Source organism: Lepus europaeus, chromosome 21 (assembly GCF_033115175.1).
Source record: "Lepus europaeus isolate LE1 chromosome 21, mLepTim1.pri, whole genome shotgun sequence".
NCBI classification, from domain to species: Eukaryota; Metazoa; Chordata; class Mammalia; order Lagomorpha; family Leporidae; genus Lepus; species Lepus europaeus.
The window spans coordinates 59,612,468-59,678,499 of NC_084847.1; the positions used below are offsets into that span (position 1 = coordinate 59,612,468).

Genomic DNA, 66,032 nt, shown 5'->3' on the forward strand with positions numbered 1-66,032 from the left:
AACCCGCCCAGAACCCAGCCCAGGGATCCACCGCCCCCGGCCTGCCCCCTGGGCCCAGCATCCTCGACCACTTCAGAACCCGCTATCTGGCGGGGTGATGGGAGGATCAGGGCTCCCGACCCTGGCGTCACCCTCTTGGCCGAGAGCCCGTGGGCGTGCCCCCTCGATGACGTCACCCGCGCAGGCCAGGAGCAGGCCCCTCCCGCTCCGGGCCTCGCAGCCGAGCCCGGCCAGCCTCCCGCCAGCAGAGGGCGCTGCAGGCCCGGTGCACTCGCCGCCCGCCACGCCCCCGAGGCCCTGCTCCCAGACACGCCCTCCGCTCTATTTTGCTTCCTGTTGCCCCGGAAGTCGGCTTTGCCGGCCCAGGAGGCTGCTTCCGGTTCCGGGGCGCCCGGAGACGCGGGAGGTGTGAGGGCCGGGGCTGCTTCCCCGGCCGGCGTGCGGGGCTGGTGCGGGACCTCGGCCGGGAGCGGACCCAGGCGCGGGCCGGCATGAACCGCGCCAAGCCCCCGGCCGTGCGCAGGCCGAGCGCCGCCGCCAAGCCCTCAGGTGCGCCGGGCGGGCGGAGCTGGGGCGGGAGCCGGGACCCCGCACCGTGGCCCGCGGCGCCTCTGCCGGGAGCGGGCAGCGATGCGGGCGGAGCTGGGGCGGGAGCCGGGACCCCGCGGCGGTGCGGGCGAGGGCCTGGGGGGCGGGAGCCGGGACCCCGCGGCGGTGCGGGCGGAGCTGGGGCGGGAGCCGGGACCCCGCGGCGGTGCGGGCGGAGCTGGGGCGGGAGCCGGGACCCCGCACCGTGGCCCCGCGGCGCCTCTGCCGGGAGCGGGCAGCGATGCAGGCGAGGGCCTGGGGGGCGGGAGCCGGGGCCCCGCGGCGGTGCGGGCGAGGGCCTGGGGGGCGGGAGCCGGGACCCCGCACCGTGGCCCCGCGGCGCCTCTCCCGGGAGCGGGCAGCGATGCGGGCGGAGCTGGGGCGGGAGCCGGGACCCCGCGGCGGTGCGGGCGGAGCTGGGGCGGGAGCCGGGACCCCGCACCGTGGCCCCGCGGAGCCTCTGCCGGGAGCGGGCAGCGATGCGGGCGAGGGCTGAGGGCGGAGCCGGGACCCCGCACCCTGGCCCCGCGGCGGTGCGGGCGGCGGCGAGCGGGCTTCTCCGTGCCTCCCCGCGCAGGGCACCCTCCGCCCGGAGACTTCATCGCGCTGGGCTCCAAGGGCCAGGCCAGCGAGTCCAAGGCGGCGTCCACGCTGCTGAAGCCGGCGCCGTCGGGGCTGCCCTCGGAGCGCAAGCGGGACGCGGCGGCGCTGTCGGGGGCCGCGGCGCTCACCGGCCTCACCAAGCGCCCCAAGCTCTCCTCCACGCCGCCGCTGAGCGCCCTGGGCCGCCTGGCCGAGGCCGCCGTGGCCGAGAAGCGCGCCATCTCCCCGTCCATCAAGGAGCCGTCGGTGGTGCCCATCGAGGGTGAGGCCGGCGGGGCCGTGGCCGGGAGGAGAGGCGGGGGGGGGGGTCCGTGGGCGGTGGCCGAGCTGGGCCTGGCTTCCCTCCGCGTGCACACTGGCTGCAGGAGAGGCCCCGTGTGGGCGTGGACGGCGTGGGCGTGGGGAGGAGGCGGGGCCGGGAAATGGAGCAAAGTTAAGGTGTCGGGGGTGGGGTAGGAGGCAGGGCGGACGCTGACCCCAGGGCCAGCGGATGGGAGCCCAGGAGCCTCCGCCCCGGGCGGCCACCCTGCGGGGTGACGGGGTGACCGGCGCTCTGGGGGTGACGGGGTGATCTGGGGGTGACGGGGTGACCGGCGCTCTGGGGGTGACGGGGTGACCGGCGCTCTGGCCCCCGCCAGTGCTGCCCACGGTGCTGCTGGACGAGATCGAGGCGGCCGAGCTGGACGGCAATGACGAGCGCGTGGAGGCGGTGCTGTGCGGGGCCGTGAAGCAGCTGCGGGCCACGCGCGCCAAGCCGGACAGCACGCTCTACCTGGGCCTCATGTACCTGGCCAAGATCAAGCCCAACATCTTCGCCACCGAGGGCGTCATCGAGGTGGGGCTGCGCGGGCCGGGCGGGGGTGCGGGGCTCCGGTGACGGCCCCTTCCACCAGGCCCTGTGCAGCCCCTGGCGCAGGGGTGGGGGGCGGGCCGGGGCGGGGCTCCGGTGACGGCCCCTTCCACCAGGCCCTGTGCAGCCCCTGGCGCAGGGGCGGGGGGCGGGCCGGGGCGGGGCTCCGGTGACGGCCCCTTCCACCAGGCCCTGTGCGGCCCCTGGCGCAGGGGCGGGGGGCGGGCCGGGGCGGGGCTCCGGTGACGGCCCCTTCCACCAGGCCCTGTGCAGCCCCTGGCGCAGGGGTGGGGGGCGGGCCGGGGCGGGGCTCCGGTGACGGCCCCTTCCACCAGGCCCTGTGCAGCCTCCTGCGGAGAGATGCCTCCATCAACTTCAAGGCCAAGGGCAACAGCCTGGTGTCCGTGCTGGCCTGCAACCTCCTCATGGCCGCCTACGAGGAGGACGAGAACTGGCCCGAGACCTTCGTCAAGGCGAGTCGGCCGTGGGCAGGCAGAGCGCGGCGGGGAGGGGTGCTGTGTGTGTGTGTGTGTGTGTGCACACTGGCTGCAGGGAGAGCCCCATGTGTGTGTGTGTGTGTGTGCTGCCCCTGTGCACGCTGGCTGCAGGGAGAGCCCCGTGTGCCCCATGTGTGTGTGTGTGTGTGTGCTGCCCCTGTGCACGCTGGCTGCAGGGAGAGCCCCGTGTGTGTGTGTGTGTGTGCGCGCGCACTGGCTGCAGGGAGAGCCCCGTGTGCCCCATGTGTGTGTGTCTGTCTGTCTCTGTGTGTGTGTGTGTGTGCGCGCGCTGCCCCACGCACTGCAGCGCTGAGCTGAGGGCGGGTCTGCAGGTGTACATCGAGGACTCTCTGGGCGAGCGCATCTGGGTGGACAGCGTCCACTGCAGGACGTTCGTGGACAACATCCAGACGGCCTTCGGCACCAAGATGCCGCCCAAGAGCATGCTGCTGCAGGGGGAGGTGGGGCGCGGCGGCGGGGAGCCGGGTGCTGGTAAGCCCCTCTCCCTGCCCCAGAGCCTGCGCGGGGTGGGCGGGCGTGGGGGCGGCGGGGAGCCCGGTGCCGGTAAGCCCCCTCCCTGCCCCAGAGCCTGCGCGGGTGTAGGCAGGGTGTAGGCAGGCGTGGGCGGCGGGGAGCCTCCGCGACCCCTCTCCACGCCCCGCAGGGAGCAGCCCTCACCCCTCGCTGGCGGAGGAGGAGGACAGCCAGACGGAGCTGCTGATGGCGGAGGAGAAGCTGAGCCCGGAGCAGGAGGGCCAGCTCATGCCCAGGTGGGTGTGCGCACGCTCGGACCAGGCCATGGCCGCGGCGCGGGCGGGCTGGGCGCCCCACGGACAGCCACCCTTCCTGTGCTCCGTCCCCCCCCCGGGCCTAGGTACGAGGACCTGGCAGAGAGCGTGGAGGAGTACGTGCTGGACGTGCTGCGAGACCAGCTCAACCGGCGCCAGCCCATGGACAGCGTGTCCCGGAACCTGCTGCGGCTGCTCGCCTGCACCTGTGGCTACCAGGAGGTGCGGCTCATGGCCGTGCAGAAGCTGGAGATGTGGTTGCAGAACCCCAAGGTGCGGGGGGCGGGGGCCGCTGCAGAGCCCCGGGGTGGGGGCGGGGGACGCCTCGCTGCAGAGCCCCGGGGTGGGGGTGGGGGTGGGGGACGGGGGACGCCTGGCTGCAGAGCCCTGGGGTGGGGGCGGGGGGAGGGGGAAGCCTCGCTGCAGAGCCCCGGGGTGGGGGTGGGGGTGGGGGGACGCCTCGCTGTAGAACCCCGGGGTGAGGGTGGGGGGACGCCTCGCTGCAGAGCCCCGGGGTGGGGGCGGGGGGAAGCCTCGCTGCAGAGCCCCGGGGTGGGGGCGGGGGGAAGCCTCGCTGCAGAGCCCCGGGGTGGGGGCGGGGGGACGCCTCGCTGCAGAGCCCCAGTGGGGGTGGGGGGAAGCCCCGCTGTAGAACCCCAGTGGGGGTGGGGGGAAGCCTCGCTGTAGAACCCCAGTGGGGGTGGGGGGGAAGCCTCGCTGCAGAACCCCGGGGTGGGGGCGGGGGGACGCCTCGCTGCAGAGCCCCGGGGTGCGGGGGGCAGGGGGACGCTGCAGAACCCCGGGGCGGGGGGGACGCCTCGCTGTGGCCGCACCCCCGGCGCTGAGCTGCCGATGACAGCCCTGGCCCGGCCTCCCCACAGCTGACCAGGCCCGCGCAGGACCTGCTGATGTCCGTGTGCATGAACTGCAACACGCACGGCCCCGAGGACACCGACGTCATCTCCCACCTGATCAAGATCCGCCTCAAGCCCAAGGTGCTGCTCAACCACTACATGCTGTGCGTCAGGTAGGCGGGCCGGGGGCGGGGCGCCGTCAGGGGCGGGCCGGGGGCGGGGCGCCGTCAGGTAGGCGGGGCGGGGGCGGGGCGCCTGGCCCAGACCCCACTACATGCTGTGCGTCAGGTAGGCGGGCCAGGGGGCGGGGCGCCGTCAGGGGCGGGCCGGGGGCGGGGCGCCGTCAGGTGGGCGGGGCGGGGGAGGGGCGCCTGGCCCAGACCCCACTACATGCTGTGCGTCAGGGGGGCGGGGCGCCGTCAGGTAGGCGGGCCGGGGGCGGGGCGCCTGGCCCAGACCCCACTACATGCTGTGTGTCAGGTAGGCGGGCCGGGGGCGGGGCGCCGTCAGGGGCGGGGGCGGGGCGCCTGGCCCAGGCCCACTGCTTGCCCTGTGTCAGGCTGAGCGGGGGCCGGGCAGCGGCGTGCTGGGCAGTGGGGGGAGGGCCCCCGGCTCAGGCCCCTCTGCGTGCTGGGCTGTGTCCAGGGAGTTGCTGACGGCGCACAAGGACAACCTGGGCACCACCATCAAGTTTGTGATCTTCAACGAGCTGTCCAACGCCCGGAACCCGAACAACATGCAGATCCTATACACGGTGCTGCAGCACAGCTCCGAGCTGGCGCCCAAGGTGGGCGGGGCGGGGGCGGGGCCCGGCGTCCGGGGGCGGGGCTGGGCTCAGCACAGCTCAGCTGGTGCCTCAAGGTGGGCGGGGCTAGGGGGCGGGGGCGGGGCAGACAGGGCCCTGGCGGGCGTGGGGCGGGGTGGGGCTCAGCACGGAGAGCTCCTGGGGCTCTGGAGGGGCGGGGGTGAGGGGCGCGTGCTCTTGCCCCTGGAACCTGAAGCCCCATTGGTTGAGTCTAGAGCGGCTTCCCGGGGGCTCCCGAGTGCAGCCTTCAGGTCCCTTGGGTCCGGTTGTCTTCTGAACACAGCAGTGCTGTGGCCCCGAGGGGGGTGCCGGCTGCGGGTCGGTTGAGCTCTCAGCTGGAGGCCTCTGGAGGCCGGGTGTGGGCTGGGCCGAGAGAGCAGGGAGGCGTCTGTGGCCTCACTGCCCGGGTCAGCACGCACGTGACACCACCCCAGCCCCCGACCACAGTTGCCAGGGGAGTGAGGGAGGTGCGGTCCCCGTGCTCGCCCGGGCAGGACCAGCCTGCCCGCCTTGTGCAAGCTGAGGCCCTGGTGGGGGCGTGGCAGGGGCACCGTCCGCCATGGCCGTCACAGCGGTGTGGTGTCTCTGCCCAGTTCCTGGCCATGGTCTTCCAGGACCTGCTGACCAGCAAGGACGACTACCTCCGAGCCTCTCGGGCCCTGCTCCGCGAGATCATCAAACAGACGAAGCACGAGGTCAACTTCCAGGCCTTCTGCCTGGGGCTCATGCAGGAGCGCCGGGAGCCCCAGTACCTGGACATGGAGTTCAAGGTGCCCACTGCGCCCGCGCTGCGCCCTGCTCCTGCTGCCCTGGGCTCGGGGTGGCGCCGGGAGCAGAGAGCCGCTCTGCCGCGGTCTGTGGGAAGCGTGGGCTCTGTCCCGTGGGAGGACCCAGGAGCAGCTGACCGGGCATGGGAGGTGGGCGGCCCCTGGGCTGGGTGTGGACAGGCTTGTTGCTGGCAGGGCTGGGGGGAGTGGGAAGGGCCGTGTGCGCAGGTGCCGGGGCAGCAGGGGCAGGGAGTGATCCGGGCTGGAGGGAGGGGGCGGTGGCAGGGCCACGTCCCGTCCGGAGACCCGACGGGCCCAGGAGCTCCCCCTGCCGGCCCTCTGCCAGTGCGGGAGCCCCTGGGGTCTCCTGGTCCTGCTCTGGCCCCTGGGCAGTGTGGAGTGGGTCCGCCGGGGGCCGGCCCTCCGGAGTCAGCCGCCGCCGTGCTGCGCCTGCAGGAGCGGTTCGTGGTGCACATCACAGACGTGCTGGCCGTGTCCATGATGCTGGGCATCACGGCTCAGGTGAAGGAGGCCGGCATCGCCTGGGACAAAGGAGAGAAGAGGAGTAAGGCTGCGGGGCTGTGGGGTGCGGGGTGCGGGGCTGAGGGAGAGGGAGAGGGCTGTGGGCTATGGGGTGTGGGGCCTCAGGGCCGTGGGCTGCGGGGCTATGGGGTGTGGGAGAGGGAGAGGGAGAGGGCTGTGGGGCTGTGGGAGAGGGAGAGGGAGAGGGCTGTGGGCTATGGGGTGTGGGGCCTCAGGGCCATGGGCTGTGGGGTGTGGGGCGTGGGGCCTCAGGGCCGTGGGCTGCGGGGCTGTAGGAGAGGGAGAGGGATGTGGGGCTTCAGGGCCGTGGGCTGCGGGGCTGTGGGCTGTGGGAGAGGAAGAGGGAGAGGGATGTGGGGCGTGGGGCCTCAGGGCTGTGGGCTGTGGGGCTGTGGGAGAGGGAGAGGGATGTGGGGCTTCAGGGCCGTGGGCTGCGGGGCTGTGGGCTGTGGGAGAGGGAGAGGGCTGTGGGGCCTCAGGGCCGTGGGGCTGTGGGCTGTGGGCAGCAGGCTGTGGGCTGTGGGAGAGGGAGAGGGCTGTGGGCTGTGGGCAGCAGGCTGTGGGGTGTGGGAGAGGGAGAGGGCTGTGGGCTGCGGGGCGTGGGGCCTCAGGGCCGTGGGCTGCGGGGCTGTGGGGTGTGGGAGAGGGAGAGGGCTGTGGGGCGTGGGGCCTCAGGGCCGTGGGCTGTGGGGCTGTGGGAGAGGGAGAGGGATGTGGGGCTTCAGGGCCGTGGGCTGCGGGGCTATGGGGTGTGGGAGAGGGAGAGGGCTGTGGGGCGTGGGGCCTCAGGGCCGTGGGCTGTGGGGCTGTGGGAGAGGGAGAGGGATGTGGGGCTTCAGGGCCGTGGGCTGCGGGGCTATGGGGTGTGGGAGAGGGAGAGGGCTGTGGGGCGTGGGGCCTCAGGGCTGTGGGGCTGTGGGCTGTAGGCGGCAGGCTGTGGGGCCGAGCCTGGCTCCAAGGGGCACTCCTGAAGCTGCAGGCTGTCCCCAGAGGCTCCTGGGGCAGAGCAGGGGCTCCCACAGCATAGCCACTGGAGGGGACCGAGGGGCTCCCGAGCCGCCCGCCGCCTGCACCGTCTGCTCACTGAGGTTCAGCCTACGGTCGGGCGGCCGAGGCGTGGTGGCCTTCCAGCTAGGGCAGGGCAGGAGGAGGACAGTGTCGAGGTCAGCGGGGCTGTGGGCTGTGGGCGATCAGCTGGAGCGAGGTGGCGGCTCCGAGGGTTCCGCTCCCCACGCTGCCTTGGCTCTCGTTGGGCACACACGCGCCTGCCCACAGACGGCCCGGAAGCCGGGTTGCTCTGTGCAGCCTCCCTCATGGGAGCTGTGCGCACAGCCGTGGCGTTCACCGCGGACCTGTCTGTCTCAGACCTCGAGGTGCTGCGCTCCTTCCAGAACCAGATTGCCGCCATCCAGCGCGACGCCGTCTGGTGGCTGCACACCGTCGTCCCCTCCATCAGCAAGCTCGCCCCCAAGGACTACGTGCACTGGTACGGCCCGGCCCCAGCCACTTCCCCAGGCTCTGCCCGCGGGGAGGCCGCCTCCCAGCACCCGCTGACCTGCCGGGCAGCAGCCTGTCGCCTCGGGGTGCCCCCTTCCCCCACCCCCGGCTGGGCCCTTTGGGAGCTAGATGTGCCGGTGTGTGGCAGAGGGGCCACGGTCACCCTGAGTGGCAGCCCTGCCGGCCGGCGCTGAGGGCAGGGGCCCTGGCTGCGTTGGGCCTGCGGGAGCCCGTGGTGCCCCGGTACCTGTGAGCTGAGCAGCTGTCTTGTAGCTGCCGGCCGGCGCCGAGGGCAGGGGCCCTGGCTGCGTTGGGCCTGCGGGAGCCCGTGGTGCCCCGGTACCTGTGAGCTGAGCAGCTGTCTTGTACCTGCCGGCCGGCGCCGAGGGCAGGGGCCCTGGCTGCGTTGGGCCTGCGGGAGCCCGTGGTGCCCCGGTACCTGTGAGCTGAGCAGCTGTCTTGTACCTGCCGGCCGGCGCTGAGGGCAGGGGCCTTGGCTGCGTTGGGCCTGCGGGAGCCCGTGGTGCCCCGGTACCTGTGAGCTGAGCAGCTGTCTTGTACCTGCCGGCCGGCGCTGAGGACAGGGGCCCTGGCTGCGTTGGGCCTGCGGGAGCCCGTGGTGCCCCGGTACCTGTGAGCTGAGCAGCTGTCTTGTACCTGCCGGCCGGCGCTGAGGGCAGGGGCCCTGGCTGCGTTGGGCCTGCGGGAGCCCGTGGTGCCCCGGTACCTGTGAGCTGAGCAGCTGTCTTGTACCACGCAGCCTGCACAAGGTGCTTTTCACGGAACAGCCTGAGACCTACTACAAGTGGGACAACTGGCCGCCCGAGAGTGACCGCAAGTGAGCAGGGCGGGCTGGGTGGGGGCTGCCTGCCCAGGAGGCCTGGAGGGGCCGGAGCCCTGCCCTGTCCCGGCCCCTCCCTGCAGGGTTCAGCCCCGGCCCCGCCCTGTGTCCCGCAGCTTCTTCCTGCGCCTCTGCTCGGAGGTGCCCATCCTGGAGGACACGCTGATGCGCATCCTGGTCATCGGGCTGTCCCGGGAGCTCCCGCTCGGCCCCGCCGACGCCATGGAGCTGGCTGACCACCTGGTGAAGCGAGCGGCAGCCGTGCAGGCTGACGGTAACGGTCCCGGGGCTGTGCTGGGCTTTGAGCCTGCAGGCGATGGCTCGCCGTGGGGTCTGTCTGCGCTGGGTGGCACCTCGTCTGCTCCGGGTTTTATCCGTCCTCATCCCACTGTAGGTGGCTCCCTGGGAGGCCTGGGGCTGGAGGTGAGATTCGGCGGCGCCGCGTGCATTCAGCCGCCCTTCAGCCTGTGCTGTTTGTGGAGCGTGTCCACTCCCTGTGTGGCTGGGCCCAGTGGGAGCGTTCCCACCACCCACGGCCTGGGTTCTGGTGCACACAGCCTGGGGGCTGGGCCCTGCCCGGCCAAGGCCTGCTCTTGTCCACTCCTCGGTGACCCAGCCCCAGCAGGCCGTGCCTATGTGTGGCTCTGCTCTCTAGCCCCGGCCCACGGCCCCCATGCAGAAGCGTCCCTCTGCCGCGGCGCCGTCTCCTTGTCCGGGCGCATGGCGCCTCCTGTTGGTCGCCCCACCCCGCCTTCTCCCTCAGCCAAGCCGAATCGTGAGCTCAGTGTCCCCTGAAGGGCGTGGAGGGGCTGCTGGGACAGTGCGGCCTTGGGTTTCAGATGTGGAAGTGCTGAAGGTGGAGAGGATCCAGCTGATCGACGCCGTGCTGAACCTGTGCACCTACCACCACCCCGAGAACATCCAGCTCCCGCCCGGGTAAGCCCAGGGTGCGGCGCCGGGCCTGTGGGAGCCCTGCGGGAGCCCCCGCCCGCCCCATCCCCCAGACCTGTGCACCTACCACCACCCCGAGAACATCCAGCTCCCGCCCGGGTAAGCCCAGGGTGCGGCGCCGGGCCTGTGGGAGCCCTGCGGGAGCCCCCACCCGCCCCATCCCCCAGACCTGTGCACCTACCACCACCCCGAGAACATCCAGCTCCCGCCCGGGTAAGCCCAGAGCGCAGCGCCGGGCCTGTGGGAGCCCTGCGGGAGGCCTGCAGGAGCCCTGCACGGCCGCTGCTGGAGCCCCCACCCGCCCCGTTTCCTCAGAGCCCTGTGTGGTCGCCGCTCTAGCCCTCTGCCCGCCCCGCTCCCCCTTATCTGCTGGGACTCTCGCTGGCACACACGTGCTTTGTCTTCTGGACAGCAGGGGCCCGCCCTGTCTCCGCGGTCGCCGCGTGGCTCCCGTGGCTTTCCGGGCCGGGTGCCAGGCCTCTGCGGTGATGAGGGTTCCCCCCCCCCCCCCGCCCCGTCCGGCTCAGCCTTCCTAGGGCATGTGTGGAAAGGGAGTCCTGCAGGGAGGGGGCCGCCTGCTGCCTCGGTGAGCGGGTTGTTTGCCAGGTTCACCGTGTCGTGGCACAGCACGTGTGCCCGTGGCCGTGTGGCTGTGTCCGCAGCCGGGGTCTCCTGGCACCTGCTGCTGTGGCGTCGTGTCACGCAGGCTCCTAGGAGTGGGGCGCCAGCTCGTGCGCCGACTGTGTACTTGTTCACAAGGCACGGCGATGGGGTGGAGTTCCTCCCCTGATGCCCACGGTAGTCGTGGCGGGCCGGGCTGCAGCGAGGAGCCTGGGCCTCCGTGTGGGCTCCCGCGTGGGCAGCAGGGAGCCAGGTTCTTGGACCACAGCTGCCGCTTCCCGGGTGCTCCTTGGCAGGAGGCGGCATCAGGGGCGGGGGGCGGAGACAAACCGTCGGCCTGCCGTGTGACCGGCTTTGGGTCTCTGTGGTTTTGTTGCGAGAGTTCTTCCAGGGGCAGCCCCTCGGACCTGTGCTTGGCAGGTGTGTGACCTCCCTGTGCTCGGGCTCGCAGGTCCCGGCGCTGGCCGAGTCCTGCTTGTCTGCTTTCCCTGAGAGCCATGGCCTGGCCTGGAGACCTAAGCCTGCCTGCTCTGAGGACGGCGCAGTTTTAGGTCCTACACCTGGCCGAGTCTGGCCGGGTTTGAGTTAAGATCTGTGTGTCCTGTGTGTGTGTGTGTGGGGGGGGGTCCGGCTGCTGGAAAGACTTCTCCCTGCCGAATTCCCTGGCGCGCTCAGTCGCAGGCCGCCGTCGTGAGTGGGGCCAGCCCTTACCTGCGCGTCGTCTCCGCTGCTGTCCGTGCTGGGCTCTAGGACTGGCAGGCCTGGGTCCCCCAGCCCTGGTCATTTTCAAGATTGGTGGCTTTGAGCCCTGGCGTCCTCACGGGAGCCCTGCTCGGGCGTGCGGCAGGTGATGGATGGCACATCTTCTGGTTGGCGAGCAGGTTGTTTCTGTTTTGTCTTTCTTGTGTTGGTTTGTGCTCAGTGCGCGTAGCTGAGAGGGCCGAGCGTGGGCGCTGCTGGCGTTGCGGGGCCGTGTCTGGCAGTCCGAGGGGCAGAGAGGGCCGAGCGTGGGCGCTGCTGGCGTTGCGGGGCCGTGTCTGGCAGTCCGAGGGGCAGAGAGGGCCGAGCGTGGGCGCTGCTGGCGTTGCGGGGCCGTGTCTGGCTGTCCGAGGGGCAGAGAGGGCCGAGCGTGGGCGCTGCTAGCGTCGCAGGGCCGTGTCTGGCTGTCCGAGGGGCAGAGAATGCCCGTGCGCTGAGTGTGTCCCCATTTCACAGACACACAGCTGAGGCTTGGGAAGGTTGGGAAAGGCCCAGGGTTTTGGAGCAGCCGGGAAACTGCGGGGTGTGAACGAGGAGCCCCAGGCCTCTGCGTGGGGTGGGCCGTGTGTGCGCCCGTGGGGTGGGCCGTGTGCGCGCCCGTGGGGTGGGCCGTGTGCGCGCCCGGGGCCTGGCCAGCTGTGGCTGGAGGAGAAATTGCCAGGAGGGGCGGTGGGGTTTTGTTTATTTAAAAGGCAGAGAGAGGAGAGCTGGGTTCCACCCACAGACTTGTTCCCAAATGCCTACAGCAGCCCAGGCTGGGACGGGCCAGATCTGGCCTGGAAGCCAGTCGGGGTCACCTCCGTGGTGGCAGGGACCCAGCACTGAGTGTCCCTGCCGCCTCACGGGGTGTGGCCAGCAGGATGCTGGACTGCACTCGGCCATGCCGACAGGGGGCGCTGGTGTCAGCAGGGTCTAACCGCTGTGCCACGTCCCAGCCCAGTGTTAGCATCACAGGGCTTTCAATGTTTGTTCCGTTTACTATTGAAGGGAGAAGACAGTGACCCTCCGCCTGCTGGCTCACTCCCCAAACGCCTGCCCCAGTGTTCTGTGTTTTTTACGGATTTTACTTTTTTGTTTGGAAGGCAGAGTTACAAAGACGGAAGGATGCTGAGGGAAGGAGAGCTCTGTCTACTGGGTCGCTTCCCAAATGGCCCCAGTGGCCAGGGCTGACCCACAGCAAAGCCAGGAGCTTCCTCCAGGTCTCCCGTGTGGGTGCAGGGGCCCAAGGATGTGGGCCATCTCCTGCTGCTTTGCCAGGCGCATTAGCTGGGAGCGAGGCCGGAAGTGGAACAGCTGGGACTCAAACCAGCGCCCATGCAGGATGCGGCGTCACAGCGGCGGCTTCACCCGCTGCGCCCGGCACTGGCCCCTGCAGTCTCGAGGCAGCCCCAGGGTGACCTGTCACTGGGTCGTCTGCTGGGGCCTGTTCCTGCCCCTGAGGCCAGCGCTGCCTTCCAGGTACCAGCCCCCGAACCTCGCCATCTCCACCCTCTACTGGAAGGCCTGGCCCTTGCTTCTGGTCGTCGCTGCCTTCAACCCGGAGAACATCGGTGAGCCTTCTGCCAGCGCGGGGCAGCCCACCAGGGGCCAGAGGAGGGGGTCACATGCCGGAGGGAGCCCCCCAACCCCGCCCCCTTGTGCCCTAGGCCTGGCCGCCTGGGAGGAGTACCCCACCCTGAAGATGCTCATGGAAATGGTGATGACCAAGTAAGTCGGCTCACGTCGGGGCTTGGGCCTGGGCTGGAGCCGGCCCTGCTGTGCGCCTGGCTCCCGCGTGCTGCCAGACTCGGTTCTGGGTCACTGGGTGCTCTGCTTCCCTCTGTCCCCGGGCTGGGGGTGTCCTGGGTGCCACTTGTGCTGCTGTCTGGAGTGACGCCCCGAGGGGCGTGGCCCAGGCTCGGGAGCCAGAGCCCAGACAGCACAGGGTGGGGGCTGGGGCCGCCTGGGACCATCCGCAGGTGAACAGAACAGCGCAGCCGGGGCAGGTGGGGCCTGGCCTCAGCACACCTGGCGGGGAAGCTGGGGCTGGGGGCTGCAGCTCCCTCCACGCTGGGTGTCTGTGCGGGGCCAGCGGGGCCGGCGGGACCGGGAGGGTGGGCTCCCGGGCCAGGGTGCCGTGCAGAAGGCAGTGCCACGCAGTGCGGCCTGAGCTGGGGCTCTGTCGGGACGGGCGTGTGCCCCGTGACTGGCCCGTGGCCTCTCAGCTCTCAGTTCTGGAGCCTGTGAGGGGATAAACCCCCAGCGCTCCTCAGAGAGCTGTGCAGCCGCCTGGTCCCTTAGAGAGAGGGGCGGGGCCGCCTGGTCCCTTAGAGCGAGGGGGTAGGGCCGCCTGGTCCCTTAGAGTGAGGGGGCAGGGCCGCCTGGTCCCTTAGAGCGAGGGGGTAGGGCCGCCTGGTCCCTTAGAGCGAGGGGCGGGGCCGCCTGGTCCCTTAGAGAGAGGGGCGGGGCCGCCTGGTCCCTTAGAGCGAGGGGCCGGGGCCGCCTGGTCCCTTAGAGCGAGGGGGTAGGGCCGCCTGGTCCCTTAGAGCGAGGGGCGGGGCAGGGGTGCTAGAAGAACCCAGGGCCACGGTGCCAGGACCCGGCTCTGCCCGCCTCGCCGGTGGGCCTGGGGCTCTGTGACGGCTCCAGCCGGGCGCCGGGTGGCGGCACGCTGGGCGTCATCACCCTGCTCGGCCCTGAGCGGTGCTGACGGAGCCAGCCCTGGCGGGCAGGATGCCGAGTTCTCGCACGTTCCGTCTTCAGCAATTACTCCTACCCGCCGTGCACCCTGACGGACGAGGAGACACGGACGGAGATGGTGAGCCGGGAGCTGCAGCTCGCCCAGCGCGAGAAGCAGGAGATCTTGGCCTTCGAGGGCCACCTGGCTGCCGCATCCACCAAGCAGACCATCACCGAGAGCAGCAGCCTGCTCCTGTCGCAGCTCACCAGCCTGGACCCCCAGTACGCTCTGCCGGCCCCCGCGGGCCACGTGGGCAGCCCCGGGCCTGGGCCCGTGCTGGGTGGGGGTGGAGGCAGGAGGCCCTGGCCCGTGTGCCTCGGCTCTCTGCGGTCAGACCCCATGGGGCTCGGGCTCAGCAGCTGGGGTGGGGGAGGGGGCAGCGTGAGTGATGGGGCAGAGGGGCCAGGCGTGGACGTGCCCACAGTTACTGCGGGTGGGGGACATTGTGCGTATGGCCTCTGACGCGTCTGTGGCCTCTGCCCTCCAGAGGGCCCCCCCGGAGGCCCCCTCCCCACATCCTGGAGCAAGTGAAAGGCCTCAACCAGTCCCTCCGCCTCGGGCACCTCCTGTGTCGCAGCCGCAACCCTGACTTCCTCCTCGACATCATCCAGAGGCAGGTGAGCCCGAGGGGCAGGGCGTGGACGTGCCCGCAGGTGCCACGGGGACAGCGTGAGTGACGGGGCAGAGGGGCAGGGCGTGGACGTGCCCGCTGTTGCGGGGGGAGCTGGGGAGGGCACAGCGTGGACTTGCATCTGACCACAGTGTTGCCTCCCAGGCCTCCTCGCAGTCCATGCCCTGGCTGGCCGACCTGGTGCAGTCCAGCGAGGGCTCCTTGGACGTGCTACCTGTGCAGTGCCTGTGCGAGTTCCTGCTGCACGACGCTGCGGACGAGGCCGCCTCCGGGGAGGAGGAGGAGGAGGGCGAGAGCAAGGAGCAGAAGGCCAAGAAGCGGCAGGTCCGTGGCCAGCCCGCCCCCTGCTGACCCGCCCCCGCCCCCTGACGCCCCTGACGCCCCTGACGCCCCTGTGCCCCGCAGAGGCAGCAGAAGCAGCGGCAGCTGCTGGGCCGCCTGCAGGACCTGCTGCTGGGCCCCAAGGCCGACGAGCAGACCACGTGCGAGGTGCTCGACTACTTCCTGCGCCGCCTCGGCTCCTCCCAGGTGGCCTCCCGAGTGCTGGCCATGAAGGTGCGTGTGGCTCGCCCATGCTGCGCGGATTCCCACGTGGAGAAAGGTGGGAGGACGTGGACCCGGGCAGAACTGGCCGCCTGCCGCTGCTCTGGCCGGGCTGCGTGCCGGAGCGGCGGGCCTCACCCGCGGGGTTTGTGCTGTGCACAGAGCTCGCCACCCCCAGGCCTGGGGTGTGGACGCCACGTGTGTTCGCTGCAGGGCTTGTCGCTGGTGCTCTCGGAGGGCGGCCTGCGGGACGGGGAGGAGAAGGAGCAGCCCCCGGAGGAGGACCCCGGGGCCGCGGACGCGCTGCAGGGCTACGAGTGGCTGCTGCGGGACCTGCCCCGGCTGCCCCTGTTCGACAGCGTCAGGACCACCACCGCCCTGGCACTGCAGCAGGTGGGGGGCTGTGCTTGTGGGGAGGCGGGGCCGCGCACTGCCCGGGCCAGCTCACGCGCCCTCCCCCTCAGGCCATCCACATGGAGACGGACCCGCAGACCATCAGCGCCTACTTGGTCTACCTGTCGCAGCACACGCCGGTGGAAGAGCAGGGCCCGCACAGCGACCTGGCCTTGGTGAGGGGCCCGCCGTGCGCACCGGCTGCGGGGCTGCTCAGTGGGGGTGCTCACGCCTGTGTGTGAGGAGTGACCGGTGCCGCCGTGCGGGCGCCGGCCACGGCGGGTGGGGGCGGGCGCGCAGGTGCTGCAGGACGCCGTGGTGCGGGGCTGCCCTCTGGCTGGGCTCGCTCTGTCCTGGTCGCGACTCCGTGAATGAGCAGCATCACTGGGAAGCGGGGTCCCTGCGGGGGGCTGGAGTGGACTCCAGTCGGCGCCCACCGTGTGGCCTGAGCGAGTCTGGTGCCGAGGGTGGCCCGGGGCGGCCTAGGCGGGCGGGCTGCCCTGCGGCAGAGCCAGTGCGCCATGAGAGCTGCGCCACTGCAGGGGGGGCTGGGGCTGGGGCCCCGGGCGGCTGCTGACGGCCCTCGCCTCCTCCCAGGACGTGGCGCGGCTGGTCGTGGAGCGCTCCACCATCATGTCCCACCTCTTCTCGAAGCTGTCGTGCAGTGACACGTCCGACGCCGTGCTGGGCGCCCTGCTCGCCATCTTCTCCCGCTACGTGCAGCGCATGCGCAAGAGCAAGGAGGGGGAGGAGGTGTACAGCTGGGTGAGGCAGGCCCCGCCCCTGCGCGCTGCCCAGGCCCCGCCCTCCAGGCCCCCCCCCTGCACCCCACCCAGGCCCCGCCTTGCGCCCGCTCAGCCCACCATTCCTCCTCCCCACCCTCCCTCCCCACAGTCGGAGTCCCAGGACCAGGTCTTCCTGCGCTGGACGAGCGGGGAGACGGCCACCATGCACATCCTTGTGGTGCACGCCATGGTCATTCTGCTGACACTGGGCCCGCCCCGCAGTGAGTGGCTGCCGGCTAGGGACGGGGCTGTCCCAGGCAGCACCTGCCCCGTCCCAGGGTTGGCTGCGGGCTCTGCTCCTGGGGGGAAGTGAGCAGCGTGGACAGGGCAGTGTGGGCAGGGCAGCAGGTTCCCTTCCCATCCTGGCTCAGCTGCTTCCACAGAGGGCAGGCGGTGCCGGTCCTGGCGTGCTCAGCTGCCGGTGGGGTGTGGGGTCCTGTGCATGACAGCACCAGGAGCCCGGCAGGTTCTCACTGTCCCGGTCTCGTCTTCCCTGGCCAGCCGGTGGAGCTGTGGAGCAGCCCGGGCTGCGTGTGTGGCCGGGGTCGTGTTGAGAGCCTGGGGACCCCAGCTGGTCGGCCCCTCTGGCCAGCAGCCTCTCTCCACTCCCTGCTGGCTGACGTCTGACTGTTCTGTCTCCCTCAGGCCATCCCTGAAGGCAGGGGAGGGGAGGGGATGGACCCCTGCTGGAGATTGGCGCTGTGTGGGTGGGCTTTGCCTAACCGTGTGACCCCATCGGGGTGAGGGAATGGCCGCGAGGGCAGGCCGGCTTTGCACTGTCCTTGTCCGGGACGTCCTGTGTCCTGCGGCCTTGTGGAGCCTGAGAAAGGGGCCAGGCTCTGCCTGTGGCCATACCCATCCCTGGGCAGATGGCCACGGCCGAGCCTCTCCCCTGAGGATGAAGGGGCCAGTGCTGGCCGCCTGGGCCGGTGTGGACACTGAACGAAGCCCGGGAGGCACCTGACCAGGCCTGAGCCTCCCTCCTTCTCTGGGCCTCGGTTCCCCCACTCTGAAGGGGAGACCTGCCTGGGTGACCGCTGGTCGTTCTTGGGTGTGGACAGCTGCTCACTTGCTGTCTCCCCTAAAGCTGGTGACGGCGAGTTCGGGGCGCTGCTGGACATCTGGTTTCCGGAGAAGCAGCCCCTGCCCACGGCCTTCCTGGTGGATACGTCCGAGGAGGCCCTGCTGCTGCCCGACTGGCTGAAGTTGCGCATGATCCGCTCCGAGGTCCCTCGCCTGGTGGACGCAGGTGCAGCCCCGGGCCTCACTCTGACCCATCTACACGAGCTCTGACCTGGTGCCCGGGCCCCGGGAAGAGAGGGACAGGAAGTGGCTGGGAGCGGAGGGGTGCTGAGTTCCTTGGAGGGCATGTGAGGTTTGGGCGCTGTGGCAGGGGAAGGTGCTGTGGAATGGGCAGGACCAGGGCCGGCCACGTCCTGGGAGCTGTGAGGAGCCCTTGGTGACCGGGGAGGCGAGGTCACGTAGCTGGGAGCCAGCAGGAGAAGCCACAGGGACCTGTGTGTGGCTCCCTGCGCCAGGCAGCCCCAGCTCTGTCGGGCGCTCGCTCTGCAGCAGTGCTGGGAGCCCCTGGCGGGGGGGGGGGGAGGTCGGCCTCAGGCGGGCTCTGCGGGCTCGGGGTCACCGAGCAGGCCTGGCCCTCAGCCCTGCAGGACCTGGAGCCGCAGCAGCTGCTGCTCTTCGTCCAGTCCTTTGGCATCCCCGTGTCCAGCATGAGCAAGCTCCTGCAGCACCTGGACCAGGCCGTGGCCCACGACCCCCAGACCCTGGAGCAGAACATCATGGACAAGAGTGAGTGTCGGCGTTGGAGCGTGGGGTCGGACGACGTCGGGCCGAGGCCTGCCCTCCCTGGGGCCAGGGGTCTCTCCCTGCTGACAGGTCTTGTGCTGGGAGCGCAAGCCCAGCTCGCGAAGGCCTGCGGGAGCGGGGTGCCGGCGTCCGGGGTGCGGGCGCGCGGGTCTGAGTGCTGCTGTGTTGCAGACTACATGGCGCACCTGGTCGAGGTTCAGCACGAGCGTGGTGCCTCCGGCGGCCAGACCTTCCACTCCCTGCTCACGGCCTCCCTGCCCGCCCGGCGAGGTACTGGGCCCGCAGCAGCGCCCTGGCCGTCCCCCTGCTGGACGCTAGCTTCTGGCTGGTGTGCTGGTTGCTCGCTAAGGGCTGTGCTTCCTAAGGCCTGAGCGAGGCCTGGGGTCAGTGGGAGGGGCCTGGGGGGTGGCTGGGTGATGGTCCCGTGCCAGGCAGGGCTTGGCTTTGATGTCCACCTTCCGGAAGCTGCGGGCAGCTCCCAGCCGATGACAGCCCCCCCCAACCCCCCGCAGACAGCACAGAGGCGCCAAGACCTAAGAGCAGCCCCGAGCAGCCCCCAGGCCAGGGGAGGATCCGGCCTGGGACTCAGGTGCGGGTGCTCGGCCCCGAGGACGACCTGGCCGGCATGTTCCTTCAGGTACCGGCTCCGCGGCTGGGCCCTGACGCACAGCAGCCCGCGTGTCTGGGGTGGGGGGGGCCCTGCCCTGCACACTGCCGAGTCCACGCACGGCCCCTCTGCCGTGCTGTCCCTCGTGCGGCACTCGTGGCCGCCCCCAGCACGAGTCTCGTGGGTTCTGGGCCCCTCGGCCCACAGGGCTGGGGCCGCAGTTGCGCGGGGCACGGGCCTGAGCTGTGTGGGGTGCTCACCTGCCCACCCCGCGGCTGCAGATCTTCCCGCTGAACCCTGACCCGCGATGGCAGAGCTCCCGTTCCCGCCCCCTCGCCCTGGCGCTACAGCAGGCCCTGGGCCAGGAGCTGGCCCGAGTCCGCCAAGGGAACCCCGAGGTGCCGGGCATCACGGTGCGTCTCCTGCAGGCCATGGCCACGCTGCTGGGCTCCCCCCACGGCGGGGCCCTGGTCATGGCCATGCAGCGCAGCCACTTCCTGTCCTGCCCGCTGCTGCGCCAGCTCTACCAGTACCAGGTACCTGGGCCCGGGGGGTGGGGGAGCAGAGTTCGGGACAAGGGCTCCGCCTGGGGCGAGGGGACGCCGACACCACAAAGGGCTGTGCTTCATGGCCTTGGGGATCCGTTCCTGTGTGTAGGGGGAACTGCCCAAGGGGCTGCCCCAGCCGCTTTCGCTTTTTTAAAGGTTTGTTTATTTGAGGGAATAGAGACAGGCAGATCTTACATCCACTAGTTCGCTCCCCAGGGGGTTGCAACAGCCAGGTCTGGGCCAGGCCGAAGCCTGGAGCTGGGAGCTCCACCCTGGTCTCCCACAGGGGTGCAGGGGTCCAAGCACCTGAGCCATCGTCTGCCGCCAGAGGCAGAGCCACCGGGACCCAACCCCACACTCCAGCATGGGGCCAGCTTCACATGCGGGGGCCGCCCCCGCCCCCGGAGTTTAGCAGGAGTTTTTTTCTTTTTTTTTTTTTAAAGATGTATTTGTTTATTTGAGAAGCAGAGTTACAGAGAGGCAGAGAAAGAGAGAGAAGGAGAGGAAGAGAAAGAAAGAGAGAGAGGTCTTCCATCCACTGGTCTCTCCCCAAATGGCTGCAGCATCCAGAGCTGGGCTGATGCAGAGCCAGGAGCCAGGAGCTTCCTCCAGGTCTCCCACGTGGGTGCAGGGGCCCACGCACTTGGGCCGTCTTCCACTGCCTTCCCAGCGTATTAGCAGGAAGCTGGATCAAAGTGGAGTAGCCGGGACTCAAAGTGGCATTCACATGGGCTGCCGGCACTTAGCCGGCTCCGCCCGCTTTGCCACAGCGCTGGCCTCTCGTGTTTTTGTCCACACAGCAGGTGCGAGGGGGGTGGTGCTTGTGCATACGTGCACCTGCCGCTGAGTGCAGGCCTGGTCTGCCTGTGTGCCGTGGGAGCGGTTGGTGAGCTGTGTGTTCACTGCTCGCCCTCTGCAGCGGTGGGGTTGGGGAGGCGCTGGCCCAGTGGCCCAGGGGTGTGGGGTGCCCAGCGGCCCCTCCTCTGGGCTCAGCTCCCGCTTGCCCGAGCTCTCCCGGATGAAACGTGGCTCAGGTGCCGCCGGCCCTCCCGCAGCGCTGCGTGCCCCAGGACACCGGCTTCTCCTCGCTGCTCCTCAAAGTGCTGCTGCAGCTCCTGCAGTGGCTGGACGGCTCCGCCGCGGAGGGCGGGCCCCTGCAGGCCCAGCTCAAGCAGCTCGCCACCCGGTACTCGGCCAGACACAGGATCAGCGACGGTGAGGGTGGGGCCCGGGCTGCCGCGGGGGTGTCGGGCCGCGGGAGGGGCTGGAGCCCGGGCGGCGGCGGTCACCCCTGCCTCTCTGCAGTGCGAAGTGGGCTGCTGCACCTGGCTGAGGCCCTGACCTTCCGCCGTGACCTGGAGGTGGTGGGCCCCACCGTGCGGGCCATCGTCGCCGCCCTGAAGTCTGGGGAGCAGCGCAGTGTGGAGCCGGAGCTGGTCAGCAAAGGTACCGCCCAGCCCCGGGCCCCGGCCGCACAGGTCCCTCCCCTGGCGCCGGCTGAGCCTGGCCTGTGTCTGTCACGCAGTGCTGCGAGGGCTCATCGAGGTGCGCTCGCCCCACCTGGAGGAGCTGCTGACGGCGCTGTTCTCTGCCCCCGCGGACGCGGCCGGGCCGCTGCCGGCCACGAAGCCCATCGTGGTGGTGAGCTCCCTGCTGCTGCAGGAGGAGGAGCCGGACGCCGACGGTGGCGGCCTGGAGCCCACACGGCTGGGGCCCGCGTCGGGGCTGCTGGTGGACTGGCTGGAGATGCTGGACCCCGAGGTGGTCAGCAGCTGCCCCGACCTGCAGCAAAAGCTGCTCTTCTCCCGGAGAAAGGTAGCGGGGGCAGGGCGTGCGGGGCCTGGCCCGGGTGCGTTTCCCCTTAGGCTGACTCTGGCAGGTGGGGCCCGGGTCTCCCTGGAGGAGCGAGGGTGGGCTGTGGCCAGCAGAAGGGAGTGCAGGTGCGAGGCTGCTGGTGTCACCCCAAGGGGCAGCGTTGCCAGGAGCACCGCGTGATGTTCCCAGGGCAGGGCCGGGGAAACACGAGAGGCCCATAGCCGGGGGAGCTGTGTCCGTCCCCCTCCGCCCCACCCTGCCCGCTCAGCCAGGCCCCTGAACCTGGGGGCGCTGAGGCTCCACGAAGACTTGTCCTGTGCCGCCTGGGCCGCTGCACCAGGACGCTGCCGGCCAACCCGACCAGAGCCACCGCTTCCTCCCTTCCCAGGGCAAAGGCCACGCCGGGGTCCAGGTGCCGTCCTTCCGCCCCTACCTGCTGGCCCTCTTCACACACCAGTCCAGCTGGTCTACCCTGCACCAGTGTATCCGTGTCGTGCTGGGCACCAGCCGGGAGCAGAGGTGAGCGCCCCACCCCGGGGGCCTGTGGCTCCCCAGGCAGGTCCCCACGTCCGCCGGCCATAGAGCTCCGGGCAGACACGGGCCAGCGGCTCCAGCATGGAGGGCACGGAGCCACACGGTCCCCAAAGAGCCCGGCAGCCGGCAGCTCGGCGAGCAGCCCCCACAGTGCCCCAGAGAGGGCGCCTTGGCGGCCCGGGCCCTGGGGGGACAGCTCTTCCTTTGTGGTCCAGAGCCCATCTGGGCCTCGCTGTGGCTGCCTCAGCCCCGCCCCGTGGGGGATGACCGGCTCCGGGGTGCCCAGGGGTGTCAGGTACCCTGGAGGCGTGGTGCCGCTCGCACTAGGGCTCTGCCGCGGCGGTCCTTGGGCCCCGCGGGGGTGCTGTCCCCCCTCTGCCTGGGAGCTGCGCCAGGCCCCTCTTCCTTGCAGGTTTGACCCCTCCGCCTCCCTGGATTTCCTCTGGGCCTGCATCCACGTTCCACGGATCTGGCAGGGCAGGGACCAGCGCACCCCGCAGGTGGGACTTGGGGGTGGCCGCCGCGTGGAGGTGGCCCTCGCCGGCCTGCGGGGCTGACGGGCGGGTGCCTGGTTGCAGAAGCGGCGGGAGGAGCTGGTGCTGCGGATCCAGGCCGCGGAGCTCATCAGCCTGGTGGAGCTGATCCTGGCCGAGGCCGAGACGCGGAGCCAGGACGGGGACGCGGCCGCCTGCTCCCTCATCCAGGCCCGGCTGCCCCTGCTGCTCAGCTGCTGCCGCGGCGACCACGAGGGCGTCCGGAAAGCCACCGAGCACCTGGCCGGCTGCATCCAGCAGTGGGGGGACAGGTGCGCGGGGCCGGCGGCGGGGGCCGGGGTGGTCCCGGGTGGTCCCAGGTCCTCGCCGTCCGTCGCCCCAGCAAAGCCCGTCTGTTCTCCGCAGCACGCTGGGCAGGCGCTGCCAAGACCTGCTCCTGCAGCTCTACCTGCAGCGGCCGGAGCTCCGGGTGCCCGTGCCCGAGGTGCTCGTGCGCAGCGAAGGCGCCGCCAGCGGCAGCATCTGCAAGGTGAGGGCACCTAGGCCGCCGCGCCCTTGCTCGCACGGGGCCAGGCGGCGAGGGGTGCCGTCGGGTCAGGGACGGGAAGCTGGTGCAAGGGCAGCGGAGCCCGCCCCCTGCTCCGGCCTGCTGGAAGCACAGAGCGTTCTTCGTCCACCCGCCCCCTGCCCGTCAGCCCATACAGCCGGGGCTGCCACTGCAGGGGCACCCTCGGGCTCCAGATGTGTCCCTGTGCCCCGTGGAGCCCCCGCTCTGGGGGCGGGGCCGCAGCACTGACCTCCAGGCCCGCCCCCCGTGCCAGATGCTGGCGCCCGCGCTCTCCGGCTCCCGGGAGCTGCAGCCTGGGTGGGTGCTGGGCTGTGGGCCAGGCCGCCGGCTGCAGGTGCGTCATGCCCGGCAGAGTGACACCCGTCTGCTTCCTCACCTGTACCGCATGGCTGAAAGCGGACTTCACTCCTGCTCTTGGCCTTTTCCCGCGCTGGGCGTGTCGCTTGCCCGTCAGCGCGGGGGCTGCCGGGTTATTTCTGTGCCAGGGATTTCCTGGGGACTCGATGCGAGGAGCGCCGCAGGAGGGGCGCAGGGTCCTGGGGTTCCATGAGGCAGGGCGGGAAGGCGCCAGGCCTCACCCCTGCCTCCTCTCAGCTGGACGGGCTCATCCACCGTTTCATCACTCTGCTCGCCGACACCAGCGACTCCCGGTCGTCCGAGAACCGAGTGGCTGATGCCAACATGGCCTGCAGGAAGCTGGCGGTGGCCCACCCCATCCTTCTGCTCAGGTACCGCCCGGCCGTGCCCGGCCCTGCCCCTGCGCAGGCCCAGAGCTGCAGTCCTGACTCCCGGGCCACGGGGACCGCGTCCCCGCCCCCAGGAGCAGAGAGTCCTGGGTGGGGTGTGGGACTGCGGTTGGGCCTCTGGTCGGGGCTCAGGGGTGGAGGGTCCCCACCAAGGCCTCTGCCCTCCCCAGGCACCTGCCCATGGTCGCCGCGCTGCTGCACGGCCGCACCCACCTCAACTTCCAGGAGTTCCGGCAGCAGAACCACCTGGCCTTCTTCCTGCACGTGCTGGGGGTGCTGGAGCTGCTGCAGCCGCACGTGTTCCGGAGCGAGCACCAGGGGGCGCTGTGGGACTGCCTGCTCTCCTTCATCCGGCTGCTGCTGGTGGGTGTGGGGGGCCGTGTTCTGAGAAGCCCGGCACAGACCCGCCGTGCTGCGCGTCTGGTGGCTGTGCTGTCCCCTGCCCTGGGTGCCCGCTGTCAGCGCGGTGAGCTCGGGGACAGGGGCCGTGTCTGACCACTTGCAGCACTGCCTGGGGCAGCCGCAGTCCGCGGGCGCCGTGCTGACGGCCAGGAAGTCGTGGCTGCCGCCCCAGTGGGGCCGTGGGCGGGAAGCGTGGGCAGGGGTCTCGGCTCTGAACAGCCCTGTGCCGCTGGGCCCCCCTGCAGAACTACAGGAAGTCCTCCCGCCACCTGGCGCCCTTCATCAGCAAGTTCGTGCAGCTCATCCACAAGTACCTCACCTGCAACGCGCCCGCCGCCATCTGCTTCCTGCAGGAGCACGCCGACCCCCTCCAGTGAGCGCCCTGCCGGCCGGCCGGGGGCTGCAGGCGGACCGCGGCAGGGTGGGGGGTGTGGGACAGCCCCAGCGTCCTGCTGCGGACGCCCTGCCCCGCTCACGCCGGTCCTCGTCCCAGGGCCTGGGGGACGTGGCCTGTGGGGCCCCCCAGGTGACCCCGTGTTCCCTCCCCAGCGACCTCTCCTTTGAGAACAGCGACCTGGTGATGCTGAAGTCGCTCCTGGCGGGACTCAGCCTCCCCAGCAGAGACGGCAGATCTGACCGCGGCCTGGACGAGGATGGGGAGGGTGAGTGGGCGCCCAGGCCGGCTCCGGGGCCTGCTGGGGCATCGGGGTGTCCCCAGTACACGGCAGCCGTCTGCCGCTCAGCACCGCCCACGCTTGTCTCCCTGGCCCTCGGGGCCTCTGTGGGGCCAGGTCAAGCGCGGTCTGAGGCTCCCCGAGGGCCGGGCGGGCCTGAGCGTCCTCCGCCCTCCTGGCCCGACTTCTCTTGCAGACGAGCGCGCTCCCGGCTCCCTGCCCCTGGTCAGCGTCTCCCTCTCCACGCCGCTGACCGCTGCTGAGATGGCGCCCTACATGAAGAGGCTGTCCCGTGGCCAGACCGTCGAGGGTGAGCGGGGCTGGTTTGCCCCACGTGGGGTTGGTGCCCGCACTGCCCCACAGCGCCCGGGCCCCAGGGCCCCGCCTGGAGCGTCCACGAGAGGAGGACCTGGGGGAGGTGTCGGGGGTGCTGTGCTGCGGGCAGAGCGGATGCTCAGGGACAGTCGGGGTGCCGGGCTCAGGGCGCCCAGACACGGTGAGCCATTGACCCGCCCAGCCTGCGCGACCACAGAGCCCCGGGCCCTGCACCACGCCCACCATGGATGGCGCGGGACTGCGGTGCCTTCTCTCCTGAGGCTTGGGGACTTCTCCCCACCCGCGCGGGGTTGCTTGTGCGCCGTGAGGGGTGGGAGACGCAGGGGCTCACGAGCCCCTCCCCGTGCCGTCCTAGACCTGCTGGAGGCGCTGAGCGACGTGGACGAGCTGTCCCGGCGCAGGCCTGAGGTCCTGGGCTTCTTCTCGGTGAGTATGAGCGGGGTGGGGTGAGGGTGGGGGTCCTCCCTGAGGTCCTGGGCTTCTTCTCGGTGAGTGTGAGCGGGGTGGGGTGAGGGTGGGGGTGGGGGTCCTCCCTGAGGTCCTGGGCTGCCTCTCGGTGAGTGTGAGCGGGGTGGGGTGAGGGTGGGGGTCCTCCCTGAGGTCCTGGGCTGCTTCTCGGTGAGTGTGAGCAGGGTGGGGTGAGGGTGGGGGTCCTCCCTGAGGTCCTGGGCTGCCTCTCGGTGAGTGTGAGCGGGGTCGGGGTTGAGGGGCCGCCCCAGGGCCTCACTGCTGTGACCGCCTGAGCCTCCCACAGTGGGAGCGTCCTGCCACCCAGCGGAGGGGGTCAAGGCTCTGTGCGGTGGGGGGCGGGCCGAGCCTGTGCCGGGTCACCTCGGCAGGGTGGGGGGTGGGCCGAGCCTGTGCCGGGTCACCGCGGTAGGGTGGGGGCGGGCCGAGCCTGTGCCGGGTCACCTCGGCAGGGTGGGGGGCGGGCCGAGCCTGTGCCGGGTCACTGCGGTAGGGTGGGGGCGGGCCGAGCCTGTGCCGGGTCACCTCGGTGGGGTGGGGGGCGGGCCGAGCCTGTGCCGGGTCACCTCGGCAGGGCGGGGGGCGGGCCGAGCCTGTGCCGGGTCACCGCGGTGGGGTGGGGGGCGGGCCGAGCCTGTGCCGGGTCACCTCGGCAGGGCGGGGGGCGGGCCGAGCCTGTGCCAGGTCACCTCGGCAGGGCGGGGGCGGGCCGAGCCTGTGCCGGGTCACCTCGGCAGGGCGGAGGCGGGCCGAGCCTGTGCCGGGTCACCTCACAGCTCCCCCCCTCTCCCCAGACCAACCTGCAGCGGCTGATGAGCTCGGCCGAAGAGTCCTGCCGTGACCTGGCCTTCAGCCTGGCCCTGCGCTCCATGCAGAGCAACCCCAGGTGAGCCCGCCCCGTCCACCACGGCCGCCGGCCCGGCAGGGCAGCTGGGTCAGCCTGGGCGTGGGGCCAGGGGCGGTGCCCACCTCGTGTGCCCCGTGTGCCCCATGCAGCATCGCGGCCGACTTCCTGCCCACGTTCATGTACTGCCTGGGCAGCCGGGACCTGGAGGTGGTGCAGACGGCCCTGAGGAACCTGCCCGAGTACACGCTGCTCTGCCAAGGTGAGCCGCCAGCCCCAGTGTGTGCAGGCCCTGCCGGCCGCGGCGCCCGCAGCCCCTGACCCCTGACCCCCTGACCCCTCACCCCTCACCCCGGCTCTCCTGCAGAACATGCGGCCGTGCTGCTGCACCGCGCCTTCCTGGTGGGAGTGTATGGGCAGATAGACACCAGCGCCCAGATCTCCGAGGCCCTGAAGACCCTGCATATGGAGGCCGCCATGTGACCGGGCCAAGCCCAGGAGGCTGCTGTACCGCGCCTTCCTGGTGGGCGTGTATGGGCAGATAGACACCAGCGCCCAGATCTCCGAGGCCCTGAAGACCCTGCACATGGAGGCCGCCATGTGACCGGGCCAAGCCCAGGAGGCTGCTGCGCCCGGGGTGCGCCTGGCAGGACAGGGGGCGTGGCCCAGCGCCCGCAGAGACAGAGGGAGGGGCTGGTTTTGAATGAACCCCGCAGTTCCCCACGTGCTGCTGTCTCCTGTCCTGTGTGAGTCCCCGGAGAACAGGGTCTGCTGTGTGTGTGGCGGGGACCTGCCTGCCTGCCCGCCTGCGGGGCAGTCCACGCCACCTGCCCCCCGCCGTCAGCAGAGGGAGGGCCGCAGTGACACCTGGGCCCCTGCCTGCCCTGAGTCCTCTGCCCGTGGGGTCGCCTTGTCAGGCCCGCTGTGGCACGGGGCTGTCCCCACTCAGCCCAGAAGACAGCAGGGCCCTGAGGGAGAGCGGTCTGAGCAGCCTGTGGGCCTGGGACGTGGCGGCCAGCAGAGGTCGGAGCCAGCCTCTGGTGCTGGGGGTCCGTGAGTGTCCCCAGGGTGTGGCTGTGGGGTTGGCCGAGTGCGTCCGAGCGGCACGGACACCGCACCTCCAGCACTTCTCCCCTGGCTGGTGGCCTTCCCCCCCTCCCTCGAATGGGCCAAAGCTGCCCATCCTCACCACAGCAGGGACCCTGTTGGCACCCACAGTGACCTGTCCGTCCCACAGGCACCAGGGGCCCGCGCTCCCTAGGCTGGATTTACTCTGGCTGCTGGACCCATGGAGGCCACCAGGGGGCACTGTGGCTTAAAGATCGACACAGGACCCTTGGGGGGGGGCCCCCCGGGAGGGCACTCAGCCAGAAGGGCCCCTGGGGGTGCCTGGCCCAGGAGCCATCCTGGGTGCCCTGCAGGGGGCAGGACGGGGCAGCATGGCCGCACCCTAGCCTGGCCTTTGAGCTCAGCTGTTCACATCTCCTGAGGGCCTTGGACCTGCTCGGCTCACCTGTGCACCCTCCCTGCATGTGCCAGGGCCAGGCGTCCATGCCTGTGCTGGCTTCCAGGGGACAACAGGCCGCTCTGGGAGGGCCTGGGTCAGGGAGGGAGGGGTGAGAACCATGGCTGAGTGGTTTCCTCTCAGCTGGCCCCCCTGGGTCCTGCAGGGACAGGGATACCCGCACAGCACCTCGGGGTCCTGTAGGGACAGGGGTACCGGCGTGGCCCCCCGGGGTCCTATAGGGACAGGGGTACGGGCACAGTCCCCGCCCCTGCATGGAGCTGCCTGTCCCTTACCAGGTGCGCCTGCCCTCGGCTTTTCTGGCCCTGGCACCCCACGTTGCGGGGCTGCTGGGGCTGCTCCTGGGCTGCACACACAGGGCCCAGAGAGGCCAGGGGTTCCCGGGGCCGCCCAGCACAGGCGGCTCCTGCCCCGAGTCTGGGCACCTGCACACCCTGCACTCCTGGGGGCCCACCAGGGCCAGCGGCTGGAGACGGCCAGGTCCAGAGCCGCCCGTGGGCTGGGTGTTGCCCCACCTTAGGAATGGGCAGGGAGGGACCGTGGGGCTTGGTGGTAAGGGAGGGCGGGCTGGGGCCCAGGTCTGTGCGGTCCCCTTGCCGTCGTGGCCTGGCTGCCTGGGTCCTCGGCACCACACGGCCCTCTGTGGTTCACCCGTGGGGCGCTCCTGGGAGGGCCTGCACAGGGCGGTGGGGCTGGAAACCAAGTGTACTCGCCTTGGCCACCGCCGGGCCCACTGGGGCCTGGGGCAGTGTGCTGCGAGCTGCGGCCCGCGTCAGGAGACGGCCCTGCCTGTGGTGAGGCAGCGGGCAGGAGCCAAGCACCCGCTGCCCTGTGCCGCCCGGCTCTGCGGGCACAGCAGCGCATGGCTGGGCGTGGGGCCCCTGCCTGCCCCCGTGTCTCTGCCCTGTGCCCTGTCTGACCCCCAGACCAGAGCGTGGCTCGGAGGAGGCCCTGTCTGACCCCCAGACCAGAGCGTGGCTCGGAGGAGGCCCTGTCTGACCCCCAGACCAGAGCGTGGCTCGGCGAGGCCCTGTCTGACCCCCAGACCAGAGCGTGGCTCGGAGGAGGCCCTGTCTGACCCCCAGACCAGAGCGTGGCTCGGAGGAGGCCCTGTCTGACCCCCAGACCAGCGCGTGGCTCGGAGGAGGCCCTGTCTGACCCCCAGACCAGAGCGTGGCTCGGAGGAGGCCCTGTCTGACCCCCAGACCAGAGCGTGGCTCGGAGGAGGCCCTGTCTGACCCCCAGACCAGCGCGTGGCTCGGAGGAGGCCCTGTCTGACCCCCAGACCAGAGCGTGGCTCGGAGGAGGCCCTGTCTGACCCCCAGACCAGAGCGTGGCTCGGAGGAGGCCCTGTCTGACCCCCAGACCAGAGCGTGGCTCGGAGGAGGTCCTGTCTGACCCCCAGACCAGAGCGTGGCTCGGAGGAGGCCCATTCATTAGAAAACGAGTCTGGTCACTGCTCCACGGAGGCGTCCCCTTGGGGGCCGGGCAGGGGCATCTTCTGGTCAGGGTCTGCAGGGCAGGTGAGGCCGGGGCTGAGCTGCATTCTTGGGAGCCTCCCCTGCCTTGGCTCTGAGCACCCGCCTCGGGGCAGCCCTGGCCCACTGGCCTGGGTGTGGCCCCCGTCCCCAGGCACTCTCTGAGGCAAACAGGTGGGGGGGTGTGGCCGAGCGCTGTTGGGCTAGGGACCTGGTGGTTTCGCTCCAGCGCCCCCAGGGTGGCTGTGGCTGACCACGTGTTCAGCCCTGCAGGGGACGGCCTGAGCAGACGGGGATCCCAGTGGCAGGGCCGTGAGCGGAGCCGGGTTCCCGGGGTCGGGGTTGTGCCCCAGATCTGAGGGCCCTGCTTCCGCCTGGCCTCGGCCGTTGCCGCCTGGCTTTCACTTCTGGGCAGGGAGCACCCTGAACTTTACCCGGTGCCTCCTGACACCTTGGGGGCCGGAGCTGCCCAGGGGGTCCTGGCCCTGTGCTCCCCTCCCTGGCTTCCTCGGAGAGTCGGAGCCTGACCCAGGTGGCCCTGTCAGGTGCGCTGGGGTCCCCCCAGGTGCCTGGGCCTCTGCTCCCTGCGGGGCCCTCACCCAGTGGTCAAAAATGGACCTGAGGGGCGGTGGTGAGCACAGGGGGCTCCATGGGTGCTGGTCCAGGAAGGGAACCAGGCCCTGAGAGGGGAGAGTTGGGGAGGAGCCGCCCCTCCCTGGGATGGGGAGCTGACCCTGGGCAAGCCGCCGTCCGCTCCCCTGGCTTGCTGCTGGCTCCGGGACCAAACCTCCCAACCCGGCCTCTTTGTCCCGGGGTCTCAGGAGCCCAGGGCCACGGCGTGTGGCCACCGCAGCCGCTGGGCAGGTGGCCTCTGGTCCCTGAGCCCCCACGGCGGCCCGCACCGCACAGGCGAGCAGCATCGTGCACGGGGTGCACACAGCCTGCCACCGCTGGCCAAGGGCACCCCGCCTCGGGCAGGCCGGGCCCCCCGACAAGAGGCCCCTACAAATGGCGTGAGGATTAATAATGCATTAATAACACATCGCCGTCGTAGCCGAAAATGATCTATAAACGCGCGGTAAATGTTTTATAATGTTTCTGTAAGCCGTTATAAATGATGGATGGCGGGCCGCGGATGCGGGATCAAATATTTATAGCGCATTGTGTGCGACGTCGGCTGCTACAGTTCAGGAACACCATTAATAATGGGGGGGGGGGGGGTGCCGGGTGCCGACTGCGGCCCGGCCAGGACGGCGCTGTTACTCTGGGCCATGGCCTTGGGGGTCGCGGCCCCTCTGCTGTGGGGAGCCCGTGGGGGCCTGCAGGGCGCGGCCAGTGGGCAGCAGCTCCTCCCTTGGGTCTCGCACCTGCACCGCCTGGCGTCTCCCCTTCTCCAAAGGCCCAGGTCTGGTGTTGGCGCCAGCAGGGTCCCTCTCCTTGAAGGGCCCCCACTGCCATCCCCCCAGCTGCTCATACAAGCACGTGGGTCCCCCCGCCCCCCGCCCCGTCCCTGTCCATCTGATGGGCTCAGACCCTAGACGGCTGCCCACCAGCCTGCAGGGGCCGTGGCTGCACCGAGAGCTCAGGCCTGTGGGCCCCTGGGGGGGTCGTGGACCCTGAGCGCCTGCTCTGGGCCCCTGGGGGGGTGGTGGTCCCTGAGCGCCTGCTCTGGGCCCCTGGGGGAGGTGGTGGTCCCTGAGCACCTGCTGTGGGCCCCTGGGGGGGTCGTGGTTCCTGAGCGCCTGCTCTGGGCCCCTGGGGGGGTCGTGGTCCCTGAGCGCCTGCTCTGGGCCCCTGGGGGGGTCGTGGTCCCTGAGCGCCTGCTCTGGGCCCCTGGGGGGGTCATGGTCCCTGAGCGCCTCCTGTGGGCCCCTAGGGGAGGTGGTGGTCCCTGAGCGCCTCCTGTGGGCCCCTGGGGGAGGTGGTGGTCCCTGAGCGCCTGCTGTATACTTGGCACTAGCTAGGAGCTGGGGGTGGACAGTGAAGGAGGGAGGGATGGCTTTGGTGTTCAACAGCACAGTCAGGAGAGGAGAGGTCCCCACAGGACGGCGGTGTTGACCAGAAATGGAGGAGCTGAGGGGCCCTTCCCCGCGGGGCAGACAGCAGGTGCCAGGGTCCTGGGGCTGCAACATGCTGAGCACGTACGTGGAGGGCAGCGCTGGGGTCGGCCATGGTAAGGACCAGGAGCAAAACGGGAGCCGGGGTGGACTCCCGCCCCCACTGGCCAGCCGGCTCCTGCAGGTGTCCAGCCAAGGGGCCGGGCCTTTGTCCCAGCTGGTTCAGTCCCCAGATGGCCGCAGCGGGCAGGCTGAAGCCAGGAGCTCCTGGGTCTCCCACTTGGGCCATAGCAGGGGGCTGGACAGGAAGAGGAGCAGCCGGGACTTGAATGGGCGCCCACGTGGGATGCCGGCACTGCAGGCCGCAGCTTAACCCGGGGCAGCGTGCCAGCCTAGTTCCTAAGCTATCTTGAGTCTGGGGTCTCCACCCTCTCCCCTGGGAGTCTGTCTAGCTCTTAGCTGTGCCTCACCTGTGGGCTCAGGTGTGAGCGTGTCCCCTGCGCTTACTGAGTGCCCACTGTGTGTCTGGGCAACCCCTGGGGGAGGGGGCCGCACAGGCTGCCCAAGGGGCACGCGTGGACGCGAGCTCACAGCCAGGGCCCGGGCCCTGGTGGTACGCATGGGGAGCCCGATACGGAGCAGGACTACTCAGCCCAGGCTGGGCTGCTGGGTGGGGGCCCGGGGTGGGCCGAGTGGGCAGGGGAGCGGTGGGGGCACTGGGATGTCCCGGCCCCTTCCTTGGGGGTGATGGGGGCCTCTTCAGTGTCCCAGGAAACGCTTGTGGCCTTGGCCGAGGGGGGAGGCGATTCCAGGACGCAGGCCCGCCCCTGCAGACCGGCTTTTCCGGTTCTCCCAACGGCTGCCCTGAGGGCGGCCACGGCTTTGCCCTTTGTCCCCTCTGGGGAGCCTTGGGGCCAGTCGGGGGCTGGGCAGCAGTCAACTCCCCCGGGGCCACTAACAGAACTTCTAGACACGCTCTGGGGCTGGGGGGGGGCAGCTCCTGTTTCTGGTGTTGGTCCGGCTTACGAGGGGGGATGGCCACACCCAGGGTTCCCAAGAAGACTGGGGGTGGGGGCATTGCCCATGATGGCTGTGCCAAATGTTGAGCATGGGGACCGGGCTTTGGCCGAGACCCTGCCCGTACCCCACGTGGCAGTGCCGGGGGCCCAGTCCCGGCTGCACCCTGCTAACGGGCACCCTGGGAGGCAGCGGGGACGGCCCAAGTCCCTGGGTCCTCGCGGGGCTCCCAGCTCCTGGCTTTGCCTGGGCAGTGACCTGGCGTGGAGGAGCGCCCTCTCCGTCTCCACTTCTCAAAAAAGAAAATTTAAAAAACGATGCCCGGAGCGGAAGACTGGGAAACGAAGCTAACCGGGAGGCCCCGGGAACCTCCCGGCGTCCGCCGTGTCCGGGAAGCCCCTCGGAGACCCGGAGGCGGTCTGTCGGAGCTCGGCTTCCCCGGCCGTCGCCCGCCTTTCCTTGCGCTCCCCAGGCAGCGGGGCGCGGGTGGTGCGAGACCGAGCCCGGGCCTGGCAGGGAGCGGGCGGGCGGCGCCGCCGGGCGGCCACGCCTCGGCCCTGTCCCGGGACGCGGGCGGGGGGCGCGGCTCAGCGAGCGGGGGCGTGGCCTCCCCGGGTCGGAGCCTCGAGGGGGCGTGGCCCGCTAGGGTCCGGGCATTGTGGGGGCGTGGCCTTTCCAGGGCGGGAACCGTGTTGGGGCGGGGCCCGGCTGCGCGCGGGGCGTGGTCTGGCGGGGCTGGAGCCTGTGCCGAGGCGTGGGGGCGTGGTCTGGGGGTGTGGCCTGCGGGCCGGAGCGCGCCGGGGGCGGCGGCCGCTTCCCCGTCGTCCGCCGGCTCGGCTGGAGATCAGCCGCCGGCCGGCCCGTGCGTCCGTGCGCCCGTGCGAGCGTCTCGGGCCGCCGCCGCCCTCATGGCCGCGCTGCACGCGCTGCAGCAATGGTGCCGGCAGCAGTGCGAGGGCTACCGGGATGTGTGTGTCACCAACATGACCACGTCGTTCCGCGACGGCCTGGCCTTCTGCGCCATCCTGCACCGCCACCGGCCGGACCTGCTGTGAGTGCGTGCGGCCCTGGGGCCGGGGGGCCGGGGCCGGGGGCTGGGGGCCGGGGCCAGGGCCGGGGGGTGAGGCCGGGGGCCGGGGCCGGGGTCGGGGGGGTGAGGCCGGGGGGCCGGGGCCGGGGTCGGGGGGGTGAGGCCGGGGGGCCGGGGCCGGGGTCGGGGGGTGAGGCCGGGGGGCGGGGGCCGGGGTCGGGGGGTGAGGCCGGGGGGCGGGGGCCGGGGCCGGGGTCGGGGAGTGAGGCCGGGGGCCGGGGGCCGGGGCCGGGGCCGGGTCCCGCCCCTCTCCGAGCCGGCGCCCGGGGAGCGCAGGGGCGCTGTGAGGGAGGGGCGGCGGCCGAGCGGGGGCCCCTGCGTGGAAGCGGTGGTGTCCCTATCCCGGGAGCTGTGGAGAGTGGGCCCTGAGCCCACTCCACGAACGTTCTTGGGGTGAGTTGGGACAGAGCTGGATGCCCTGGGCTGGGGCCCGCGGCCCCTCCTGGAGACGGGCATCCACCCTGGAAGCAGACGGGGAAACTGAGGCCCAGGCGGCACCGGCCAGGAGGCAGAGCCGTGCTGCGGCCCGAGGTTGTGCCGGGGGCCTGTGGGGCCACCTGGGGCCTCCGGGTGACCTCTGCCCCTCGCCCTTGGGAGCAGAAGACACTGGGGCGCTTGTGGCTGTGGGGCGTCCCGGGTGTGGCAGCTCCTGGGAAGCAGGGCACAGGGCCAGCAGCCTCCTGTGCGGGTCCAGGGCCTGGTGCGCGTGCCCACAGCCGATCACGGGCGCACACGCCTGAGCGTGCACCCAGGGGGTCCGTGCGCTTCCCGTCCCCAGCGCTGGCCACCGTGCCAGGTCTCCTTGGCTCCCAAATGTGGGGCGCAGCTTTCGGGGCACAGCTAAGCCAATCAGAGCTCAAAGTGTTTCAGGCGGCGGTGGCTCGGGGCTGGTGCCGTGGCACGCCGGGTGAAGCCACGTGTGCCGTGCCAGCATCCTCTGTGGGCACCCGTTCTAGTCCCGGCTGCTCCTCTTCTGATCCAGCTCTCTGCTGTGGCCTGGGAAAGCAGTAGGAGATGGCCCAAGTCCTTGGGCCCCTGCACCCGCGTGGGAGACCTGGAGGAAGCTCCTGGCTCAGCTCTGGCCGTTGCGGCCATCTGGGGAGTGAACCAGCGGATGGAAAACCTCTCTCTCTCTCTCTGTCTCTCTCCTTCCCTCCCTCTCTCTCCTTCTCTCCATCTCTTTCTCTCTCCCTCCCTCTCCCTCCCCCTCTCCCTCCCTCTCCCTCCCTCCCTCCCTCTCTCTCTCTCTCCCCCCTCATGGAGCTCGGCCCCCGGGGGTGGGGCTGTCTGTCTCATTGGCCTCAGCGGATGGACACGCCTCATCCTCCTCGGAGCTGGCCAGCCGGGGGTCAGCCGGGGGTCGCAGGAGTTCCGTGGGTGCCTGCGTGCAGTCAGGGGAGGAGGCACCACTGGGGCCCGGAGCTGGGGGAGGCGAGAGGGCCCTGCCCGGTGCGGGCTCAGCCTGCGGAGCTGCGCGGCACACAGCCAGATTCCGCTCCGCGTCTGGGCTTGCTGGGACCTGTTCCCCCGCGTGCACTGTGGCCCACGCTGGCTGGTGGCACTTGGTCCCCACAGCAGCCCGGGCGCCTGGGTGCCACTGCCCCCGCCAGCAGCCGGGCCTCTGGGGAGGTGGTGACCGGGGAGGAACTCTGAGGGATGGGCACAGGGGTGAGGCCCCCCCGCCCCGGCAGACCCAGGCCGAGCACCCCTGCTCTTGGGACGCCAGGCAGCTGGCACCTGGACTTCCTGACCTGTGGCCACCAGGAAGTGCTTCCTGCCGCGGGCCGAGGGCGTTCCCCGGCCTCCGGCGGGGAGCAGCTGTGAGGAGCAGGCCTCGGGCACCAGGCCAGCGGCCGGAGGGGCAGAGACCTGGGGTCCCCGAGGCCTGCGCCCCTGCTTAGCTGTGGCTGGGGTCAGCCCGCCTGTGCCTCTCAGAGCTGGGGGTCCTGCAGGGAGGCCTCCGGGTGCCTGCCCGCGGGGGCTGCTTCCTCCGTGACGTCACAGCGGCCCGGAGCCGGTGCCGGGCGGCTCCCATGGGGAGCCAGTGGGCAGCCCTTCCCTGGGGTGGACACTCCAGGCCTTTGCAGTCACGTGGGAGGCTGGCCTGCCCTGGGGTGCCGGAGAGACAGGGCCTGGGGCAGTGGCTCCCCAGACTTCAGGGGCATGGGAGAGGCCTGGACGGGGTGCCCCACCCAGAAGCCCCAGAGGCAGAGCCCCCTCCCTCCCGGGGTCAGAGCAGACTGGGCTGGGCTCCGTGGCCCAGGGCCTGTGGTCAGCAGGAAGCTGCCTGGGGACAGAAGCCTTCTGTTCCCTGCCAGGCCGGCCGGAGCTGCCCGGAGGGAGGCAGGCGGGGGCGCAGCCCACCTACGTGGGCGGCCCAGGACCAACCCTGGCTCGGCCCTCGGCCCAGGCCCGCTCTGCCCAGCCCCTCCTGAGCTGGGGCTCGGCCCTGCCCATCCCGGTGTCCCCGTGTCACCCCGCAGCGGCCTCGTCCCCTTCCCCGTGTCCGTCTACTCAGATGCCCCAGCCCTCGGCTCCATCAGCTCTCCGCCCCCCAGCTCCATCAGCCCTCTCTCCGGCCCCCCAGCTCCATCCGCCCCCCCCGCCCCCCCAGCTCCATCAGCCCTCTCTCCGGCCCCCCAGCTCCATCCGCCCCCCCCCGCCCCCCCAGCTCCATCAGCCCTCTCTCCGGCCCCTCCAGCTCCATCGGCCCCCCCCCGCCCCCGCCCCCGGCGGCTGGGATTAGCTCCAGATGCTGGAGGTGCCAGGGACTTTCCCTCCCCACCCCCCAGGGCTGCAGATTGTTCCAGAAAACAAGCAGCATGAGGTCAACCCTCGGGGAGTCTGGGAGGGGGAGGGGCGTGCATCCCCAGAGCCCCCAGAGCTGGGGCCGGGGGGCGGGGTCACTCCGGTGACCGGTGGAGGAGTCTCAGACCCCGTGAGTCGCCGCTTCCACTGTGCCAAGTCCTGGGGGGGGGCCTCTGTGTCTGGTCCAGCCCTGGGCAGCCGTGGTGACCCCGGGGCCTGGTCCCCGCCTCCTCTGCTCTGAGTCCGGGGTGGGGGCTGCCGCCGGGCGTCCCCCTCCCTGCACAGAAGGCCTGTGTGCCCGGTGGTCTCCATGTCGGGGAGCTGCCCCCAGAACGGTCTGCTCCCCTGGCGCCTGCGGGGCTGGTATCGCCCAGCGGCCACGCGGCCAGCTCCCCGGTCCTCCCACAGGCCACGGGCGTCCCCTCAGGTGGGAAACTTGAGAGGGAGGGAGAGACATCGTCCATCCACTCCCCGGAGGCCCCAACTGCCAGGGCCGGGCCAGGCTGAACCCGGGAGCCTGGAGCTCCATCCGGGTCTCCCACGGGGTCACTGCTGCCCCCGCCCCCCGCACACCAGCAGGAAGCCGGATCCGAGGGGAGCCAGGGCCGGACCAGGGATGTGGGCATCCGGGCTGTCACCGCTGCCCCCAGAGCTGCTGGGTGGCCCCGGCTGTGTCTGCTTAGCGCCTCCCCGTGCGGGGGTCTGTGTTGGAGTGTGTGTACGGGGGATGCACGGGGACCAGGCGCTGGGGGGTGGGGGCTGTGCCCTGGGCCGGCCCTGCTGTCCAGTCGCCTGGAGCCTCGGCCGGGCAAGCCTCCTGGGACCCTCTGAGGCCCTGAGGGTCTGTCCCTGGCGCCTGGACCCCAGCGCCGTGGCCTGCGGCGGCCTCCCTGAGCAGGCACGTGGCTGTGCCCACTGCCCAGGAGGGCAGGACCGTGAGGGAGCCGAGGGGCGGGCAGTGACAGGCGGCCTGAGCCGTGTGTTCCACCCCGCCCCGGGGGTCCCGGCCACCCTGGCCCCGTTTTGCCCCCGCCCCCGCCTGCCTTCTGTCACCTCTGCTTGGGCCTCTCCTGGGCACTGGGCAGGGCCTGGGCCCCTGCTGACCCCTGCACCCTCGCCTGCCCCCCTGCTTGGGCCCCGGGGTGCTGGGCAGGGCCTGGGCCCCTGCTGACCCCTGCACCCTCGCCCGCCCCCCTGCTTGGGCGTCTGGTGGCCCCGGGGTGCTGGGCAGGGCCTGGGCCCCTCCTGACCCCTGCACCCTCGCCTGCCTCCCCGATTGGGCCCGGGCGGCTGTGGACATGAGCGCTCTGTCTTCCAGAGACTTCAGCACTCTCAAGAAGGAAAACGTTTATGAGAACAACAAACTGGTGAGCCCCCACCCAGCCCAGCCCACCCCAGCCCTCTGCCCCCCACCTTCCCCCACCCCAGCCCTCTGCCCCCCACCTTCCCCCACCCCAGCCCTCTGCCCCACCCAGCCCAGCCCAGCCCAGCCCTCTGCCCCCCACCTTCCCCCACCCCAGCCCTCTGCCCCACCCAGCCCAGCCCACCCCAGCCCTCTGCCCCCCCACCTTCCCCCACCCCAGCCCACTGCCCCACCCAGCCCAGCCCACCCCAGCCCTCTGCCCCCCCACCTTCCCCCACCCCAGCCCTCTGCCCCCCCACCTTCCCCCACCCTAGCCCTCTGCCCCACCCAGCCCAGCCCACCCCAGCCCTCTGCCCCCACCTTCCCCCACCCCAGCCCTCTGCCCCACCCAGCCCAGCCCACCCCAGCCCTCTGCCCCCCCACCTTCCCCCACCCCAGCCCTCTGCCCCACCCAGCCCAGCCCACCCCAGCCCTCTGCCCCCCCACCTTCCCCCACCCCAGCCCTCTGCCCCCCCACCTTCCCCCACCCCAGCCCTCTGCCCCACCCAGCCCAGCCCACCCCAGCCCTCTGCCCCCACCTTCCCCCACCCCAGCCCTCTGCCCCACCCAGCCCAGCCCACCCCAGCCCTCTGCCCCCCCACCTTCCCCCACCCCAGCCCTCTGCCCCACCCAGCCCAGCCCACCCCAGCCCTCTGCCCCCCCACCTTCCCCCACCCCAGCCCTCTGCCCCCCACCTTCCCCCACCCCAGCCCTCTGCCCCCCCACCTTCCCCCACCCCAGCCCACTGCTCCCACCCAGCCCACCCCAGCCCACTGCCCCCACCCAGCCCAGCCCACCCCAGCCCACCCCAGGCCTCTGCCCCCCCACCCACCCCAGAGTACCCCAGCCCAGCCCACCCCAGCCCTCTGCCCCCACCCAACCCAGCCCACTGCCCCCCGTCCGCCCCCACTCCAGCCCACTGGCCCCCCGCCTGCCCCCACCCCAGCCCTCTGCCCCCCCACCTTCCCCCACCCCAGCCCTCTGCCCCCCACCTCCCCCCACCCAGCCCAGCCCACCCCAGCCTGCTCCCCACCTGCTCCCACCCCAGCCCTCTGCCCCTTGCTGGCACCCACTCCAGCCCTCTGCCCCCAGCCCACTGCCCCCCGCCTGCCCCCACCCCAGCCCACCTGCCCCTCCCCCACCCCGCCCGGCACCTGTGCCCCACTCCCAGTCTCTGTCCCGGGGGCTCCCAGCTGGGAACCTCCATGTCCTAGAAGTGGCCTCCGGTCTTGCCGCCCAGGCCCGCTCTGTCCTTGGTGGGGGAATGAGGGGCAGGAGGTAGCTGCCCCCCCATGGCCTGCAGGGGCTCAGCCCACTCTGCCCAAGGCTGAGCAAGGCTGTGGGAGGTGGGGGCCCAGGTCCGAATCCCGCCCACCGCAGAATAACCTGAAAGGCTCGCCCGTCCGTCCCCTGCTCCAGGCCTGGCGTCCCTGGGGGTCAGACCTGCCCGGCCGGTTAGAATTGGAGCTGGAGTTAGGGGTGCTGCGGGGCACGCAGGGCGCTGCGGCCAGCATGGGGAAATGGACACCGCGTGGTTCTGGGGTGGCCCGGCTGCAGCTGGCCAGGACCTGCTGGGGCCGCTCCCTGTGTGGCCGTGGGAGGGCCGGTCCTGGGGGCCCCGACGGGATGAGGTGGGGCGGGCCTGTGGGGGCCTGGGTCAGTGTGGGGCGAGGCAGTGGCTTGGGGAGCCTGCCCGGCCGGGGCGGCGAGTGAGCTGTTCTGGGAGTTTTGCTGTGAGAGGGATGAGAGATGGGCTGCGGCCAGCAGAGGCGGCCAGGGCGTGACCTTTTACGTGGGGGAATTTTCTGGACTCTCGGGTGATGGGGGGTGGCTGGGAGGGGGACAGAACCGCAGTGACCACAGGCAGGGCCCCCCCAAGGGGGCAGATGAGTGGGAGTCCCCGGGGCGGGGGAAGGAGGCTGCAAGGGGGGGCTTTGAGCAGAGGTGGGGGCGGGGAGGGGACCCCCACCCGGAGGGGACCCCCGCCCCGGCCTTGCACTGAGAGCAGGGCCATGGCGGCCTCTGTGACCCGGGTCCCTGTGAGCAGCCCAGTCAGGGACAGTGGGGACCTCAGAGGTGGGGGGCAAGGACAGGGAGCCCCTGGGAGCTGCGCTGGAGGGGGCCAGTGGGTGGGGGGGTGGGAGGAGCCTCGTGCCCGTGTAGAGTAGGGGCTCAGCGTCAGGTGTCCCCCGCCCCTGGCTTGGGCTCCCGGGGCCCAGCCGCCTCCGTGTCCCCTCTTGCCCCCAGGGAGGGCTGAGCCGCCCGGCAGGTGTCCACCCTGCTCAGGGCCCAGGTGGGGCAGGACCCCAGGGCCAGGGCTGTGGCCCCAAGAACCCGCCCAGGCCTGGCGGGACTGTGCGTCCACTGCAGGTGGGCAAGCCAAGGCCGGACCTCGAGCCGCCCCTGTCTGGGCTGTCTCTGGCCTCGGGCCCCCTCCCGGGTGAGCTGGTGCCTGCCCGAGGAGGAGGGGCTGCAGCCTGCCCCCCCGGACTCTGCCCGCCCCCCAGGCCTTCAGCGTGGCCGAGGAGAAGTTGGGCATCCCCGCCTTGCTGGACGCCGAGGACATGGTGGCCCTGAAGGTTCCCGACCGGCTGAGCATCCTGACCTACGTCTCCCAGTACTACAACTACTTCCACGGCCGCTCCCCCAGTGAGTGACGCCCCCAGCCCTGCCCTGGGGCCCCGCCCACACAGAGCCAGTGAGGCCCACAGCCCCGCCCCCCTGAGCCACTGGGGACCACAGCCCCGCCCACACCGAGCCACCAGCCCCGCCCATGCTGAACCATACCAAGCCGCTGAGGGTCATAGCCCCACCCCTGCTGAGCCACTGGGGACCATAGCCCCGCCCCTGCTGAGCCACTGGGGACCACAGCCCCGCCCCTGCTGCTGGCCCCTGGACCTCTGGCGCCCACGCAAGCCTCCAGCTGGTCTGGTGCCCAGCATGGCTGACACGTGAAGTGGGGGGAGGGGTCCCGGGGCCCTGTCAGGGCCTGGTCCCCCCTCAGGGCGGGGTGCCCGGACTCGGACCCAGTGTCCCGGCCACGCATCGCCACCCTTTCCGCTCCTGGCCTTGGGCCTGTGGGCCTGGCCGTGCTGGGCAGGGGAGGGCAGGCCCCGGCGGCCCCCACCCCACTTTCCTCCTCTGGCCCCAGAAATCTCCGGAATCGGTGTGGGCGCAGGGCAGCCCCGACTGCCCCACCCCGCCCCCGCCCAGGCCAGGGCGTCCTCCCTGCCCTCCCCACACGGGGACCCCTGCGGGAGCCGGGTGCAGGCTGCCGACCTCCTGACCCCGGTTTCCAGTCGGGGGTGTCGCTGGTGTGAAGCGGCCCCCGGGGAACTCGGCCGAGGAGCCCACGGAGAAGAAGGCGCCGCCCCAGCCGGCCCCCGCCCCCACCCCCACAGGCCCCAGAGAACCCAGGAAGGATGGGGGCCGCCGAGGGCCCACCCCCAAAGGCTGTGAGTGCCACGGGGCCCCTGGGGGGCTTCCCGGGGTCAGGACAAGGCCCCCGCTGCCTGTGGCCAAGAGCCTGCCCGGGGCTAACGCACAGGTGCACCGAGGCCCAGGCTGACCCTGCGGGTGGGACAGGGCGTGGACCCTCCCCGGCTCCCAGCCGAGGTGGGGTGGGCAGTGCTGGCCTGTGGCTCCCAGGCCGGCTCCGCCGTGGGCGCTGGGGCACCCGCGGAGACCCAGTGATAACTTGTGAGTGTGCGCCCCCTGCTGGCCCTGGGCTGCTACTTTGGCCTTCGGGGAGTGGGCGCGAGGTGCCCTGTGGTCCACTGTAGTGGGGCCCCCACTCCCGCTCCAGGGCCAGGCTGGCGACCCCGGCCTTGGCGTCGGCGTCCGGGCTCCGGGCTGTCAGGAGGCCGGGCGCTGGCCGCGGGGGAGCCGGGCATGCGGGCGGCTTCAGCGGCTCCTGGCGCCCCCAGGGCCCGGCGTCGGTGGGCGGCCTGGTCAGCAGTACCTGTGCGATCTGCGGCACCCACGTGCACCTGGTGCAGCGGCTGCTGGCTGACGGGAAGCTGTACCACCGCAGCTGCTTCAGGTAGGCCCGCCTCTGCCCCGCAGCCCCTCCCAGGCCCGCCTCTGCCCCGGCAGCCCCTCCCGGGCTCCGGGCTCCTGCAGGCGAGCAGCGGCAGCTCTGCCGTGGGGCTTGGGGGACTGTGAGTGAGTGGGCGTGCGTCCTACGTGCCGGCGCATATGCCCCTTTGCCGACACGCATGGGCGCCTTCTGGGCAGAGACCCCCGAGAGGAGGCGTTTGTGGCATGAGTCGCCGGCCGCAGGGTAGACCCCGGTGTCCGTGGGCTCGTGCCCGGGGAGGGGTGAGTGAGTGGACGAGTGGCCGCCAGCCCGGCGTTCTCCCCGCAGGTCCAAGCCGCCACGCCCCAGCACCGGAGAGCCGGGCGTGCCCCCCTCCGCCAGCCACCACCCCGGAGCCAGCTCTTCCGGTTCCCCGCTGCGGGGTGTGGCCCCCAGACAGCAGGGGGCTGCCCCCTTGGGCTCGGGGTCCCTCAGCACCCCGAGGAAGGCCCAGGAGGCAAACGGGCTGGGGGCGGTGGGGTCTTCCTCTGGGCCTCCAACTACCACCTCATCCCGCGTCCACGTGTGGAGTCCGGTGGCCACCGCCGGTGCCGGCGTCCGCGTGACCAACAGCTCCCCGACCGGCTGGGGCACGGCGGCGGTGGCCTCCCGCCCTGCCCTGTCCCCCGGCACTCCGGACCCGCGCCCGGTCACACCACCAGCACCCCGAGAGGCTGCTGTGCCGCCCAAGCTCAGGCCCAGCCCCGGCTCGGAGCCCGCAGGCACGGCAGGGCCCCCCGCCCCGCCCCTGCAGGCCTCCAGGACCCAGCAGGCGCGGGAGAAGTTCTTGGGGCCGCCGGCAGCCCCCGGCCCCGCTGCCGCTTCCCGGGACAGCAGCAGGGAGCAAGCGCTGAGCCTCCTCAGGAAAGCCCTGCCCGGGCTGTCGGCTGACACACACGCACCCGCCAGGTGGGCGCCGGACGCTGCCCCGGGGGCCAGGGCTGGGGAGGCGCCCGGCCGAGAAGCCCCCGCCCGCACCTGCCCCCGGGGCCCACTTGGGGAGGAGGTAGCGGGGGTCGTGGGTGGGCCGCGGTCGGCCCGTCTGGAGGGGCCGGAGGAGCCAGGGGAGGCGGTGTCCAGCGGGTGAGTGTGCGGCCCCCCCACGGCTGCTGGGGGCTCCAGGCTCCACCACAGACCCCTCCCTCTGCCTCCAGCGGCCCAGAGGGAAGGAGACCCCAGTCCAGGCCGGCCGTGCTGCCTGCTGCCCCTTGTTGGGGGTTGGGGTGTCCCGGCTCCATCCGTAGCCGCCACCCATCAGCCACTGGTGCCATGGAGGCGGCAGAGTGGGGACAGAGACTGGGGACAGGGACTGTGGACAGGGACTGGGGGACAGGGACTGGGGACAGGGTGTTCTGGAGACAGGGACTGGGGACAGGGTGTTCTGGGGACAGGGTGTTCTGGGGACAGGGTGTTCTGGGGATAGGGACTTGGGACTGGGGACAGGGTGTTCTGGGGACAGGGACTGGGGACAGGGTGTTCTGGGGACAGGGACTGGGGACAGGGTGTTCTGGGGACAGGGACTTGGGACTGGGGACAGGGTGTTCTGGAGGACAGGGACTGGGGACTAGGGACAGGGACTGGGGGGCAGGGACTGGGGACTGGGGACAGGGTGTTCTGGGGGCAGGGACTGGGGACAGGGACTGGGGACAGGGTGTTCTGGAGACAGGGACTGGGGGCAGGGACTGTGGACAGGGTGTTCTGGGGGGCAGGGACTGGGGGACAGGGACTGTGGACAGGAACTGGGGGACAGGGACTGGGGACAGGGACTGGGGGACAGGGTGTTCTGGAGACAGGGACTGGAGACAGGGTGTTCTGGGGACAGGGACTGGGGACAGGGACTTGGGACTGGGGACAGGGACTTGGACTGGGGACAGGGTGTTCTGGAGGACAGGGTGTTCTGGAGGACAGGGACTGGGGACTGGGGACAGGGACTGGGGGGCAGGGACTGGGGACAGGGACTGGGGGACAGGGACTGGGGACAGGGACTGGGGACAGGGACTGGGGGACAGGGTGTTCTGGGGGGCAGGGACTGGGGACAGGGTGTTCTGGGGACAGGGACTGGGGACTGGGGACAGGGACTGGGGACAGGGTGTTCTGGGGACAGGGACTTGGGACTGGGGACAGGGACTGGGGACAGGGACTGGGGACAGGGTGTTCTGGGGGGCAGGGACTGGGGGACAGGGACTGGGGACAGGGACTGGGGGACAGGGACTGGGGACAGGGACTGGGGACAAGGTGTTCTGGGGACAGGGACGGGGGACAGGGTGTTCTGGGGACAGGGACGGGGGACAGGGACTGGGGGACAGGGACTGGGGACAGGGACGGGGGACAGGGTGTTCTGGGGACAGGGACTGGGGACAGGGACTGGGGGACAGGGACTGGGGACAGGGACTGGGGACAGGGTGTTCTGGGGACAGGGACTGGGGGATAGGGACGGGGGACAGGGTGTTCTGGGGACAGGGACTGGGGGACAGGGACTGGGGACAGGGTGTTCTGGGGACAGGGACTGGGGACAGGGACGGGGGACAGGGTGTTCTGGGGACAGGGACTGGGGGACAGGGACTGGGGACAGGGTGTTCTGGGGACAGGGACTGGGGACAGGGACTGGGGACAGGGTGTTCTGGGGACAGGGACTGGGGACAGGGACGGGGGACAGGGTATTCTGGGGACAGGGACTGGGGACAGGGTGTTCTGGGGACAGGGACTGGGGACAGGGTGTTCTGGGGGGGTCTGGCTGTGGAGGTCCCAGCTGGTCAGCGCTGGAATCCCCACTGGTCAGCGCTGGGCCCAGGACCAGGGGAAGCAGAGGGGACAGGGACACAGCACCTGCTTGGGCCCCGCCTGCCCAGCCTCACTTCTGCCCACGGAGCTGTGGGGCCCTGAGCCCTGAGTCCCCTGGGACGGAGCTGGGCACCCAGGGCAGGGCCGCCCGTGGCGATGTCCGCCCTGGCCCTGGCTGGGGCACTGCAGTCTCCGCTGACCCGGGATTTGGTGAGATCCGACACCCGCGCCTGTGCCGAGGCCGACCCTCGCCCCTCACTGGGAACCGGGCGGCGTGGGCAGGGGGCTTCTGCCCGGGGTGTAGGGGGAGGGCCGGGGCCTGACGCCTGCGCCTCCGCCCACAGGCCCTCCCCAGCCACCTGCTCTGCCCCGAATCCCCATCCCAACACGGGACGCAGCCCCCCGGCCAAGCCTCCGTCCCAGGCCCCCCGCCCAGCGACGAGGACAGAGCCGCCGGCCCCTGTGAGCACGGGCCACACCTCGACAGCATCCCCCTCGCCCCGGGCGGGCAGGGGCCACGCGGCTGTGCCCACAGGGACGAGGCCCGAGCCCCTGACAGCACAGGGTAAGGGGCGGGTGGGCCTGGGTGCAGGGGTCACCCCCGCCTGCCCGGGGTCTGCTCGGTGTCCAGGCTGCCTCCCGCTTCTGCAGCTGACCCCCTCGGCGTCCCCCCTCGCCCCGTGCCCACCTGCTCACGCCCTGCCCGCGTGCCTGGGTGCTGTGGGGGCTTCTGGGACGGGGGTGGGAGCTGCAGGTGGGTCGGGGGAGGGGCCGCCTCCCCCCCGCCCCCCGTGACCGAGTCCTGGTCCTCACACAGGCCCAGGCGCCAGCCCCCAGGAAGCCCAGGACGGGCCTGCGGGGTGGAGGGCCCACCTCAAGCCGGTGGACGCTCGGAGGAGCCCGGCCCGGAGGTGAGGGCGGGGCGGGGGGCTCTGAGGGGCGCCTGGCACATGCAGCAGGTGCCTAATTGAGGCTGGTGACCGGGGCCTGGGCTGGGGAGGGGGTGCGCCTGAGCCCATGCCCTCCCTGGAGGCGGCTGGCCCGCGGCCCGGGGTCAGCACACCTGTGGGCCCAGCAGGGTCCCGGGTGTGGGGCTGACCTCCTGCCCCTGTCCAGGGCTCTGGAGCAGCCGCAGCCGCGGGCAGGTGACGTCCCCAGGAAGGTCTCGGGCGGCTCCGAGGGGGGACGTCCGGATCACGCTGACCCCTGTGCGGCCGGACCAGACACCAAGCCCCGCCGGCCCTGGGCCCCGCCTCCTAGGTACTGGGCGTGGGCACCCAGGGCCCCGCCTCCCCTCAGGGCAGGGTGCAGCCCTGGAGGGGTGTGTGTGCCTGCCTGCGCACCCTGCACATGTGTGTGACGTGTGCGTGTGCGTGCAGCACAGTGCATGCTTGCTCCCGGCACTCACGGTTGCTTCTGACCCGCGTGCGTCTCCGTGCACTTCCTGCGTGACCTCACAGGTCCCTGGCCCTCTGGACTGGGCCGGTGGACGCGGCCGTGCTGGGCAGAAGGTGGCCAGGGGCTCAGGAGTGCTGGAGCCCAGGAGGCCTGTGGCGGGGGAGGTGCTGACGGTGGCTCTGTCCCCTCCCCAGCCCCTCCCCGGCCCGCGCCGGCAGCCGCATCCCCTTCCGTGCCCCAGCGGAGGAAACTGGCCGTGCCCGCCAGCCTCGATGTCTCTGCGGACTGGCTGCAGCCCGAGCCCTCGGGGCAGGGAGCCCCGGCTTCGAGCAGGAAGGAGAAGCAGGGCAGGTCCCTGGGGGTGGGCGGGGTGCCCGGGGCTCTGCAGGGTGCATAAGAGCTCACTGGGGGCCAGAGTCGGGTGGGGGAAGCCTTGATGACACAGGCCCTTCCTCCTGGGCCGGGTGGAGGACTGGACAAGGCTTGCTCGTGGGCTGGGGTGCCTGGAGCTGCCGACCGGGGCGAGGTGGGGGCGGGGTCCCTCTGTGGTGCTCCACTGGTCGCCATGGGGCTGGGGCAGGGGACACCGGAGGTGTCAGACCCCTCTGGCCACGTCCAGGCCGCCCTGGGCCCAGGAGCCCACTCTGCCCGTTCTCTACCCCAGGGAGGTCCGTGGGCCCAGCCACCGTCGCTGCCCCCTCTGTGACGTCCCCCGTGCGGGTGAGTGGCCGGGCGGGCGTGGGGGGCGTGGGGGCCCGGTGCTGGGCGCTCCTCACCCCTGTGTGACCCCAGCTGCACCCCGACTACGTGCCCGAGGAGGAGATCCAGCGCCAGCAGCTGGACATCGAGCGGCAGCTGGACGCGCTGGAGCTCAGGGGCGTGGAGCTGGAGAAGCGGCTGCGGGCGGCCGAGGGCGGTGAGTGGCCGCCCCCCACTCCCCCGCCGGCCCGCGGCTCCGGGCGCCCTCAGCACGCCTGGCTCCCGTCCACAGATGACACGGAGGACGGCCTCATGGTGGACTGGTTCCAGCTCATCCACGAGAAGCAGCTGCTGCTGAGGCTGGAGTCAGAGCTGATGTACAAGTGAGGGCGGCGGGCGGGCGGCGGGCGGCGGGCGGGCAGGCGGCGGGCGGCGGGCGGGCGGGCGGGGGGCGGCGGGCGGGCCAGCCGGGCCAGCCGGGCAGCCAGGCCAGGCCTCCCGCCCACCCGCCCGCCCGCCCCGCCCCGCAGGTCCAAGGAGCAGCGCCTGGAGGAGCAGCAGCTGGACATCGAGGACCAGCTGCGCCGGCTGATGGCCAAGCCCGGTGCGTCCCCCACGGCCCACCCAGGCGGTCTCCCCGGGAGCCAGGCCCGGTGGGCCAGTGGCGGCCTGGTGGCTGCTCCCTGGCCTGGCCTCGGTCCTGCCCCAGCTGCTCTGGGTCCGGGGCTGAGGGCAGGGGGAGTCCACCAGGCAGCGGCCGGGATGCCGAGTGCCTGGGGTGGCCTGGTCCCTGCAGCCCCCACGTGTCCTTCCCTGGAGTGGGACCCTGGACTGTGGTACCCAGGGCCACGTGGTGGGGGAGGGGAGGGGAGGGTCCCAGCACGGTGGTCACAGGCGTTCTGCCCATGCATGTCCCAGGACCCTGTCCCGGGCGGTGGGACAGGGACCCCTCCCCATGCCCCCCACTGACAGCCCCCTGCCCGCTGCCTCTGCAGAGGGGCTGAAGTCCCTGGGTGACCGGCAGCGGGAGCAGGAGCTGCTCAGCCAGTACCTGAGCACCGTGAATGACCGCAGTGACATCATCGACCTCCTGGACCAGGACCGGCTCAGGTGGGCGGGGCCGGGGCGGGCGGCGGGGGGGGGGGGGGGAGCTGCCCTGTGTGCTCACGCCCCGCCCCCTCACACCCATCTCCCCGCAGGGAGCAGGAGGAGGACCAGGTGCTGCAGGACCTCATCCAGGGGCTGGGTGAGCCGGGGCGGGGGCCCAGGCCGGGGGGCTGGGAGCGCGGGGCGCCAGGCCCGGCCTCACCGCCTGCCGCCCCCCAGGCCTGCAGAGGAAGAAGTCCAAGTTCCGCCTGTCCAGGATCTGGTCCCCGAAGAGCAAAAGCGGCCCCTCGGGCTGAGTCCGCCCCTCGCTCACCCAGGGGCCCTGCGTCCTCAATAAAGCACTGACAGAGCCGGAGCCGCGCCTCGCTCTCCCCCCCACCCCCCCGCGCCTCTGCTCTCCCCCCCCCCCGCGCCTCTGCTCTCCCCGCGCCTCGCTCTCCCCCCCCCGCGCCTTGCTCTCCCCCTGCGCCTCTGCTCTCGTCCTCGCTCTCCCCTGGTGCCTCTGCTCTCCCCCACCTCTGCTCTCCCCCCACCTCTGCTCTCACCCCCACGCCTCTGCTCTCACCCCGCGCCTCGCTCTCCCCCACCTCTGCTCTCCCCGCGCCTCACTCTCCCCCCGCACCTCTGCTCTCCCCCCACCTCTGCTCTCCCCCACCTCTGCTCTCCCCCCACGCCTCTGCTCTCCCTGCGCCTCGCTCTCCCCCCCCCCCCCGTGCCTTGCTCTCCCCCTGCGCCTCTGCTCTCGTCCTCGCTCTCCCCTGGTGCCTCTGCTCTCCCCCACCTCTGCTCTCCCCCCACCTCTGCTCTCACCCCCACGCCTCTGCTCTCACCCCGCGCCTCGCTCTCCCCCACCTCTGCTCTCCCCGCGCCTCGCTCTCCCCCCGCGCCTCTGCTCTCCCCCCACCTCTGATCTCCCCCACCTCTGCTCTCCCCCTGTGCCTCTGCTCTCCCCACGCCTCGCTCTCCCCCCGCACCTCTGCTCTCCCCCCACCTCTGCTCTCCCTCCACCTCTGCTCTCCCCCTGTGCCTCTGCTCTCCCCCCACCTCTGCTCTCCCCCCACCTCTGCTCCCCGCCGTGCCTCTGCCCTCCCCCCACGCCTCTGTCCTCGCCCCACCTCTGCCCTCACCCCTACCTCTCCCCCCACCTCTGCCCTTGTCCCCCACCTCTGCTCTCCCCCCACCTCTGCTCTCCCCCACCTCTGCTCTCCCCCCAAGCCTCTGCTCGCCCCCCACCTCTGCCCTCGCCCCCTCCCTGCAGCCTGGGCGGGCGCCCACCCTCCCTGGGCTGGCCTGGGCCCTCCATCGCGGCCGTTTCACTCGTTTCCCGGGGTGGGGGGTGCGTCCGTGCAGCCTGTGACCTCGGCGGCCGCAGGTGCCAGGTGCCTGGCCATGGCACAGAGGAACTGAGCCGAGGGGCACCTGGGACAGCTTCCCTCCGGTCTCCCAGCTGTGCTGGCTCAGCTGGGGTGGGGGTGCCTGGCCGGCGTCAGCCCAGGGGACCCTCAGACTTAGCAAAGCAGCTGGGGCAGTGGGGTCGCGGCAGGACCAGGCAGCCCCGTGTCTGGGCCGGCCTCTGCCCTGCCCCCCCCACCCCAGGTGCCCCGTCATGGCTGGGTCAGGTTTGCATGGAACCTCAGTGCACAGCTGTGTCCCAGGAGGCTTGGGGGAGGGGCCTGCAGTGGGGCTTGTTTGGGTATTCAGAGGGTGGGGTTTGGGTTGCGCTCATTTGAATCTTCATTGTGATTGGCTTTGGGTAGGGGCTTATTTGAATATTCATAGAGGTGTGGTTTGGGGCTTGCTGGAAACACGAATATTCATAAGGGGCAGGATTTGGGATGATGCTTGTTTGAATATTCATATATGAAATATGAATATTCATAAAGGGTGGAGTTTGAGTTGAATCTGAATGTTCATAGGAACTGTTGGGTGGGGATCTGAATATTCACAAGGGGCATGGCTGAACTCATTTGAATATGCATAGAGCAAGTTTGGGTTGAGGTTTATTTGAATACTCATTGGGATTGGCTTTGGGTGGGGCTTATTTGATTATTCATAGAGGGTGGGTATTGGTTTGATGCTTGTTTGAATATTCATAAGGGTGGGGCTTATGTCATTGTTGCTTGAATATTCATAGAACACAGTGTTGGTCATGTTTGAATATTCATAAGAGGCGGGTTGGGATTTGAATATTCATAGAGGGTGGAGCTGGTGTGGCTTTTGAATATTCATAGAGGGTGCGGTTGGATGAGGCTTTTTGAACAATCGTAGGTTGGGTGGTGACTTGCTTGAATATTCATAGGGGGCGTGGATGGACGTTTGAATATTCATAGGCTGGGTGGGGCTTGTACTGCCCACTTCCTGTGTCAGGTGCAGGACGGGGTGGGCGTGTCGGCCAGCTGATTTCTTGTAACGCCCTCATAATTGCCGGCACTGCCGCAGCCCTGCTGGTTACTGCAGTGCGGGGTCTCCCTTGCACGGGAGGGGGTGGGTGTGCAGGGCTGCGGGGAGGGTCTCGGGCAGGCCGAGGGAGAGTGTGGTGCGGGGGAGGCAGGGCGGGCCCACGTGTGCAGTCCCAGCTCTGCTGTCAGAGCTGCAGGCCTGGGGCTCCGCCGCTGTCCTGGGCCTCGGCTGCCCGGGGCTGCCCTGTGGTGACCGAGAGGCCCTGCCCCGGGCTCCCAGGGGATTTCTGGAGCTGCTCCAGGCACAGGGACAAGGGCGCTGGGGCCCAGCTCCTCCGGCCTCTCAGGGCTCCTGAGAGGAGAAGGGGCTCGGGGAGGTGCGGCTGCTGGCCGGGGACAGGGCAGCTGGGGGTGGGGGGTGACGGGCAGCGCTCAGGTGCGGCCACTGCTCACGTATGGGGGGGGTGACGGGCAGCGCTCAGGTGCGGCCACTGCTCACGTATGGGGGGGTGACGGGCAGTGCTCAGGTGCGGCCACTGCTCACGTATGGGGGGGGTGACGGACAGCGCTCAGGTGCGGCCACTGCTCAGGTACAGGGTGTGTGTGTGGGGGTAACGGGCAGTGCTCAGGTGCGGCCACTGCTCACGTATGGTGGGGGGGTGACGGGCAGCGCTCAGGTGCGGCCACTGCTCAGGTATGGTGTGGGGGGGTAACGGGCAGCGCTCAGGTGCGGCCACTGCTCACGTATGGTGGGGGGTGACGGCAGCGCTCAGGTGTGGCCACTGCTCGCGTATGGTGGGGGGTGACGGGCCAGCGCTCAGGTGTGGCCACTGCTCGCGTATGGTGGGGGGTGACGGGCAGCGCTCAGGTGCGGCCACTGCTCACGTATGGGGGGGGTAACGGGCAGCGCTCAGGTGCGGCCACTGCTCACGTATGGGGGGGGGTGACGGGCAGCGCTCAGGTGTGGCCACTGCTCACGTATGGTGGGGGGGTGTGACGGGCAGCGCTCAGGTGTGGCCACTGCTCACGTATGGGGGGGGGGTGACGGGCAGCGCTCAGGTGTGGCCACTGCTCACGTATGGGGGGGGGTGACGGGCAGCGCTCAGGTGTGGCCACTGCTCACGTATGGGGGGGGGTGACGGGCAGCGCTCAGGTGTGGGGGGGTGACGGGCAGCGCTCAGGTGTGGCCACTGCTCACGTATGGTGGGGGGGTAACGGGCAGTGCTCAGGTGTGGCCACTGCTCACGTATGGTGGGGGGTGACGGCAGCGCTCAGGTGTGGCCACTGCTCACGTATGGGGGGGTTTTGGGCAGCGCTCAGGTGCAGCCACTGCTCACGTATGGGGGGGGGGTGACGGGCAGCGCTCAGGTGCGGCCACTGCTCAGGTACAGGGTGTGTGTGGGGGGGTAACGGGCAGTGCTCAGGTGCGGCCACTGCTCATGTATGGTGGGGGGGTAACGGGCAGTGCTCAGGTGTGGCCACTGCTCACGTATGTGGGGGGGTGACGGGCAGCGCTCAGGTGTGGCCACTGCTCACGTATGGTGGGGGGTGACGGGCAGCGCTCAGGTGTGGCCACTGCTCACGTATGGGGGGGGGTAACGGGCAGCGCTCAGGTGTGGGGGGTAACGGGCAGCGCTCAGGTGTGGGGGGGTGACGGGCAGCGCTCAGGTGCGGCCACTGCTCAGGTACAGGGTGTGTGTGTGGGGGTAACGGGCAGCGCTCAGGTGCGGCCACTGCTCACGTATGGTGGGGGGTGACGGGCAGCGCTCAGGTGCGGCCACTGCTCAGGTACAGGGTGTGGGGGGGGGTAACGGGCAGTGCTCAGGTGTGGCCACTGCTCACGTATGGTGGGGGGGGGTGACGGCAGCGCTCAGGTGTGGCCACTGCTCATGTATGGTGGGGGGGGTGACGGGCAGTGCTCAGGTGCGGCCACTGCTCACGTATGGTGGGGGGTGACGGGCAGCGCTCAGGTGCGGCCACTGCTCAGGTACAGGGTGTGGGGGGGGTAACGGGCAGTGCTCAGGTGTGGCCACTGCTCACGTATGGTGGGGGGGGTGACGGGCAGCGCTCAGGTGTGGCCACTGCTCATGTATGGTGGGGGGGGGTGACGGGCAGCGCTCAGGTGCGGCCACTGCTCACGTATGGTGTGGGGGGGTAACGGGCAGTGCTCAGGTGCGGCCACTGCTCACGTATGGTGGGGGGTGACGGGCAGCGCTCAGGTGCGGCCACTGCTCAGGTACAGGGTGTGTGGGGGGGGTAACGGGCAGTGCTCAGGTGTGGCCACTGCTCACGTATGGTGGGGGGGGTGACGGGCAGCGCTCAGGTGTGGCCACTGCTCATGTATGGTGGGGGGGGGTGACGGGCAGCGCTCAGGTGCGGCCACTGCTCACGTATGGTGTGGGGGGGTAACGGGCAGTGCTCAGGTGCGGCCACTGCTCACGTATGGTGGGGGGGTGACGGGCAGCGCTCAGGTGCGGCCACTGCTCAGGTACAGGGTGTGTGTGTGGGGGGGGTAACGGGCAGTGCTCAGGTGCGGCCACTGCTCAGGTACAGGGTGTGTGTGTGGGGGTAACGGGCAGCGCTCAGGTGCGGCCACTGCTCACGTATGGGGGGGGGGGGTGACGGGCAGTGCTCAGGTGCGGCCACTGCTCACGTATGGTGGGGGGGTGACGGGCAGCGCTCAGGTGCGGCCACTGCTCACGTATGGTGGGGGGTGACGGGCAGCGCTCAGGTGCGGCCACTGCTCACGTATGGTGGGGGGGTGACGGGCAGCGCTCAGGTGCGGCCACTGCTCACGTATGGTGGGGGGGTGACGGACAGCGCTCAGTGCGGCCACTGCTCAGGTACAGGGTGTGTGTGGGGGGGTAATGGGCAGTGCTCAGGTGCGGCCACTGCTCACGTATGGTGGGGGGGGGGTGACGGGCAGTGCTCAGGTGTGGCCACTGCTCATGTATGGTGGGGGGGGGGACGGGCAGTGCTCAGGTGCGGCCACTGCTCACGTATGGTGGGGGGGTGACGGGCAGCGCTCAGGTGCGGCCACTGCTCAGGTACAGGGTGTGTGTGTGGGGGGGTAACGGGCAGTGCTCAGGTGCGGCCACTGCTCAGGTACAGAGTGTGTGGGGGGTAACGGGCAGTGCTCAGGTGCGGCCACTGCTCACGTATGGGGGGGGGGGGTGACGGGCAGTGCTCAGGTGCGGCCACTGCTCAGGCACAGCCCACCTAGGCAGTGCCGAGCCGTGCCCTGCCCAACCCCGGGGCCTCTCCCAGTGCAGGGCTGCTGGGACAGAGGGCCGGGTGGGAGCTGCCTGCCTTGCACGCACTGTCCGGAGGGTCCTGCGCTCCCAGGACTGCCCCAACAGCGCTCACCTGCACGGGCAGTTGTGGGGGCTTGAAGGGGTGCGGCGTGGGACACGGGCTGCCCCGAGTGGCCAGCAGGTCAGGGACAGCCAGGGCAGCAGGTGGCTGCTGCGAGCTTCTGGGGTATCAGCCAGGGAGGGGGTCTGGGCGGGGCAGACCCCCACGTCCCCACCAGGGTGCAGTGTGGCCGCTTCACCACAAGGGGGAGCCAGCGTGCCACTCAGGGACGGGGCAGCTCGTAGAGCCCAGGGTGGCGCGGGCCTGGACCTCAGAGGCAGGCTGAGCTACCGCTGGGAGTCCCCCGCCGGCTCTGGGCCGCACCCGGTGGTCGTGGGAGCCCCGGTGGGGTGGGACACACAGGGGCTTTGGGGGAGGGAGCTACGACACCTCGGGCTCCATACTGCTGGGGCCCAGTCTGGGCACATAGAGCCCCTGCCCCGGCACAGCCAGCGCCCGCAGACCCCACAGGGCACCCTCGGCCAGCAGGCCTGTCCTCGGGGTGTGGCCTTGGCCTGGCCGGGGCTGTGGGGCCACTGTGGCTCCCCACTGCCGCCAACTCCATTGCTCCTCCCAGGCCCCACCCCTGTGGGCTCTGTTCCGGGTCCTAGGGACTGGGGTGTGCTCTGTGGGAGCAGGGCTCGGGCCCAGAGGGGTGGCTGGCTTGGTCCTCGCTGTGGACGGGTGGCCGCATCTCCTCCCCGCCTTCCCCCCAGGCCCCGTCCTGGCAGTGTTGGGAGGCCTGGGTGGCTGGGGTCCCCGCCAGGCCCTGCCTCTGCCTCCTTTCCCCTGACAGCTGCTGTGGCTCCCGCTGGTCCTGCCTGTGCCACTTGGGGGCCAGGAGCCCAGCCGCATGCCCCCTGCCCTGGGCTGGCCAGCCTTGGGGTCTCCCGGGTGTGGGGTGGCCGCGAGGACCCTGGTCTCCCGGGTGTGGGGTGGCCGCGAGGACTCTGTCTCCCGGGTGTGGGGTGGCCGCGAGGACTCTGTCTCCCGGGTGTGGGGTGGCCGCGAGGACCCTGGTCTCCCGGGTGTGGGGTGGCCGCGAGGACCCTGGTCTCCCGGGTGTGGGGTGGCCGCGAGGACCCTGGTCTCCCGGGTGTGGGGTGGCCGCGAGGACCCTGGTCTCCCGGGTGTGGGGTGGCCGCGAGGACTCTGTCTCCCGGGTGTGGGGTGGCCGCGAGGACCCTGGTCTCCCGGGTGTGGGGTGGCCGCGAGGACCCTGGTCTCCCGGGTGTGGGGTGGCCGCGAGGACCCTGGTCTCCCGGGTGTGGGGTGGCCGCGAGGACTCTGTCTCCCGGGTGTGGGGTGGCCGCGAGGACCCTGGTCTCCCGGGTGTGGGGTGGCCGCGAGGACCCTGGTCTCCCGGGTGTGGGGTGGCCGCGAGGACTCTGTCTGTCTCCCGGGTGTGGGGTGGCCGCGAGGACTCTGTCTGTCTCCCGGGTGTGGGGTGGCCGCGAGGACCTTGCCCTTCCTGGCGCGCCGGGGAGGGGTCTCGACGCACTGGTGTCTGTTGCAGGACTTGATGCGGGGGACACGTATAGGGGAGGGGAGGGCTCAGCCTGGGCGTGAAGACACCAGAGGCCCACCCCCAGGGCCGGGGTTCGAGTCCCAGCTCATGAAGACCCTGGGAGCCAGCGGCGATGGCCGGGGGCTTGGGTCCCGTGGCACAGCTTCAGGCTCCTGGGGCGGGGGTGGCCCCGTGTGTGTGGCTCTGGCAACCAAAGCTTTTCCTCATCCGCTGAGTTCCCGAGCCCCGCCCCACTGGGCCGGCATCAGAGGCGCGCTGGGACCGGGTCGGCCCAGGCAGGGCTCCCGCCGGGGGCCGGGGGAGGGGACGCGGGGGCCCTGGGACAGTTGCTGGGCTGTGGCTGTGCTGAGACAGTGATGTCGGCGTCCCTGAGCGTAGGCTTAAACCCAACGTGCCGTGGGCCTGGGGGCTCCCGAGGGACCCCTCCTCACCCCGCTCCAGGCCACCATGCGTCAGGGCCGGGGTCTCTCCAGGGCTGTGACGCGGCTCAGTCCAGCCTCCTGACCCAGGAGGCGACCCCCGGGGGGAGGATTGTCCCACAGTCACCGGAGGAGGGGGTGGAGGGTGAGTGGGTGGGGCCACGGCTTGGGCAAAGGCCCTGTGGCAAGGCATGGGGTGGACGACCGGGCTCTGCCCGGGGGACGAGCAGAGGCTCAGGTGCAAGGACCTTGGGCAGCTGGGGCCCCAGGACGGCCCTCCCCGGGGGCTCGCTCCCAGCTCACTGGCCAGAACACGGCTGTGGCTGTGCCGGGCCACTCAGGACGCCGGCCAAGCGCGCTCTCGGCAGGGGGGCGGGGCGGACAGAGGAGCCTGGGTGCAGGAGAGGGGTCACAGCACCTCAGCCGGGGTCCGGGCTGCACCAGCGTGGGTGCAGGTCGGGATGGCGAGGGTCTGGCAGGAGATGGCTCTGAGACCCTCGGTGCCCTGGAAACCTCCCGGTGCCGGGGAGCACACGGCCCCATCCCGCCGGACGCCCAGCAGCCGGTTTGAACCAGGAGGCAGGCACAGGGACGGCCCCTGGGTCCTGTCCCGCCTGTGGCCGGAGGATCAGACTTGGGCCTGGGGGGGGGGGGGGGGATATTCTGGAAGGCAAGTCGAGCCAGGGGTCCCGGCGGCTCCCTGCAGGCCGTGGTCAGGCAGACGCGGGGTCCTCAGAGAGGGGCCGGAGCCGGCCTCTGACACCCGAGTGGGGGACGCGGCCAGCCCTCCGGCCTCGGGCTGCTACTCCAGGGGGCGGGCGCTGTGTTCCCCTGGGCAGGGGCGGGCCCAGGGTGGGGGCCCCTCACGTCTGCACCCCGGTCTCTGCGTCTCCCTCCCGCCCGCTCCCGCCACCTCTGCCCCGCGCTCTGCGCGTGGGGTCTCCCCCGGCCCAGGGGTCCTGCCTGTCAGCCGACCGGTGACCCCAGACCCCAGGCCGGGGGCGGGGCCTGGCCGGGCTCCAGGCGGCAGCCAGGTAGCGGCTGTGCGCCTGCGTCCCCCGCCCCCGGCCGTGGGGGGTCCCCGGGGACCCCCGCGTGTCACGTGACCCATCAGCTGACAAAACAGGATGAGTCAGCCGGCAGCTGTCGGCCTGAAATAATGACAAAAACAATTAGCAATCCAAGCAGTAGCCTTTCCTTAATTATCTCCTCCGAGTTTAATTAACTAGCTAAATTATCAGCAGTAATGTAGGCATTAATTATGTCAAATTACAGTGTAAAACTCACAAACTGTGGAAAATGTCAATTCAGCTCGGCTCACCTGCCAGGCGGGGCGGCGGGGCCGGTACCTGCGGTACCTGCGCCGGGCGGCGGGAGCGGCCAGATGGCCCGGGCGCCGAGTTATTAAATTATGAATATTAATACAAATCAGACACAAAAGAGGTAATCATTTTGCTGCCCTACAGAAATAATTAACATAATTTTGATAAATTACATGATAAGAGAATCTCAAAATTGAGGTAGATTTATCTTAATTAATATCTTGGACCGGCTCCGAGAGGTGAGGTGGTTCCTCGGGGGTGGCCGGGGCGCAGGCCGCGAGGTGCCCCTCTGGGCCGTCCCTGGGCTCTCTGGCTCCCGGGACACCTGCCCGCCAGGTGAGCCGAACACCTGCCCCACCTGGACGCACCTGGGCCGGCAGCCCCTCCCTTCGGCCCCGCCCACACCGGCCGCACCCAGGGCCTCCCAGAGCCGGCCCGACCCCCACCTCTCCTGCTGTCCTGGTCGCTGCCCCCAGCTCCCTGGTTCCACGGACGGTCACGTCCAGCCATCACGTCACACACCCGTCACCGCCCGTCACTGCCTGTCTTGGCACACACCAGGCCATCATCACCCACCCGTCACACCCCCATCACCTACCATCAAGTCACACACCTGCCTGTCACCGCCCGTCTCGGGCTGCAGAGTCCACCCTGGCCCTGAGTTCCCAGCCGGGGGTGCACAGGACGCGGTCTCAGGCCACGGTCGCCCCACACGGGGCCACAGAGTCCACCCGGGCCCGGGGTGCACAGGACGCGGTCCTCTGAGGCCCAGCACGGGGTCGGCCAGGAGGCATAGGAGGGGCGGGCGCAGGCCCTGTCGGTTCCACTTAAGCTGGGCGCACAGGTGGGATCCTTAGTCCCTGAGCGGCCTGCAGGTGGGGAGTCAGGGCGGGGGGGCAGCGGGGGTCTCCCCCGAGCAGGGGGACAGGAGGACAGCACCGGGGTTAAACATTTATTTACTTATCTGAGAGGTAGAGTGGGTGGGGGAGAGAGGGTGAGAGAGGGAGAGAGGGGGCGGGGGGGGAAGAGGGGAGAGAGAGGGGACAAGAGGGCGAGGGGGGGGGAGAGGGAGAGAGAGGGAGGAGAGAGAATCTTCCATCCGCTGGTTCTCTCCCCACGTGGCTGCAGCGGCCAGGGCTGGGCCCGGCCAAGCCAGGAGCTCCATCCTCCATCCGGGTGCCTGAGCCACCCCTGCCAGCCCCGTCTTTTCCCCTGGGGCAGCCCGGGGGGAGCGCAGGCTGGGAGAGACGTCCTGTCCACGCCACGCCCACCCCCCAGGACCGTGGCAGCGCCCATGCTGAGGTTTTTTTTTTTTTTTTTTTTTGACAGGCAGAGTGGACAGTGAGAGAGAGACAGAGAGAAAGGTCTTCCTTTGCCGTTGGTTCACCCTCCAATGGCCGCTGCGGACGGCGCACCGTGCTGATCCGAAGCCAGGAGCCAGGTGCTTCTCCTGGTCTCCCATGGGGTACAGGGCCCAAGCACTTGGGCCATCCTCCACTGCCCTCCCGGGCCACAGCAGAGAGCTGGACTGGAAGAGGGGCAACTGGGACAGAATCCGGCGCCCCAACCGGGACTAGAACCCGGTGTGCCGGCGCCGCAAGGCGGAGGATTAGCCTGTTGAGCCACGGCGCCGGCCAACCCTGAGGGTTTTAGGGGCGCGTGTGTGGGGCTTCCTGGCTCGGGGTGTGTGGCTGGGGCAGGGGGCACAGGGTCTGCTCCTCCCACACCTGCCCCGGGGTCGTCCCCACACCGGGCTCAGGGCCTCTCCTCCATCCCCGGGGGCGCCGGGCGCCTCGCAGGGCTGCATGGGTTCCCGGCTCCTGAGGGGGGGCTCTGGAGTGTGGGGGGGAGAACAGGCAGGTCCCCAGGGCGCCGCTGGAGGCCGTGGCAGCTCAGGGCAGTGCCCCTGCTCCTCAGCGTGGTGCCTGCCCCGGGTGCCACCTCGGCCAGGCAGGTGGCCCTGAGGGAACAGGGCCAGTCAGCTCCCCCCGCCTGCCTGCTCCCCACCTGTGAGGGGGTCCACCCCCGGCACTGCTGACCGGCGGCATCCACCTGTCCATGCACCCGACAACCAGAGTGGGCATTTGCAGGGTTATGCTGGCTGCCCAGCACCCGAACCACACGCCTGACCCAGCCCAGCCCAGCAGATCCCCCGCCCCCACAAGCCAGGGGTGACAGCTGGGGTGCGCTGTGGGGAGGGCAGGGGTGGTGAGCAGGGCCAGCCTGGTGCAGAGCCCGGCTCAGAGCCTCTCGGCCTCAGGCCTGCCCTGTGGAGGGGGCACTGAGGACTCGGCAGTAGGGCCAGGGGCCGCGTGGCCGCAGGGGGAGCTGGCTGCTCCGCCACCCCCCCCCCCCGGCTGCCCGGGAGTCACCCCAGGCGCTGGGGAGGGGTGTCTGGGCACCCCGGCCAGGGCACGGGGTAGGGTCACCCAGCTCGCACAGCCTCAGGGACGGCCATCTGACCTCTTGGGGGTCAGGAGAACGGGACGAAACTGCACCAGCATGGGGGGGGCGGCGAGACCCTCCCCCCAGGGCTGCACGGCGGCCCTTCCCCCACTGCCGCCGGCCCCGCCCTTGGCCACTTTCCAGACGAGGCCGGAGAGGTGTGGACGGCAGGGTCGGTGGGGAGGGGGGCCCAGGTCAGCCCGCCCGCCCGCTGCGGCCCGGGTTCAGGCCTGGCCGCCGCGGCGGTTGGCACAGGCCCTGGGCAGCAGCAGGTTCTGCCCAGCCCAGCCGCCGGCTCTGGCAGGGCTGGCAAAGGGGCCAGCGCCATCTGTCCCTGGCAGCCCCTAAGTCTCCCCTGGCGGTGCCACGCTGGAGGGGGTGGGGGGACCCCCAGGCCCGGCCCACCTGAGCCCGCAGTGCCCCGGGCAAGCAGGAGGCCTGCTCCGCGCGGCCGGGGAAACAGGCCCGCGGGGCCGCCTCCGCCGTCCCGGCCAGGCCTCGCCTGCGCGCCTTCCGCCAGGGCGAGGGGTCCACCCGGACGCGCACCGGCAGTGACTGTCCGTGGACCGTCCAGCGGCCGCCCCGTCCCTGCCCGTGGGCGCACCTCGCTCGGCCTCGGCGTTCGCATCTGTGCAATGGAGCCGAGTGACGCGGTGCGGGCTCTGCCGGCGCTCCCGGGGCGGGGGAGTCCTCCCGGCCGCCTATAGAGTGGACACCGTGGGCTCAGGGTCGCGCCCAGGCCCACGGGGGCGGGGCTCCGGAGGGGCGGGGCCAGGCGAAGGCGGGGCTTTGGAGTGGGCGGGTCGGATGAAGGCGGGGCTTCTGGGGCAGAATCCAGAAGTGGGCGGGGCTCCCGGAATGGGCGGGGCCGGTGGAAGGCGGGGCTTCTGGAGGGCGGGGCGTCGGCTCGCGCCTGCCCGGCCGCAGCGAGCGGAGGCGCGGCCGGCAGGTGGCGCTGCAGCCGTGTCCTCGGCGCGGGCGGCCGCGGGCCCGGTGCGCCCAGCAGCTCTGCAGACGCGGGGGCGGTCGCGGTTGCAGGTGCAGACCCCGCACGTCCGCGAGCGCCGCCCAGCGTCACCGCGGCTGCGCCCGTGCGCGTGCCTGCCGCTTCCCCGCTGCGGGGACGCCCCCGCAGACCTCGGGCGCTCAGAGGCGGGCGCGGGGGCGAGGTCCCCGGCCCCCAGCTCGGAGGGGAACCCAGCAGGGCACCTGCACCCCGACTCTGCCCCTTGGGGCTCCGCTACTCCGCAGGGAGGTCGGCGGGCTGGAGGGAGCGGTCAGGCCCTCCCTGGACAGCTGGGCTGGGCCTCGGCCCCCCGGGACCCGGGGCGCGGCCTGGCCTCGGTCGCCCCCTCCGCCTGGCCGGGACCCAGCCCCCGGTCCTGCCCAGCGCACGTGGGTACCTGTGCACGCACATGTGTGCACCCGGAGCTCCGTCATTAGACTCCGCGCCCCGGCGCACGCAGACGACGCCAGCACGCAGCGAGGCCGCGCGTGACCAGTGGGCACCCCGACAAGAGCCCCGGGCCCGCGACCCCGCCACACCTCCTGAACCTCGCTAGTCAAGGGCCAGCGCGGTGTGGGGCTTCCGGTTCACGCCTCTGGGACTTCCGGTTCGCCCCTCAGGACTTCCGGTCGTTGCTGTGGAGGACTTCCAGTCCTTGCTGTGGAGGACTTCCGGTTCGCGCCTCGGGGCTTCCGGTCGTTGCTGTGGAGGACTTCCGGTCCTTGCTGTGGAGGACTTCCAGGTCTTGCTGTGGAGCACTTCCGGGTCTAGCTCTGAGGACTTCCGGTTTGTGCTTTCTTGGGCCTCCAGTTCTTGCTGTGGAGGACTCCGGGGGTAGCTCTGGAGGACTTCCGGTTCGCGCCTCGGGGCTTCCGGTTCGTGCTTTCTTGGGCTTCCGGTCGTTGCTGTGGAGGACTTCCGGTCGTTGCTGTGGAGGACTTCCGGTTCGCGCCTCGGGGCTTCCGGTTTGTGCTTTCTTGGGCTTCCGGTCGTTGCTGTGGAGGACTTCCGGTCCTTGCTGTGGAGGACTTCCGGTCGTTGCTGTGGAGGACTTCCGGTTTGCGCCTCGGGGCTTCCGGTCGTTGCTGCGGAGGACTTCCGGTTCTAGCTGTGGCGTTGTTCGGTGCGCGCCTCGCGGGCCGCACGCGGGCCTCTCCGTCCGCCTTGGGTCACGTGCCTGGCGCGTTACTAAGCACATGGCGGAGACACGCGTCCGCGGCGCTGGGGAGTCCCGCGTGCCCCTGGGGCTGCGCCGGCCTCACGGGCCAGCTCCGGGGCTGCGGCGCGGTGACCTGGGGCGGGACTCCGGCCCGGCCCTGCCCCGGGGGCGTTCGCGCTGGTCAGCCGCCCCGGCCCAGCATCCTCTAGACGGCCATCTGTCTGCAGGGCAGAGGGAGAGGCCGGACCGGAAGTGGAGCAGCCGGGACTCGAACCCGCGCCTCCAGAGGGAGGTGGCCGCTTGACCGGCTGCTGCCCCACGCCCGATTCTGGCAAATTCCAGGCGCCCTTCTGGGAGCTGGCGGGCGGCTGCGGTGGGGCTCTGTGCGTGGACACCAGGCCTTGTCCACCCCGAGGCTGCCACGGAGGCCGCGGGGGCTCAGGGCGCCGCCCGAGCCGGTGTGGGCGCCATCCGAGGGCCCCGCCGGGGAAGGGGCCACGTGCGATTCCCGAGCGGCAGCGCCCACGCCCCCCCGGCCCTAGGGGCAAATTAGCATCACGTGACGCGGGTGTCTGATTGGCGTGGGGCTGGGCGGGGCCCCCGGGCCGGGTGGGCGCTGGAGGCCGCCCTGTCCACCCCCGCCCAGGGGAGGCTCTGCCTGGTGGCCCCCGGGGGCGGCGGCGGAGCGAAACAGCCCCCTCCCCGCCCCGGGAGGTCACAGGAGTCCCCAGGCCTGGGGTCCCCCAGGCCAGCAGACCCGAGCCCCTGGGGCGGGGGTCCCCGTGGCCCCAGGCCCGGGGTGGTGGCCAGGGCTCTGGGTCCCTGCAGCCCTCACCTGCCCTGGGGGCTCGCTGTGGCCCCGCCCAGGCTGCTCGGGCTCCGCCCCCGCCTGCTCCGGCAGGTGCAGCACGGGGTCGGGGGGGGGGGGGGCTGCGGGCCGCGTCCCCGGGGTGCCCCGCTCGGGGCCGGCCGGGGACAGGGAGGCCCAGACGTGTTGTCCGTGAGCGAGGACGGAGATGGAGGCGGCCAGGTGTGGCCCCTGGGCGCCCCCGCCCCGGCCCGCCCGTCTCCAGCCGCAATCACAGCTAATCAGATACCTGCGCGCTATTAGCAGCCCTGCCGGCCCGGTGGGAAATCAGCCGGCTTCCTCGCGCAGCTCGGATTCTGATGCAAGCAATAAACAACCCCGCGGCCCCCGCCCTCCCCGGGGGCGCCCCGGACGCCGCGGCCCCTCGCGGGGTGCAGAGCCCCCGCCGCGACCCCGGGCTCGCTCTCCGCTGGACCGGGAGGGGCGGCGGCGACCCGCCCGGCCCCGGGGGGCCCTGCAGCCGGCTCCGGATCCGCACCCGTGTGCGCGCGTGCGTGCACGCGTGTGTGTGTGTGCTTGCGTGCGCGCGTGCACGCGCCTGTTTGTAATTAAGAGCTAATTGCGCCGGGTTCCTGATTAGCTTTGGGGGTTGGTAATGTTCTAGCGAGCTGAGCTGTTGTGTACAGTTCAGAATCATTTAGAGAAATTGGAGCTAATTTTGCTGTCTGTACTTATTACTGCATTAATTTAATTTGGGTTGCTTTTAGCTCATTAACACATCTAATTAATTCGTTGACATCACTATTAAGATGTCTCTTTGAAATTGGCGTCTCCAGATAATCAGGATGGAGAGGCTGACACATCCGGCGCGGGGCTGCCTGGGAACGGAGCGGGAGGGCGGGCCGAGACCACTAATGAATTTTCCATCAGCAGCCGGGGCGGGAGGGGCGCCGAGACAAAGCGCGCCAGGCAGGTCTTAAATATTGAATTGGTTATGAAAACAAACAGACTGGGAGGTGGCCAGAGCCCGCTGCAGGCGGCCGGGGCCGGCGGCCGGGGGGCCGGGGGTGCGGCCGGGGGCTGGCGGGGGGCTCAGGCCCACCCTCCGTCTCCTGGAGGCGCCCGTGGGGGCAGGTGAGGGTGCTGGCCGGCTGACCCTCAGGGCAGGGAGGCGGCGAGGGGCTGCGTGGACCCTGGCTCTCTGCCGTCTAGTTTGGTGCCCCACAGCCTCACCCTCTGCGTCGTGGCTGGGGCAAGCCCACCTGAGGTTGTGAGAGTCTCAGGTGCCTCCTCCAGGGAGGACGCCTGGATTCCCCGTCTGGTTCCCCCGACCGGCCGCGTGCCCCTTGCACTTGGCAAGCGGGAGCGTGTTTGTGTCTAAGCGCAGACTCGGAGCCTCCGCTCGCCGACACGGGGCCAGACGTCTGCTACTCATTCAGCAAACTCCAGTTAAGCACGGGCCGTGAGCTGCGATTCCCGGGAGAGTCCGCTTCCTCTGCCCCTGTGTTCCGGGCAGGGGACACTCAGGTCACCGGGTGGCTGGGAGGTGGGCCGGGAAGCCTTCCTGGAGGAGGTGGCTCCTGAGGGGCTGTGCCGTATCCCAAGGCACAGAGCAGGCACCCAGCGCGGGATGAGCCCCCTGCCCTGCCCAACGCCCAGCTGCGCCCCGGGGTCTGCCCAGGCTCAAGGGGAGGGGGCCTGGGCCCATGTCCTGGCAAAGCAGCTTCTGGGAGGGCTCGTGGGGCGGGGGCAGGCGCCCGGCTGTGACCTGGGTGCTCAGGTGGAGCCACGCCCCTCCCCCCAGGGCCAGGGCTGCAGCCCCGTGCGGGCCTCCTGGATTTGGGGTGCCGGCCACTCAGAGGGGCGCTGGGCTTGCGTGGGGCCTGGGGATACTTCTGTTTCCTGACAGCCCTGGGGGGGGGGGGAGCGCAGCGGCTTCCGCTAACCCCGCCCTCCCCGGCCACCCTCGGGATTCTACCTCTGTCCCCGGGGACATCCTGACCGAGGCGGCCTGGGCCTGGCGTCCGAGGCTCGCTGGGGCCAGTCCCTCCCTGCCCTCGCTGCCTGGCCTCAACCTCTCTGACCTGCGCCCACCGCCAGAGGCTCGGGCGGCCGAGCGCCACTTGCCCCTGTGGCCTGGCACCCGTGGGCCGCACAGCTCTCCTCTGTTCCCCAGGGCTGCAGCCCGGCCGCCCCCGTCACCCCGCCCGGGCCCTGGAAGCGGCAGGGCAGCGTGGCCCCCGGCCCCCTGTGGGAGGCACAGGGCACCAGTCAGCGACAGCAGAGGACCAGAGGCGCCGGCCCTCCCCGCCGATGCCCGTGGGGTCCACCCCTGCTGGGACAGGTGGAGCTCCTGGCCTCAGCTGACCAAGCCCTGAGGGCCCGGAGGCCGGGCAGGGGTGATGGGCCGGGGGGCCCGGAGGCACTAGGGGGCTGTGAGGGAGCCAGCCAGGGCGGCGCCGCCCCAGAGCCACCCGGGCGGGGCCCCAGAGCCACTCCATGGTTTTGCCCACGATGCACAGCTGGACCAGGCTGTGCACCCTGACCTCTGCCCCCCAGCTCAGGTCGGTGGGGCGGGGGTCTCGTGCTCCCCTCACCGGCTCGAGTGCCTGGAACACCAATCATAACACGGAGCCGCAATAACTGTTATAATTAATTTATACAAAAGACGTTATAGAATTACACGGATCCCATCCACAAGTGTGCCGCTCCCCGGTTAGGCTACGGGGTCTCATGGAGACAGACGGGAAGGAGGTATTTCAATATTTCTTATAATTTTATATTCTCTCTAATATCTCTCATGCTAATTTCATTATGCAACACAGTCGGCACAGTGATGCAATTATTGGAAAGTAATTTTTGCAATAAATGGATTTAAATGGGTCGCAGTCCGTCGTAAATTCAACCTCGCCACGGGGGTGGCGGGGGCCTGCGGGAGGCAGGGAGGGGGCCGGGCCCAGGGAGGAACCCGAGAAGTCCAGGGTGGCCGGGGCCTAGGGTCTCCTTACGCGTGCAGCCGGACGCGGCTGTCACCCAGCGCCACCGACCCCTCTTGGGCCCGCCCACGACCAGGCGCCCTGGGCCGGCAGCGGGACACACCGGAGACCCCTCCCAGCCAGACTCGCGGCGTCCCCGCCCTGTCCACAAGCCCAGACGGGGTGGAGGCCCCTCCTGTGCACCTGCTGCTCTGCCACCCCCGTGCCCACGCACCCCTTCCTGCCCTGCCCCAGGCCTCCGCGCCAGGGCCAGGGACACTGACCCCGGGACCCTCCTGCTCTGCCCCAGGCCTCCGCGCCAGGGCCAGGGACACTGACCCCCGGCCCCCTCCTGCCCTGCCCGAGGCCTCCGCGCCCATGCCAGGGACACTGACCCCCGGCCCCCTCCTGCCCTGCCCCAGGCCTCCGCGCCCGTGCCAGGGACACTGACCCCTGGCCCCCTCCTGCCTCCGCGCCCGTGCCAGGGACACGGACCCTCCGGCTGTCCCACACCTGGCGCTCCTACGACCCCCTGCACCGGCTCGCGCCCCAGCTGGCCTCGGAGCCCTGGCCCACCGGGGACCCCCTGGGGGCTGTGGTTCGGGCCCACACCTGGCCGCCTGCGCAGGTGCACATCCTCTGGGTGCGGGAGGGCCCTGTCCCGCGCGGCCCCCTTGGCGGCGACGCGCGCCCGGCCCGCTCAGCGCGCATTGATTATTAATGAAGCGCTAATTGGTCTCCACGACCAGTGCTGGAGACCGGGCAGCTGGGGCCCCGGCGCGAGGGTCCGGGCAGCTGCCGAGGCCTGGGGCCGTCCGCGGGCGCAGGGCAGAGCCCCCCGGGGCCGGGGCAGGGCGCGGGGCCCCCGGGACCGCTGCGCTGACGCAGTGGAAACCCGCGGCCCCGGCCGCGCGCGTGACGGCGGTTGCCGGGCTGCGGGGCGGTTGCCAGGCAACGGGGCTGCGGGCCTGGGGACGGCGGGGCCCGCGGGAGGCGGCGCGGGGCGCTGGCGGCGGAGGCAGGGGCCCAGCCCGGGGCGGGACGGAAGCCGGGCCCGCGGCCGAGGGGCCGCTCTCAGGCCTGGGGGTTCGGGCTGGGGGTCCCCCCGCTGGCCCCGGGAACCGCACCCGGGTCCAGGCTGCGCTGGGCGCGGGAGGGGAGGCTCCAGCTCGGGGCCGCCAGCCCCCCCCCCGTGCGCGCCCCCGGGGACGACCCCCGCCGCCAGCCCGCTGCTCTGGGGGACGGGAGGGGAGGGTCCCAGTCTGGCCCAGCCCCAGGG

At 71.2% G+C, this 66,032-nt stretch overlaps 2 protein-coding genes across 3 annotated transcripts; both read left to right on the plus strand.

The window, feature by feature from the left end:
• Positions 1-425: 425 nt before the first annotated feature.
• On the plus strand, positions 426-26,622 carry INTS1 (integrator complex subunit 1). 2 transcript variants are annotated; one of them, XM_062179866.1, is made up of 46 exons: positions 426-549; positions 1,166-1,453; positions 1,830-2,026; positions 2,377-2,514; positions 2,871-3,030; positions 3,203-3,308; positions 3,413-3,599; positions 4,208-4,353; positions 4,826-4,967; positions 5,579-5,755; positions 6,209-6,317; positions 7,661-7,781; positions 8,553-8,630; positions 8,750-8,907; positions 9,473-9,569; positions 12,423-12,514; positions 12,611-12,671; positions 13,707-13,904; positions 14,171-14,300; positions 14,459-14,638; positions 14,720-14,869; positions 15,071-15,250; positions 15,322-15,426; positions 15,848-16,015; positions 16,145-16,256; positions 17,123-17,284; positions 17,698-17,844; positions 18,034-18,132; positions 18,375-18,499; positions 18,751-19,005; positions 20,073-20,232; positions 20,323-20,463; positions 20,543-20,832; positions 21,221-21,351; positions 21,779-21,866; positions 21,945-22,171; positions 22,266-22,389; positions 23,023-23,156; positions 23,345-23,537; positions 23,822-23,949; positions 24,126-24,238; positions 24,447-24,560; positions 24,942-25,012; positions 25,849-25,940; positions 26,051-26,160; positions 26,266-26,622. In XM_062179866.1, exons 1-46 carry the CDS (start codon positions 492-494, stop codon positions 26,379-26,381), a joined length of 6,558 nt encoding a protein of 2,185 aa, XP_062035850.1. In that variant the 5' UTR covers positions 426-491; the 3' UTR covers positions 26,382-26,622. The 2 variants fall into 2 exon arrangements, with proteins under 2 accessions (XP_062035850.1, XP_062035851.1); XM_062179867.1 differs by lacking the exons at positions 426-549; positions 1,166-1,453; positions 1,830-2,026; ... (3 more) ...; positions 3,413-3,599; positions 4,208-4,353 and adding an exon at positions 4,454-4,468.
• Positions 26,623-32,850: 6,228 nt separating this feature from the next.
• MICALL2 (MICAL like 2) lies at positions 32,851-47,688 on the plus strand. Its single transcript, XM_062179886.1, is given in 19 exon segments — positions 32,851-33,026; positions 37,192-37,240; positions 39,783-39,924; positions 40,575-40,705; positions 40,707-40,730; positions 41,202-41,317; positions 41,642-42,262; positions 44,479-44,699; positions 44,952-45,045; positions 45,251-45,394; positions 45,727-45,848; positions 45,850-45,883; positions 46,201-46,252; positions 46,325-46,448; positions 46,524-46,614; positions 46,762-46,835; positions 47,227-47,341; positions 47,431-47,477; positions 47,558-47,688. Coding segments are annotated over 19 exon segments (2,421 nt in total). The 5' UTR covers positions 32,851-32,883; the 3' UTR covers positions 47,635-47,688.
• Positions 47,689-66,032: the final 18,344 nt, after the last annotated feature.

Excerpts from the sequence above, each read along its gene's own strand:
- INTS1 (XM_062179866.1), top strand. The coding sequence starts at position 492 with ATGAACCGCGCCAAGCCCCCGGCCGTGCGCAGGCCGAGCGCCGCCGCC. Across the intron at positions 15,427-15,847 it reads CGCACAGCGACCTGGCCTTG|GACGTGGCGCGGCTGGTCGT; the intron begins GTGAGGGGCCCG and ends GCCTCCTCCCAG. Across the intron at positions 16,257-17,122 it reads GACACTGGGCCCGCCCCGCA|CTGGTGACGGCGAGTTCGGG; the intron begins GTGAGTGGCTGC and ends TCTCCCCTAAAG.